This window comes from Gracilinanus agilis, chromosome 1 (genome assembly GCF_016433145.1).
Source record: "Gracilinanus agilis isolate LMUSP501 chromosome 1, AgileGrace, whole genome shotgun sequence".
NCBI lineage: Eukaryota > Metazoa > Chordata > Mammalia > Didelphimorphia > Didelphidae > Gracilinanus > Gracilinanus agilis.
The window spans coordinates 108,499,557-108,571,645 of NC_058130.1; positions in this window are offsets into that span (position 1 = coordinate 108,499,557).

The following is a 72,089-nucleotide window of genomic DNA, read 5'->3' on the forward strand; positions in this document are numbered from 1 at the left end:
TAAGACATAGAAAACATGAGATGTAAAATAGATAACTTTGACTACATCAAATTAAGAAGTTTCTGGAAAACAAAAACATTGCATCAAATTGAAAAGACAAGAAACAAACAGGGAAAAAAATTTTATAGCAATTCTCTCTGCCAAAAACTTCATTTTTCAAATATATATACACATATATAATTGAGACAAATTTATTAGAATACAAAGCATTTCCCTTGTGACAATTTGTCAAAATATATAAACAGACAATTCTCTGATGAAGAAATTAAAACTATATTTAGTTGTATGAAAAAATGCTCCAAATCACTACTTATTAGGGAAATGCAAACGAAAACAACTCAGATGTATCACTTCACAACCATTGGACTGGCTACCAATGCAAAAAATAAAAATGATAAATGTTGGAAGGATGTGGAAAAATAAGGACATGACTGATACTACCATTCTGGGCAACAATCACCATTCTAGACAACAGTCTGGAATCATGCTTTAAGGACTATCAAACTGTGCATACCCTTTGATCCAGTAATACAACTACTATCTGTATCCCAAAGAGATTAAAGATAGTGGGAAAGAACCTATCTGTTCAGAAATATTTGTAGCTGTTCTTTTTGTGGTGGCAAAGAACTGAAAATTGAAACTGAAGGAATGGTCAGCATTTGGAGAATGGCTGAATAAGCTGTGGTATATACTTATAATAGAATCCTATTTTGCCATAAAAAGTTATAAACAAAATAGTCACAAAAAAACTGGAAAGATATACAAAGTGATGCAGAGTGAAGTGAACAGAACCAGGAGAACATTTTACACAGTAGTAATGATAATGTATGATGGTTAACTGTGACTGGCTCAACTATTATCAGCAAGGGAAGGATGCAGGACAACTCCAAGATATTCATGACAAAAAAAGAATATCTACCACCAATTGAAGGAACAGATAGAGTCCAAAGGCAAATCGAAAAATATTCTTTATTTTTTTTCTTCCATGAACTTTACTCTAGTGTAAGCAAGATGTATCTTCTTTCACAACATGATCAATGTAGAAATATGTATCATATGATAATATATATACATACATATACAAAATATATCATTTTACCTGCCTTTTGGGGGGAGGGAACAGTAGTGGGAGGGAGAAAGAGAGAACATGGATTGCAAAATATTGGAAAATGAATATTAAAAATTATATTGTCATGTAATAGGGAAAATTTTATTATAATAAAAATAAATAAGAGACATTTAGAAGGGGAAAATAATGCCTAGTAAAAAGCTTCTCTTCCTCCCTCTATACCCCCATGCTTGTCAGAGCAATAAAGTTATCCAAGGAAGTGAAGAGCTTATACAGAAAATGGGATTTGAGAATGGGCTTTTCAGAAGACAGGAGCACTTGTGACTGCCTCAGGGTGTTAATAAACTCTTTAAAATGGTGATCTTCTCTTGTTTGTAGATATGCATCAGCCACAAGATTGACTTAAGATAAACCTGAAGGAGTAATTGGTATTTTCTCCCAAATTGTCCACAAATGTTGTTATTCCATAAAAAGGACAGATTTGGGTTGGTTTGGGTTATTTCCTTGATCAAAATACATAGCAAAGGATTAGATCTAGTCTTTCTCTTCAGGTGGGATGGAATATCTTCTTAATCAGTGAGGACTAAGGTACAGACTGAACTTTGTTTTCCTTTGGGTTTGTTCAAATTGTTTTTCAGCTGTCTTTTAAGCTTTCACAGGGACCTAAGGATCCTCCAAATATGTGGCTAGAGCCAAAAGGACTTTAACTTGCAAAGGCTATACAAATTGTTTCTGAGCATTTGCCATGGTTGAGCGAGCACAGATTTTTAGAAATTATCACAAAGATGGGTAGAAGAGGCAGATAGAGGGAAATATTCTTTATTATTTATTTTGCATTCCCTGTGTGGCATAGTAGATAAAGTACTGGCGTTTGGAGTCAGAAAGACCTGGGTTCAAACCCTGACTCAGAAAATTATTTCTGGTATGAATATGAGCAAACTTCACCTTCTCATTAAAAATTGAATATAAAAATAATATCTACCTCCAGGAGTATTGTGAGACTTATTTGAGATATTTACTTATGTGTTTTAAAGCCTTATTGTATAATATAAATATTAGCTATCATTTTTCTTGCTTATTCTTTAGATTGATTTATCTAGATCTGAAAGAGAGAAATTGAGGTCTCCCATTAACATAGTTTTACTGTCTGTTTCCTCTTAAAATTCATTTGATTTCTCCTTTAGAAATTTAGAGGCTATAGCATTTGGTAAATGTATGTTTAGTATTGATATTTCTTCATTGGTTATAGTGCCTTTTACCAAGATATAATTTCCTTCCTCACCTCTTTTAATCAGATCTATTTTTGCATTAGCTTTGTCTGAGATCATGATTTCTATTTCTGCTTTTTTTTTTACTTCAGATAATGCACAATAAATTCTGCCCCAGCCCCTTACCTTTACTCTGTGTGTGTCACCTGGCCTCAGATGTGTTACTTATAAACAACATTTAGTAGGATTCTTGTTTTTAATTCACTCTGTTATCAGTTTCCATTTTATGGGTGAGTTCATCTCACATTCACAATTATGATTATCAAGTGTGCATTCTCCCATATTATTTTTTCCATTTTGATCCTTCTCTTTTTCCTTTCACTCTGCCCCTCCTTACCATTGTTTTGCTTCTTATATCCCCCCCATTTCCCTCTTCCTCCTATTACCCTGCATATGTCCTTGTCTTATTCTCCTCCTATTTCTCTATAGGCTAAGATAAAATTCTATATCTGAGAGAGAATGGTTGCTATTCCCTCTCTGAGTCAGGTAAAATGAGAATAAGGTTTAAACATTGCCCATCACCACCCTCATCCTCTCCTCCACTGTAATAGTTTTTCATGCTTCTTTAGGTGAGATAATTTACCCCATAATTTCCTTTCCCCTTTCTCTCAGTGCAACTTTCTTTTTCACAACCTTGATATTTTTGCATATCATGTTATCCTAATCAGCTTACTTCCACACCCTGTCTGTGTATACTCCTTCTAACTGCTGCTCTACTTTTGATAAAAAAATTTTAACAATTACAAATATCCTCTTTCCATGTAGGGATACATACAATTCATCCTTAATGAGTCCCTTAAATTTTCTCTTTCTTCTTTACCTTTATTAAAGGCTTCTCTAGGGTTTTGTGTTTGGACATCAAATTTTCTGTTTAGTTCTGGTCTTTGTTTTATCAGGAATACTTGGAAATCTTTTTTTTCATTCAACAATCATTTTCCCCTTGAAAGAATATACTCAGTTTTGATGGATAGGTTATTCTGGGTTGTAAATCTAGATCGTTCACCTTCTGGAATAGCATATTCCATGCCTTCAAATTCTTTAATGTGGAAGATGCTAAGTCCTATGTAATCCTAACTTTAGTCCCATGGTATTTGAATCATTTCTTTCTGGTTGTTTGCAGTATTTTCCCCTTGGTATGGGGGGGGCTCTTGAATTTAGCTATAATCTTCTTGAGAGTTGTCATTTGGGGATTTCTTTCTGGAGGTGATTGTATATTCTTTCACTTTCTACTTTACTCTGTTGTTCAAGATTATCAGGGGTTTTCTTTGATAATTTTTTGTATTATGACATTCAGGATTTTTTTAAATCAAGATTGTCTGGAAGTCCTCTATTTCATTAAATGTATCTTTCTTCCCTTGTAGTGTTATGCTTAATTTTGCCAAGTAGCTGATTCATGGTTTTAGCCCAAGATGCTTTGCCTTTTGAAAATAATATTATACATATTTCAGTCCTTTAATGTAGAAATTGTTAAGTCCTGTATAATCTTCACTGTGACTCCATGATATTTGACTTGTTTTGGGTTTTTTTCAGGGAACTTGTAGTATTTTCTCCTTGGCCTGAGAGTTCTAGAATTGAATTATAATATACCTGGGATTATTAAATTTGGCATATCTTTTAGCTGGTGATTGGTGTATTCTTTCAATTTTTATTTTCCCATCTCATATGAGAGCATCAAGGCAATTCTCCAAGACATTTTTTTTGTAATATGATGTCTAGAATTTTTTTTATCATGGCTTTCAGTCTGATGATTGTTAGGTCATCTCAACTCAATTAATTTTCCATGTCAATTGTTTTTCCAGTGAAAACTTCAGATTCTTTCTAATTTTTTCATTCTTCTGAATTTGTTTTATTGATCTAATTGACATGTAATTAGTTTCAATTTGTCCAATTTGCTTTATTTTTTCCTGCTGTCTTATGAAGTCATTAACCTCCATTTGGCAATTCTGATTATTTGGAAACCATTTTCTTCTTCAAACTTATTTATACATCCTTTTTTAGAAAGTTATTTTTCTGTTTGAAGTTTTGTATTTATTTTTTTAGGAATCTGTTTTCATAAGCAAGTTTTTGTTCTAATAACTAAAGTTATTGACTTTTATTTCATTTCCTAATTTTTCTTCTAAATCTCTTATCATTTGGTTTTTTATCTTTTTTTTTTGGAGCCTTTCTAGGAGTTTGGGCCTGACATCCTTTCACATTTGATTTTGAGGAGTTGCACACATTTCTGTTTTGGCATTGCTAACATCCTTTTCTGAACTTACATTTTAGTCTTCTCTTTTGCTGAATTAATTTTCCAGGATCAGGTCTTTTCTTTTTCTTTTATCTTTTTCAAAAAGTAACATTTCTAATTAGGCAATGGTTTGAAAGCACAGATTGAACATTATAAAATCAGTGCTACCATAACTAGTGATTATATTATCACTTATATAGTCAATTTTATTTTTAATATATCTGTACTTGCTAATTCCAACTCTATTCTCCAGGAAATATCCATGATCTATAAGTATGAAGATTCTGAATTATCTATAAGTCTTTAACCTCTTTTCATTTCTTAAACCTGAGTCATAGTGCCCAGTGCATTTTTTCACAAATCTTCCCATCTCCTCATCTGTACTTTGAAATCATTCAGTTTCAAAGTATTTGTTGATTTGTCTTGATGGATTTTGTACAGATGGGATATCTTTATCTCTTCATTTTTGATAGATATTAGTGATTAATTTGGGATAATGACATGACATGGTTGAACATACTTCTTACCCTAAGTTGTACACAGAAAATCTATCTCTCAACCTGGAGAATCAAGTTCTTTTTGTATTCAGGTGCTATCAAAGCCTCACCAACCATTCCTCTATAATAACAGTAGCTAGCATTTATAGATCCCTTTAAGATTCGCAAAGTGGGGTGCATGGGATGTTCAGAGCAGACTAACACCTCTGGTATGAGGGCTTACCAACCTCTTTTCTGGGTTGCTCATCCACAGTTGGTGGCCTTCTCTCAAATGACTCTCACCAGAGGCTCTAAGAAGTTATAGAAAGTACATATAGCAAGTATCCCCTAAGAAAAATCTTCATGGTAGAGGGGCTAAACTAGGTTAAAGTAAACAACCAGCTTCAACAGTATTGGTGAGTTAGGTGTGTGTCTACTCTAAGTATTTGAAGACTTCTCCTGGAAAATGGTCATATGATGATAATTTGTTCTAATGGCCATGCAAGCAGCTGAGGCAGATGCTATGGAGCACTTAAAGTTTGGTCAGACATCAAAAAATCTAAGGTCATCCACTGTATCTTTACTTTTGTCCTGCCACTGAACTTTGATGAGACTCAAAAAAAAAAAAGAAAAGAAAAGAAAAAGAAAAAGGCAATGAGGCTGATGAATTTGCATAATTCTGCCTCACTTAAATACAATTCATGCCCAAGTAAAGACATCACCCTGGTTATATTATTTGTCCTTTTCAAAAATGAACCCTGGAAAAGTCATGGAATTTCTCTGAGTTTAGTTTAACTCAGGCCTCGAATGAAGATAATAACTATACTAGCTTCCTTACAGATTACCTGTAAGGAAAGCACTGTGTTAATATTAAAATGCCATAAACATGTTAGTTCTTATTCAAGGATTCACTCAATAAGCATTTATTAAATGCCAACTTTGGATTAGCATTGGCCCAGGTATTAGAGATGCTACCCATTACAAAGAGGGGCTCAATTTAAGATATAGAATAAGACACAAGCATAATTGATAGATAGATAGATAGATAGATAGATAGATAGATAGATAGATAGATGTATATATAATACTTTGTGCCACTCTGCTTTGTTTATATCCAACTCATACCCAAGTCAAGACCTCACTATGCTTATGTCATTTGTCTTCTTCAAAAACAGAACTTGGTAAAGTCATGGAATTTTTCTTAATTAAATTGTGCGTGTGTGTGTGTGTGTGTTTAATACGAGAAATTTGTTTTTCTTTTCTTTTTTCCAATGAGGTTGGATTAGGAGAAAGAGTAAATAGATTTAATTTACAGATGTGGAATATTGCATGCACTTTCAGAAATGGTCTGTATCATTATTCTTGCTTATTTTCCTTTGTTGCAAGAGATCTATCACGAAGTAAATATAATGTCTAAATGTTTATCATATAAAAAAGTATCAGTAAAACTTTGTTTTAAAGGAAACGGGAAAGGACCTAGTAGTAAGACATTGATTATTATTTTTTTAAAAAGAGGCTAATTGTATTTGCAATATGCTAGAGAAAACTGGAGATATATCTTTGTGAGATGGGCCACTTCTTCATCAGAGGCATAATTAAAGGAGAGAATGGGATAATGTCAAAGTATTATGATATGTAGCAAAGGGAAGGAGAGGAAGCTCATAGAAAATGGTCTCTCTTCTCAATAAAGTTTGAGTAAGTTCAGGATCTCAGCTGGGATGGTGTAGAGGTGAAGACATAGTGCTGGAAGGTTGAAGAGAAAAGAGTCGTTAGGGTGATCAGATTCTGATGAACCTATAATTGATTACTAAAGTAAAATTAGAAAAGCTTTTATCAAAGTTTTGAAAAATAAACTACCAGGATCTCCATTATTGATGATGATAGAGTTTTAATTAATGTGCATTGGTTTTAGTATATCATTAATTTGGGCCAGTATAGTAAGCGAGTGTCCAATAGCCTAAGGGAAAAGCTTTGGTACAAATTGAAAACAAATAAATTTGTATATTGTGTTCTATGTCTGAGAAGTCAGTCTCTCATTTCCAAAGTCATTCATCAAATATAGTCTGAGGATTTAAAATGTTTTGCACTGTCATTTACTATCCAGAAGAATATGACCCTCAAAGAGAATGGAATCTCTTCAATTCACTGATTTAGATAGTCTATTTCTGACTCTGACAGATACCAGCCTCTCCTTTTACTCCATATTCTTCTTATAGTCCATTCTTATTCCATTGGTCTCCTCTTGCAGGTTGCCACTGTTTGTCATAATAGATTGGGTCTCTCAATCTTATCCTGCCAACAGATCCCTGCAACAGGAGAGGATGCTTTACCTCATCATAGCAAATATTTGAGACATTTTAGTCTTGTTCAGAGACCACATATTACCCAGTATTTCTACCAAATATCAGCCAGGAATACAGCTTCAAGAAAACAGCAGGTGATAGTCTCTTTCTCTTCACTTTGGTCCAATTTGAAAAATAGTACACAAGTCTGGGTGCTATATTTTAGGAAATCCATCGACAAATTAGGGAGCATCTCAAGGCAAATTGTCAGAATGAAGAAGATCTTTGAGATCATGTAATATGCGGTTCAATTGAAAGCCTCCACCTTCATCAGGCCCTCATTGGCTCTCAACTAGACTCCTGCCATAGCTTCTGAATTAGTTTCTCTACCACAAGTCTCTAGTCTCCCATCCATCTTCCACATAGCCGTCGGACTGATTTTCCTAAAGCCAGGTCTGATCATGTGAGTTTCTAACTCAATAAACTCTATTTGCTCCCTATTACCTCATTGGTCAAATACAAAAGCCACTATATGGCATTTAAAGCCCTTCACAATTTGACCCAAAATTACTCTTTCCTAAACACATTATAACATCACTCTCCTTCACACACTCTATGCTTCAGCCATTTGGGCTTTCTTTTGCTTTTCCTACTGTCTTCCAAACCTAGAATACACTCCTTCCTTCCTTCTGCTGCTTAGAATTCCTAGTTTCCTTCAAAGTGTAAACACCAGCCTCATCAGGGGGCCTTTCCTGATATACCTACCAATGCCTTTTCCAAAATTAAAATAATATTCCAAAAATTAAAAAAAAATATCTTTTACTTTTTGCTCTTATTTGGATATACTTATTTATTCGTGTGTTGGCTACTCTGATCAAATGTAATCTCCTTGAAGACAGGGGCTGTTTCTTTCTCAGTATGTTTGCACCTACTAATGTACCTAGCACGAATTGAGGAACAAAGGAAAATTAGTTTGAAGAGGATATTTAGAAAAGACAGGAAAACTGTCTTTAAGTACATGAAAGACTGTCATAAGAAAGAAGAATTTGACTTGTTCTAATTGCCCCAAGAGGGCACAAATAGGAGCAATGGATGGAAGTCGGTAAGAGGCCAATTTAGATGTGAATTAAGGAGATGCTTCCTAATAATTAGAGCTTCCCAGAAGAGGAATGGAGGCTACATTAAGATCCAGCTGGTTCCTACTCAGTGGAGGTCTTCAGGCACATGTTGGGGGACCACTTCTTGGGTATGCCATTGAGGCTTTTTAAAGTAGAAGTTGGATTTCTTAGACTATGAAGGTTCTTCCAGTTCTGAAATTCTATAATTCTGTGATTTTTTTCCTCTGCCTTAATAAAGCAGTAACTATGTAAGTAAAATATAATCTTTTTTAGATTAGACATCACAAAACACACCAAACTCAAGAATACAGGCAGGACCAGGAATATGGGAACAAGGAAAGGGGATGGGAATGGGGGTGTGGGAAATGAGTGTTTGTTTTTCTAATTTTAATTTCCAGTTCATGATAAAATATTCTATTTGAGATGCTCTGTGTATGTATACGTAAGCACATAAAAACAGTTATTCATGGTATGCATATGTATATATGGATATATATGGATATATGTGTATAAACATGTATGTATATATGTATATGTGTGTATGAATGGATTTATGTGTTCATATACTTCAATTCTGTGCGGGATATAAATACAGCATGTTTTCTGAAGAGATGAGATTCATGGTTGGAAAAAACTATTGCCCCAAAGGTTAAAAGGAATAGGTTTAGAGTTATTGCCCACTGGTAGTCACATTTTTAGCCCAAGAGCAATAGTTTTCCCTATTAAGGGTGGGCTCTAGTCTCTAATTCATCATTCTCCTTTATAAAGGCTCCTTTCCCTAAATGCACTGTGGCACTGGGCACTATATCTGACAGTCACTCACTTTTTTCAAGTGAGTGACTCGATAATTTCTCCATTCCAAGCCTCAGCTCCAGTCAATATAAATGAGAAAAGGCTTTAAAAAGAAAAAGAGGAATTATTGCTGTCTTCTGTTCCCCAGTCATAGCCCTGCATCCACCTTCAGTCAAGTAATAAATAAAACTGCCACTGCCCCAACCTTACCTGAAGCTTGCCAGTAGAAATAACACTCAGCATTTATAAGGTGCTTAGTCTCTTTAAAGCAGTTTATGATCATAAATTAGTTAATATGCTCAACTTCCCTGCAAGGTTGTTTAACACACCTTGGTTTCTAGGTGAGAAGGGGGTGGCATGGATCAAAGTGAACTGGCTCAGGCTTCTCTCCCAGTGGGCAGGGGGATTTGGGGGCAGCAAAGGAAAACATCTGGAGCAGATGGCAGAGGCGATGGTACACCTTACTCAGCCAAGGAGGTGTCTTCTCTTGCCCTTTGCCATTGTCTTTTGCAAACTGGGAAGGTTCTTCTTGATTCACAGCTGTTCCAGGGTTCTCAGGTGCCTGCTTTGATCCATCAGCAAGTGGATTAAAAGCAGTAACCTCTCTGCCTAGAGGAAGCCTTGACTTGAGATATGGAGACCTTTGTAACCTTAAGGCTGCATTTGCTGTACAAAAGGTGATGCCACTATAAGGATGTTCAGAATTCAGTCTCAGTCCCTTAGCTTTGTTACCGGTTTGGAGTGTCTGGGCAAATGCAAAGCTTCCGTTTAATTCTGTGTGATCACAGAAATATCTGGGTGCCAAGAATTTTAGAAATAGCATCTATTTGTCATTTCATGGTAACATTCACTGACTCACTTACTCATTCATTCATTCATTCATTCAATCATTCATTCATTCAACAAGTACTTACCAACCACCATATACAAAGTCCTACATTGGGTCCAAGGAATACAAAATCAAAACAACTCCATGCTTTCAAAGAATTTGCTGGGGAATTAGTGTTGAATCAGATAAATAAATACATTATAATCTAAGGAAAGAGAGTACAAACAAATACAGGGATCAGCAAAGGCTCACTTCAAGAAGTGACCCAATTTATATTTTCCTCAATTTATGTCTAGTATTTTTGTTTAATTAGGATTTGGGGGGGGGTTCCTTCCTCTTTTAAGACAATACTTTGTACATATGAATATTTTTGCTTAATTAATTTAATCTATTTTAAATCCATCCTATTCCCACAGAATCTCTTCCCATAATTTTCAATACTCCTCCCCTCTTGCTTAGTTTCATTTAATTTATTGATTCCTTCTTATTTCTTTATTTTTAAATTATCTAATTCATCGACTTTCTACTTCCGTACTTTTACTTTTTTTACAGTTAAGAGATTAATTTAAAATCCCTATTCCTTTCCTACCCTACAATTTCTTTTATTTGTGAGTTTATTGTTTGCTTGCCATTATCTTTTTTATAAAATTGATTTCTTTACCACATTATCTTCGTTAATTCTTTTATCACTTTCAAACTTTATTCTTTGGTTCATGGTCTTTATACTTATTTTTTCTTCTTTAGTTTCTTTGTGAATCCTCAAAGGATTAAATCTTCTAAAATACCAAGTTTGAGTTCATTCTTTTAAACAATTTCTGTTCTTGCCTTGTAGAAGAATTCTTTTATCCCTTTTTGTTTTGCTGTATAAATATTAATTCATTAGCATGGTAATAAGAAAAACATTGCCCCATTGCAGAAATATCTCTGTGTCCCAAAATATGCATTTTACTTCTACTCTTTGCCTTACCCAATATCATTTTCTTCCTTTTTTGTTATGCTATCTGCTCTATGGGGACATGCCACCTTTCCTGATACCAGTTCTCCCAAGCTTCTCTGATTTCCCTTTTCCTGAGGGAGAACATTCTCTATAGAGGTACAAATAGTATGGAAGAAAGTTATCTCCCTGTGCATTAAGTCTCTATGTTGCAAGGTCTCCATCCTTTACTGAAATATCTATCTCTGCCCACTATTGAAAGTTTTTTCATTGGTATTCATCACCTCCCCTTCCCATGCCCTCTTTGTGTGGCATAGAATATCCTATTTTTCTTATTCATTCCAGTTTCTCTTGGTGCCATCTACTATTCCCCCTGCCTCTTTTTTCCCCCGTATCATCTTAGATCATTTAGTACTCCAGAAAGTTTTTTCATTGTGGCCTCTTCCTCCAGTTGAGTTCTCCTTTTCTTCCACTTACTTCAATGTCTCCCTTTGCCACTTTACTCATTCTCTAATGGACCCTCTTTTTGTTGAGACACTATAGGAATTTTCCTTTCACTGTTTATCATAGTCTTTATTAGAGTATATTACATATTCCTTTCTACCTTCCATCTCCATCTCTCTTTTTATGAACCATCTAATTTGGGAATTTATTTCCACATAATTCAAACATTAACTTTTAAGAAGATTGGGAGGCTTTTTCCCCAAAGGTATTTCATATCTACTCCTCTAAATTATACTCTCAATATTCTAATATCTCTCTCGAACTGTTTTAGAACATCCTGCTACATGTCCCTCCTGTTCTTTTAGGAATCTCCAGGATTCTGTAGTTCATCAAATATTTGTTCAAATTCTCTTATCTTGCAATATTTATTTAGTTTGAGTTTTTTTAATTCTCCTCCATCATCACTTCATATTTAAGTTCCATTTTCCTCTTTATCCCTTTGTGTACTTTTAGAAATAAATCTCTTATGGGTCCCTTTGTTGTTCTTTTTAAAAACTTTTCTCATTCTAATTTTTTTGATAACCTCTATAGATGAGGTAATTAATTTTGTTATTTTGGCTTTCCTTCGAAGTTATATTCATTTACTTTTTTTTTATTTCTGTTGTTTTTTGTGTTAATGAAACAAGTAATTTGTTTGCATCTCTTTTTTGTAAGATGCTGCTCTAATTAAACATTCATCTTTTTTCATTTATAATTAAGTTTAGGTTTGCAGTGTATGTCACTTTGGGTTGTATCATGAGCTGCTTAGCTTTGTGAAATACATTATTCCATTTCCTTCTCTGGTTTTTGGTGGGAACAAAGTAGTCTTGTGTTGCTTGAATTTCCTTCTCTTATAAGATATTTGAAAAATTTTCTCAGGGTTTCTGGCAGGATTCATTTTGTTGTTGGAATGATTATGTTTAAGTCCTATTTACTTCAATATTTGAAACTTAGGTTTTTTTATTTCTTCTCTTAGAGGAAATGTGTAGATTCTTTCAATTTGTACTTACTTTGTATATTCAGAAGTTCTGGTGTTACAAGATCATTGCCTTTCTGTGTCTGTTTTTTTTTTTTGATAGGCCTATGATCTTTAAGTTCCCTCCAAGCATGATCTCTTTGAGATCAATACATTCTGCTTTAATAGAGATCATGGATTTTTTATTGTTGTTCATTTTTCTTCTCTTTTTCCTCAATGTCCTCAATTTAATATACTTATTGTTTACTCTTCTACTCCCTTGGAGATATTAGATATGATAGATTCGAGTTGTTCTATCCTGCTAATGATGTCTGTGGTGAACATTCTGCTCTTTGTTTTCACCTAAATTCTACTCTCAATGTTCTGATTTGCCCCTTAAACCATTTTGTACCATCTTTTTGTCTTGGGAATCCACAGGATTCTGTATTTCATTGGTGATCATTTCAATTTTCTTTGTATTTTTTATTTAAAATTTTTATTATAATTTATTTATAATTATTTAGTTTTTGCATTCTTTTAGTTGTCTTGTTATTCATCTTTTCTTCTAATTTTAGCATCTTTCCTTTAGATTAATCCTAAGTGGATCCCAGAATACAAAGCTGTAGGTCACTTTGTACCTCTTGCCAGAGGTAAGGTAAAGGTGCTTAGTGAGCATTTTAGGAATTCAACTATTAATTCAAAAGCTGTTGCCTTATCAAGATTCTTGGCTTATTACACTGTGGAAATAACTGTAATTGCACCACTTCTAGGGCATACTTTATCTTTGTGGGGGAGTTTTGAGGATTAATAGGAACTAAAGAAAATAGTCTGGTCCTCCATTTTGTTCCCAAAGTCTATTTCTATATTCCTCAACCACTTCTATGATGCCGTTTTAGTAATAATCATTACTGAAATTATGGGCAAATGTTCCTGGCTAAAAAGCTCAGAAATAAGACTGATCTAGTGCTCTGTCTCCCAAAGGAAATGAATAAAACTACATGGAGTTTTAGTAAAGTGAAGTACTGTGAGTTTATTAAATCAATGTGTGGCTAGCAGAGCTACATGAAAGATATCTTGCTTTAAGAGTTGGTCAAAACCAAATATAAAATACATGTTTTTATGAGCAAGTTAGCTCTTCCCATTTGTCCTAACAAAGGCTTTTAACTCTGAATGTTTTCTGAAGTCCTTGGAAGTCTTCTATCTCCCATCTCTATTCCATGATACTGGTTTTCCAGCCTTTACTTCTGACTGTAAAATAAGGCTCCCATTCTTTTGTCCCTGGGATCTGACTGGTGAGAGTTCACCTTACCTTTCCTGGTCTCAAGCTCTCATTCCACTTCCTGACCATCTCCATGCCATCATATGAACACCTCACCTTCTCCTTCCTTACCCTATTCAACACCATTCACAACCTCTTCACTTTGTGGGCTCTGAGAATAAGTACCAAATCAGCACCATTACTCCAGGAAAGGAAATGTCAATTAATTGCCCTATGCCTCCAATTACCAATTCCTCATACTTCCCTATCCAAATCACTCTTCCTTGTCAAATATTCCTCTTTATACAGTAGCTTCTCTAAATAGAATGTAAGATCCTCAAAGGTAGGAATTGTCTTGCTTACTGTATTTCTATTCCCATCATTTAGTACAATGCTTGAAACATAGTAAGGACTTAATAATTTTTCTTCATTCAGGATATGGAATATTTCATAAGCTCTTGAAAATTGTTGTTTAAGAGTCAAAATATCTATGGTGTACATGGCAATTTCTGTTCCCACTGACCATGTAATTTATGCCTTCTAGGATTTTCTCTTATCATGCCTAAAGAAATAGTACCTTCAAGACCCTGAATATATTTCCATTGTTCTGGTTCTACTATCCAATTCATCATTCATTTCATCTCTTTTTGCCTGGGGCTATTGTAATAACCTCTTAGCTATTCTTCCAAGTTCCAGTATAATCCCTTTCCCATTTATTCTTCACACAGTGCTCTATGAATGATCTTCTTAATGTGCAACTCTGATCTTTTCCTGTCTCTCCTCAAAAAACTTTATTGGCTACTACCTGTTTGTCAAGTAAAGCATAGATTCTTTATCCTGGCATTCAAGATTATCCATAATCTGGTTCCAACTTGTCTTTATGACCTTATCTCATATTATTCACTCTGTAATTTAAAGCAGAAAAGGGCCTTTATATATAATCTATTCCAATTTCTTCATTTTATAAATGAGAAATATTCAGAGACACAAGTATTAAGTGGCAGATGGGGGATTTGAATCCAGGTCCTCTGACTTCAAAGTCAACATTTATTCTTCTGACTACATCAAGCTCCCCTTCCTGTTCTATTTGGTTTATCCAAAATCCTATAATCAGTCTATTATTCTTCTTTTCTTGCATTCGTGCCTTTGCTTACATTATTCCCTTTATCTGCAACAACTTCTCCTAAACTGTATTTCTTTCTAATAAAATAAAGTTCTTTCTTCAGGTTTTAACATAAATCTTACCTCCTCCACAAAGCCATCCCTGTCACTAGAACTCAGGTGAAAAATCACAAGTATTCAACATAGCACCTTCCCCTCAGGAGACACTTAATACATTTTTTGGCATTAATGACTATATGCAGAAATATTTGGGTATCTGGTCCCTTGCTCATTTGCTAAATCCATTTGTTATTTCTTGGCTTACTGTTTGAAGGAAGCTCTGCTACTGTTGATATAGTATGTATAGATGAACAGGGAGCAGAGAAAGACTCTTTTTTTTAACTGGAGCCAACAAGAGAGAAAAGATAGATATTTAACACATTGTTTAGATAACTGTTTTTTTTTATTTTTAACAAACACACCCCAGGCATATAAAATGAACTTTGCAACAAAAGTTTCCTCACACTTGATTAGAATAGGAGCAGGCTAGTTCCAACTCTATACAAGCAATTTTTGACAACTTTACATTGGCCTAGCTTAGGGGATTTCATGTCCCAACTAGACTGGTATGTCATGATTACATCCTATTCATGTTTTGCATTCCCAGGAAACCTACACACACACACACACACACACACACACACACACACACACACACACACACACACAATGTTTCTCTATGCCTGAAGTGGATGGCCAGTGATCAGCAAATATAAAATATGAAAAGTCAAAACTTGATTTGAATTCTGAAGTAGATTTTTTCATGTTAGTTCTCAGTCTGGTTTATATGTCTCCTACAGATGGATCAGCTTCAAACAATCATCAGTGGCTACCACAAATGCCTTTCCCACTTTTCTCAATGAAGTTCCTTTCTCAGATCGATCGATTTTCTGTTGTATTTATTCCGTGTTAAGCAATATACAGTATTCCAATCTTATTCAAATAAAAGAAAGTATCAGTTAGACATGTATAAAATATGAGATTTGACTATTATCTGCAATCTACGGATAATACATATAACACAAACTTTGCCATACTGTTAGGACTTTGAATGGAAAATTTTCCATCATAGTTAAATCAGGTCCAGTGAGTCTAGATTCCCAAATAGTATACAACAGTCTGAAAGTGGATGCAGCTCCACTATCAGAGAGAAGAATATAAACAACATGATGGTGGGGAAAGCCCTGGATTTACAGTTAGGGACATGAATTCAAATCTTAGTTCTACTTATATATACACACGTACACTATAAAGTATGTGTATATATAGATATGTATATGTATTTTTTTAAGCAGGAACATTTGTTTATTGATCATGTTGCCACTGACAGCTGGTTACATCAAAAGGTCTTATGTAGGACATAGGATGGAGTTGGGAGAGCCTGTTTCCATCCTAGAAATATCTTCTTTGAGACTGCGATGAACCACCATCTACCCAACATGACCTTGAGAATCCATGTTTTCCAGATGGCCTCTAGGTCACTGGGAAGCCTGGGAAGACTTTGGTGGACTTCTCCAAGGAGGTTAAGAAAATCTTTGGCATGGCAGCATTCACATACAAATATATGTGTGTATATATGTGTGTGTGTGTGTGTGTGTGTGTGTGTGTGTGTATATATATATATATATATATATGCATACCTATACACAAAGTTATATGAGAGGGAAAGACATAATAATAATTGTGGTAATCAGGAAAAGACTCTTGAAGAAAATACCACCTGAATCTCAGTTCTTCTTTATGACCTTATGCAAATCACTTCACCTTAGTGAGCCTTGGTTTTATATTTAAAATGGAAATAATATTCATACAAACTGTCTATTATTATAATGAGGAAAGGACTTTCTAAACTTTAAAATATCATGTAAATATGAATCATTTTTATTGCTATCATGACCATGCTATCATCAACAATATTATTAATATTATTATTATTAATTTCTCTTTCCATTTCATATATATCTTTTCACTATTAAACCTATGATCATTCTACCTATGTGACCATTCTAGATTGGAGTCTTAAGAGAAGCAATTGATTTTATTTCTAAATGTAATGACCTGAACTATGTCTGGTTCTCTCCTTTCTCTCACTTGGAGCCCTTCTGATAAGTCTTACAGCAACAGAAAAAGGCGACTGAGGACTAAAATGAAATTAAGGTCTCTAGCTCATTCAAGAAAATCACATCTCAGTCTCCTAATAGAGCTTCATCTGGAATTGTAAATATCTTGTTAGCTAAAATTCATAATGTGGGGTACATCCTTCCAGGAGAGCCATAGGCCAGATGGAAGAGAGGCAGTAGATAAATCAGCATCTCTTTTGCAATACATCAACATGGCACCATCAGAGGCTCCCATATTCCAAGTGAAAACTCTCACCAGCTGCCCAACATAACTGGGATCATCTCCAGAATGGGACCACGGCATGCCCCTAAAGGATCCCCTTTGAATCCACTCTCCCATGCACCCAGAGCCTGTCTCTGAAGAAGGCTAGGACACTGACTTGTGTCCAAAGTTCAGTCTCCTTATAGGCAGAGGAATTTGGCAGTGATGTTATTAGAGATTCCCATGTAGATTTGTCAGTATTAATGTCATGGAGCAAACACTAGCAGGCTGGAACATGATACTGATTGTGGGCACTCTCTGGATGGTGCATTTGCCAAGCCCCCTCAAAGTCACACTGGCAGCTCCTAAAAGCTGCAATCCAGTTCTGTGAACACAATGCTGAACTAGGGGAATATTAACCCACGTCTTCTGTTTGTGCCAAACCCCAGAACGGTCCAGGAAATCCTGGTTCAAAACACAAGCAAATAGCACTTCCAGTGGAAAGGATAGGGAACCACTGAAATCATCCTCTCTTGATACAAGACAGAGTAGGTCTGGTGACGTTCAGGACCTATATAGAGCATTTTCAGGCCACGTTGAGAAAGAGGAACCACACTGAATGTTGGCACGTGATGTCAGGGGCAAGATCATTTATTGTTCTCATCCAGTGTTTACGGTTCAGGGACCCAGTGGAGCTATCCAAATGAGCAATTAGGAAATTCCACAATAGCCTTTACTATTGGGTAGATTTGTTGTTCTTGTGATTTTTTTTTTCAAGAAGGTAGACCGGCAGAGTAAGTGATAGAAGCTAGTACTACCCCTCTCCTCTACTATAAAAACTGTCGTGGACTAATTTGGGGTAATCCCATGGCCTTCAAGGAGATAACTAAGATTGACTTAAGGCTTAATTTTCCTACTTGCATTCTGTGCAATCTACTAGAGGGCTCCATGTCTCAATTTCCTCAGCAACAAGTTGGGAATAATACTCAGTTCCCTGACAAAGAAATTAAGAGAAATAAGACTGGTAAACAGAAAAAACTTTGGGATTGATGTAATCAGGAGTATACAGGAGTCACCTCAATGGAGCTTGGAAGAACCAATTGTACAATTTTTGGCATGACCATTTACATCTCAGAAATTAATAAATACTACAGATCAGAGCTTGATCTATTGTTTATTTGTTTGAGTTTTTTACTTTCTAGACTGAAGAAATTAAGAAAATGTTAATCTTATAGATTAATTTTTAAAGTGTCACAAATCCCCCTTTTTTTGGAAATAGTCAGTAATAAAACATAACAGTATTTACCCCTGGTAAAGTTCAACTTCATAATATAGTGTTTCTGTACCAAATGGTCACATCCACTGAGCTAGTTAACACTGACTAGCTTTTCTGGTTTCTTATCACCTTTCTTCTCTGCAGATTGTGTTCCATCAAAGTTATTTCCTTTTGTCTCTTGCTTTGGTCACACGAAAGACAAAAATAATAACATTTCATTGATAGATCACTTTCACATTTGGAAAATGGATTATATATATCACCTCATTTATTCTTTACAACAGCTATGGAGGCTAGGTGACATTTATTATCCCCATTTTAAATGAAGAAATTAAGTGTAAGAAAAGTTATTCACCCAAGGTAACATAGCTAGAAATAAGTTTAGGCAGAAATTTGAACTTAAGTTCACAACACTATCACTCTACCTCAAGATGAAACAATGATAAAACCTTTTGTGCATACTTGTCTATGTATGTATTTGTGGTTTGTTTACATATTGCATCCAATATATCCAAAATATTTGGAATATATGTGTATATAGATGTATAGATATAGATATGGAATAAATGAATAGAAAGGGAGGAATTTCACAAGATATTATAGGCCTTAGGAATTATTCCTGGTAGCACTTTGAAACTCTGAAAAATCCATCATCTCATTGTTGTGGGCACATGCTTTTTTAACACAGATATCCCACACGTCTTGTTTCATTGAAGAGTATGCAATAATAGAAAGAAGAGAGAACTGAGTCAGGTAATCCATGAACTCAAATTTTGGATCTTAGAAAGAGGAAGGCAATAAACATTTATATAGTGCCTACTATGTCAGAACTGTGCTAAATGATTTACAGATATCTCATTTGAGATTCTTCTTAGCTATATTACTCTTAACACTTCATCTCTGAGACTTTTTCCTCTTCCGTAAAATGGAAATAATAATATTCATACTTTTTATCTTAAAGGGCTTTATGTAAATGTCAAAGTAAATTAGAGACATAGGGACTATTATTACTCTCATTCTATGTAATTTATATCTCTTGTTTCCCATAAACCCTCTAGAAAACAACTACTGGCAAAGCATGTTCCCTCAGTATCTAGATCTTTGATATCTCAGGGGCATCAGTGTCCTCATTGCATCACTCAGGCTGCCCACATATTGCTTGCCATACCAGCTACATAACAAGTCTTCCACCTTTTCCTAGAATTCATCTCCTCAGTGTAATCTTTTACATAACTTCTTTCACACTAATCTTTAATGACAACATGCTCCAGCCTGCTTATGCCCATTATGAGTTTAGCCATTAGCTTTTAGGTTGTTTGAAATATTACTGGTGGTAGAACTAGGAATTGGGATTTTCTTGGTTCTTTCTTTCTCTTCTGAGAAGCCAAATAGAAATAAGCCCATCCAAGGCATACCATGGATTTTTATTACCATGCCAGAGATTTCCACATTGGCAAACTCCATATTCGGTCCTCCAATTGCTTCAGGCACCATCATCTTGGAGTTTTTCTGTGTAGAGAGTAAAGTACCTATAAGTGAATTACCTGGGATGAATCAAACAATTGTTAAATATTTTAAATTCTACTTATTTTTTATCTTGACTTTGGGAAATGAGCCTAAGCATGGACAACACATATTAAAGTTTCTTCATTCTTGAAATTTACTTGGCTTTTAAGACACCAGTTTTCACAGAGTTGCTTCATCTATCACATCTATGCAGAGTGGAGGAAGAAGAATGTCCCCCAGACAAGAAACCTTAATACCTGGATCTCATATCTGTTGAATTTTGAATGGAGCTCTATGAAGGAGATACTGCCATCTCATCACAAGTCCATGTACTTCAATATAATTATTAATAATCCTTTATATTTATATGGCTGTATGAAGTCTCTTTTTCCTCACAATAACCCTGGGAGGTAGAAAAGATAACTTTTATCCCATTTTGATTGATAGAGAAACTGAAACCCACAGTGCTGAAGTAATTCACCCAAGGTCACCCAGCTAGTAAGTGGCAGAGTTTGGAGTAGAATCCAAGCTTTCTATGTCCAATATTTTTCTCTACTGTAGCAGTGATTCAGTTATTTTTTGTTTGCTTTTTTATATCTTTGCTTATTGGTTTATTCATTTATCCAATTTTTATTTATTGAATAATTTTTAGAATATAGATATAGAGCTTTTTTTCTTGTTAACAAAAAGTAAGCAATTGTCAAGATCTAGAACCCAGGAAATTCTATCCCTCTCTTCATTGTTCCATTCTGGTTAGCTTCTTTTCTAATCCCCTTCAGGAAAATTCTCTGCTCATGATCCTGGTGAGAAGTAATCACCAATAATCAGAAGCCACCAATTCTCACACACATAGGCATGGATGAAGATGACATGAAAGAGTGAGTATCCCTGAGAGCCACTTGGGATAAACAAAACGAGGGCCTCCCAAGCTAGAAGGAATGGCAAGGGACCTAAGGTTAGAAAGTCATGGGGATGATAAGCTAATATAAAGAGGAGCCAGTAGTAGTCCTAATCATTATTAAACTTGTCCTCTAGCTCTTTACATTTACTTTATGTTGTATTACTGTGGTTTGCTTTTTATTATAAATTTTTATAAATCACCCTCACTCCATTAGACGTCTTTTGTAAGAAAGAAAAACAACGGAGTAAGATTAATAATAAAAAGACCTCACCTAACATACATTCAACATTCTAAATCTGTGGCACCCTTCACAACCTCTCTATTTTTTGCAGATAATGGAAATCTATTTTCTCTTGTTCACAAACTCATTATAAGAATTTTTTTTACAAATTTCTCATAATAAATATGCATAGTCAAGCAAAACAAATTCTCTCAATAACTACACAAAAATATCTGTCTCATTCTGCACCCTAAATCCAGTGGTTAAAATGTTTTTATCAGTTCTCTAGAATCATGAATGGTCATTATATTGATCAAAATTCTTACACTTTCAAAATCTCTGTCTCCTTCCCTCTGCTCTACTCTCCTCTCCTCTCTCCTCTATTTCTGACCCCTGACCCTGTTTAAGGAAAGAAACAGACTCTTTACTTACTCTTCCAAATGTCTCTGTTTTTAGTTAGCAAAAAAGCATTGCTTAGCTCTTCCATTCTTTTCAAGTGATGGCAGGTCAGTCCTACTGGGCATACATAGAACAGGTAGTTATGGCTAATCTATTGCCATCCTCCTTTCAGGAATACCTATCGGGGCAGTCTGAAAAGTAGAATGTGTGATAGGAACTATTATGTAGTAAGCCTGGAAACAAAGTACACGGGAGATAGATTTAAAGGACTTTGAATTCCAAACAGAAGAGTTTGTATTTTCCTCCTTAGAGGCAATTAGGACCCAGACCTTCTTGAACAGGGAAACAAAAGAGTCAAATGTTAACTTTAGGAAGACTTCTTTGGCCATTTTGTGGAAAGTGGAGAATGGGGAATCAAGAGACAAGATTCAGAAAACCCAATTAGAAGGACATTGTAATAGTCCAAGCTTATGAATCCATTGATAAATTCAAAGTGGTTTGCAACCCAAAGACACACTGCAATCAGCAATTCAATTTGTTATAATGGAGTCTAGTTGAATCTCCCTTTGAAACAGAACATTATTACAAAACACATGCATATACACACACACAGAGAGAAATTTATCTAAAAATCTGTTCTACTGCAAACAACATTATGACCACACCTCCTATGTCCTGCTTGGACACGAGACATGGGATCTGGATTCAAATCCTAGATCTCCCACTAACTGGCTGTGTCCCTTTGACCAATGACCTCTTTTTTCTGAGCCTCAGTTCCCTCTTCCTTAATAGGAGAAGTTTGGACTGGATGACCTGTAACTACGGTTCTTTCCTGAACGAACATTCCACGATTCTAATAAATTTGGCCCTTCACCTGTAATTTTAAAATGACAATGCCCCTCGGAGTTTTAAAAGTCAATATAAAGCCCATCTAGGAAACCATTTTCGAGACAAGGATGTGCCCAAAAGGATATTACTTTAGCTGCAAGTCATGCTGAAAAGATCAATAGCTCTGAATAGTGGAGAGAGAACTCCTCTTCTAGTCTTCTCCCATTGATTCCACTTGTCATTATGTAGACAAGCTTTCAAGGACGCCCCTTTTCCACCCCTGTTCCTGGTAACGTCACATTCCTCTAGCAGTGGCATGTTGGGAAAGTGCACTGTTTTATTTTTTTTTTCAGTGATGGGCCCACCCTGGGATGGTTGGCTGGTTCATGGAATTACTGGGTGATTAAATTCCTTTCCTGCGGGCAGGGGGTGGGACGTCGGGGCAGAGCACTGGCCTTTGTGTGAGGCTGGGGAACAGACCGAGGCAGGGAATGTGTTCCTCCCATTCAAAAAGGGAGGGAAAAAAAAAAAAAAAGAAAAGAAAACAGGCTCAGACCCAGAGCTCTCAAGAAATGGTTGACTGAGTATGCCTGTGGCCTCAGGGAGAGAGAACAGATAATATGTTGTCCTAAGATAGGAAGTTGATGACAAAGGGGAACAGCAGGAAGGTGTTCATCTCATCATGACTGAGACCTTTGTGGAGCATTCACAGGGGCACATCCTAAGGGAGAGGAAAACAGGCCAAACCTGTTTCCTGAGATGGGAGTAGAGGGAGGAAAGGAGGGAAGCAGAAGATGCAGCCATCCCTAGTCCTCTCCTAGAAGACAAAGGACAGGGACGTGGCCAGGGGCCAGGGAAAGGGAGGTTGTTCCACAGTGCCATCCACCAACCAACAAAAGGGAATGATCTTTCATACTCACATATCTTCTTATCATCTGCTCAAAATAAAAAAAAAAGGAGAAATTCTCTCCTCCCTAATGGGTCAAGTTAAAACTCCCTCCAGTCTCACAGAGAATTTCATCATACACTTCTTTAAAGCACTTTCATTTAATATTGTTTATTCTATTTATTATCTATGTTTTATCATCCTATTAGTCTGAAATCTCCACCAAGGCAAGGACTATGTCCTCTGTGTTATGTCACATAAGACTTAATGCAGGCTCTGTACATACTAGGCATTTAATAGATGTTAAATTGTTGAAGGAATGCAAAGCCAGGAAGAGTTATAATAGACACCGTGCACATAACAGAAGCCATTGTCATCACTCAACATTATTGTGCCCATATATGTGGCAATATCAGTCAGGGTATAGCATATATTTCTCTGGACCTTTAGGGATTATCTTTCCTTTCACTAATCTTAACATATTCCTCAGTCTCTTCTACCACAAAGTCCAAAATACAGCCTAGATAGATAAAGACTAGACTGTAATAAAGTCAGATGGATTAATAGCCTAAGTAATTGTTAATGGTGTGATATCAAATTAATTGATCAATTACCTGTTGATTGTTTAATTTGGTGACAAAATCAGGACTATAACTCAGGTCTCAAGACTCCTAGTTCAATCAGTACCAATTCAGAATTGTTTCTGCTATTCTTACCTTTGAAGTAGAAATAAAGATGTGGACTCAAAAAGACTAGATTAGTAACTTGAGTTTACTAAAGGAATAAATAACAAGGCCAATACTCATCTATGAGTAGTATCTCCTTGACAGATAAGAAATGCTTTATTGTTGTTAGGCCAACCCATTCTTCCTGGGTATATTTCTTAGATCAAAAAAGAAAATATCTATGAGTCAATCCTACTACCCAAATTTACTCAATTCTGCTCTTCCAGGGGAAGAAATCAAGTCCATTTTTAAGAGCGTGGGGTTGTATTTTTCCTCTCAGGGAATATGCAGTAGAAAACAAAGGTTTTTGGGGCCACCAAAGTCTTCTCACCTGTAGACAGATTTCCATCTGATCAAACGAAATGTATTCCCAGAACATGAAAAAACTCAGAAAGGTTCACTTCCCCATTACCACAATGAAACGTGGTTCTTTCCCTCCTAGTTGTGAAGGGGGAGACTCCCATGTAAGAGAAGATCAAGTCAATGAATTCCTTGACAAAAAAATAAACACAATTATTTAGAAGTGCCACATTCTCAATGTCATTTCCAATATGAAGTAGAACAAAAAATTCCTTTACCTGGGCCTTGATCTCTTTTAGTATAGTTCAATTTAACTCCTGACAATCAAGGAGAGATGCTGCAAACTCATCATATCCTGTGTTGCTGGCTTGGAGGGACTCCAACTCCTTCCACTTTATGCTGAAAGCATCTAATTTTCATTAGGTTAGAACAGAGCCCCAGAATGTGCTGCTAAACAGTGACAATGCAGCCTCTATCACTAGGAGCAATGGTGGCCAAAAATACCAGGCTGCTGCCACCATTGTTTTTTAATTAGATCAGTTGGTTTTTCCTCTTAATGTGCCTATATATGTTAATATCTCATAAACCATTGATAAATTGTGATTTTTTTGTGGTAGAACAAGCTAGCTGAGTCAGAATTATAATTATGGAAAGATAAAGAAACTCAGCATAACTGGACCCATTTAATGGCCATTGTAGACATTTAAGTTGGCCTAAAGTGACAATATTTAAGGAATAGGAAGAATGATGACTCCTGCTGGTAGTTTATAGGTGACTACTATAGCATAGTCTTTTGGGCAGATCTGACTCTTGAAGAATGATTCAAAGGTGCTTAATCTTCTAGGCATCAGAAAGTGTTTAGCTGCATTTTTTGGAATTCCTGGGAAACTTCCCTCTCATGGGAATGTTTCTCTGTGACTCTTCTAGTATCCCTTACTGTGGCAATGAGATTATAGCAGTGATTCCCAAACTTTTTTGGCCTACCACCCCCTTTCCAGAAAAAAATATTACTTAGCCCCCTGGAAATTAATTTTTTTTAATTTTAATAGCAATTAATAGGAAAGATAAATGCGCCTGTGGCCATCACCATCCCCCTGGATTGCTGTAGCACCCACCAGGGGTTGGTAGTACCCACTTTGGGAATCACTGGATTATAGCCTCAGTTTCCCTCATATGAACACCACTGTAGAGTTCAGGGATACAGAAAAATCTGTGATGACATTTCTAAGATAGTCTATCATATTTTTAAGGAAGCAATTATCAGAGACTCAGTCCCAAGAATATGAGGGCCTGTTTGAGAGCTCTAGGTGTAACACCATCACACTCCTGGGAAAACTATTTTCTATTTCCTTAGTTCTTTAATCTCAGAAGAAGGAGTGATGTTCTGCAAAGAGTACTGAATATAGAACTGGAGAGATTTCCTGGAGTGATTCTGGAACCTTCAGATAGAAGAATCAAGGCACAAATTGCAATAGCTTTTAACACATTGTATAACCTAGAAAGCATACAGCATTAACAATAATTTTTTTATTAAAAATTAATTTTTTTGTCTTGAGGTCATTGAAATGGCTGCACAATTTTTCCATTGTTTGTTTTTTACTCAGCCTATGATTTCATTGGCGTATTCATTGGAGCTTCCCAATATTCTTCTACCAGTATGGATCAATACTTTCTCTCCAACTTAAAGTCTTAGAGAATTGCAGGGAGTGCTAAGAGGTATCACAACTCATCAAAGGTATTGGAACATATATGTCAGAAAAAAGAATAGGAAACTAGGTCTTCTTGTCTCTAAGACCAGCTCTTTCTAACTATAACATCTAGGAAGCTCGTTATGTTAAACTCTTAAAAAATACTTTATTAATTCTAGAACATAGTTCAGAAATTTTCATATATACATATATAGTGTGTGTATATGTATGCAATCATTAAGACAATTTCTATATATAATTTATTGAGATATATAATATATAATTATATATGCCAATATACATATGTGCCTATATTTGTATCTATATGTACATTTATACATACATATTTACATGTGTGTGATTAAGCATATGTGCATTTGTGCATGCATATTTTGCCTTTGCTTATTTCTCTTTCTACTAGGAATAACCTTTCTCCTCTCTAAGTCTTTTCTTCTGTACGTGAGTGGCTCTAAGTCAGCTAAGAGAATAAGAAATCAAGTTGAATGACCAAAATAGAAATAAGGAAGATCCCACAAGAGGTGGAATATTAAAGTTGGGGTTGAAGATAGGTATGTCAAGAAATGGGAAGAGAGAAAGGGGGGCAAGTATTGCCATTCTCTTCTTTCCCCAAGGGTAATGCCTTATATATAACCCTTGTTTTGTGCTGGAGAGGTTGGTGGGCACATAAATAAGTAAAAGATTCCTGGGGGAATTTTGCATGAAGGAATTTATAACATTGATGCATAGACATTATGATATATATTTATTACTCTCTTTGACAAGGACCAGATCTTAATGGAGAATGTGATTGTTATTCATGATTTTCAAATGGTTAACTAGATCTGAAAGATTTGCATACAGCCAAATCATTCACCTTTCCATTGTATCCACAGCAATGATAGATGGAAATGCAGGCTTCCATGACATCTGAGCTCCCATTTTATATATCTGTGAATGGGGGATTGGTTTAATAGTTTCTGTTTTGTGTCTCCTTGCCCCAGATGGGGCTGGTGTCTCTGCTCATGGATCTGATCATCTGCCTGACTTGTTTCAAAGGGTATTTTCAGCCCCTGGGCCATTTTTTTTAAACAGGCAGCATATTGGTATGCAGAAAATAAAATAGGGATAATAGCAAATGAGTAACAATGGCTATGTCACCTTCAGGGTGCATGACAAACATATGACATTTTTTTGCCCAACTTATAGACTTTTAGAACTGAGTCAACTGAATAGTATTCTAAATGCTTAGCCTAACATTCAAGACCGCCATGATCATCTTCAACCCAACTTTTCAGTCTCATTTCTTATTATCCCTGACCAGGGATAGAGTTAGTAGATTGTTAATCTTGGAGTCAAAAAGACCTGGGTTTAAAATCTGACCCTGATACTTATTAGCTATGTGACTATGACCAAGTCACTTAGCCTCCATTAAGCTTTTATCTCTTCATATGGAAAATGGGGAGTAGCACTGATCCTCATAGGATTGTGGAATAAAATCACGAAGGAAGGAAGGAAGGAAGGAAGGAAGGAAGGAAGGAAGGAAGGAAGGAAGGAAAGAAGGAAGGAAGGAAGGAAAGAAGGAAGGAAGGAAGGAAGGAAGAAAGAACTTACTATGTAGTAGGCATTTGCAGTGAGGCAGGAAGCTCTGAGTGAACTTTCTCCTCCTCTCAACTTCATAAACTCCCTAGTTTTCTTTAAAAATCACCTCAACCTTCACTTCCATATGAGTCCTTTCTTGATACAACTTTCTCATACTCAGGTTATTAGTGCCTCTTCCCATTATATTTATTTTGTTACCATTTTATTTATATGTGACCATATTGTTTTCTCAAATAGAATATAAGTACCTCAAGGGCAGAGGCTTATTTTTGTCTTTGTAACCCAAGGACATGTAGTACCTGATAGATTGTAGACATTTAATTTTGCCAGTTGATTGATTTCAAAAATGGAATGTTCAACAAGTAGTTTTGTTCTCACGTTATCAATAATTAGATTGAAGCTATGAAAAGTTAATTGATTTGTCAATGGTAACAACTATTAAGTGTCAGAAATGAAATTTGAACCCATATTTTCCTGACTGGGAACCTAGTCCTCTGAAAGTATACTTGATTGACTTATACTGTGTCTTGAACCTAGTGATCCAGGTTAAAAGTTTGATTTGAATTGAATAGCTATATAAAAAAGGGAACCATTAATAATTAAACAAAAGGAGAAAGTATAATATTTTCCTAAATGAATGCAAAGAAGACATCAGGGTCTTCATTAAAAAAGAACATTGTAAATCAAGACTTCAGAAATAAATGAGGAGAAATGAAGAAGCTAACCTTCTCATAAAAATAAAGGAAATCCTGGAAAGAAAAACAGTAAATAACTAGGAAGGAATCATGGGTCCAACAAAGGAGATGCTAGTCTCTTTGTGTCTGGTTCTTTGCATATGGAATAATGGGTTATACTTTGGGTCCAATATTTTAAGAAGGATTGCTTGGTTGTTCTCCTTCATATTCAAATAGATCCAAAATAATGTCACTGGTGATATCTTTTGACTCATGCATAAAGTGGATTTAATTAAGTCAGAATTGCACAAAGTCATTATCCCCATTATTTCCCAGAATCATTGAAGTCCAATGACAGTATAAAAATCAAGAGAACCAGAGATGGTTCAGGATACAGTGAATGACATTTCTTTGATATCTGAAGAACCTGCTTCTACCACTTCCGAAACCATTGAAACAAATTGTTCTCATGTGTCCCTTCTCCTGAAGTAGAAAGCCTAAGATAGACAGCCTCCTAATTCACCAAGTTCTATTAGATACCTTCAATCAGCATTTTTAGTTTAGTCTTCCTACCAAGATGGTTTACTAAGGTGTGGCTATGGTGCATTTTATGTCTCCTTGGAGCCACATGTGAGAGCCTGGTGGAAGGTGGACATCAAAGAAGGAGAGTAGCCCTGAAAAGGGCTTGGCAAGCACTCACATCAGCAGTACTAGTCTTCCCTGAACACCCTGTATACCATTTTAAGAAGGATATATACAAGCTGGAGCAAATGCAGAGGAAGATGATCTCTAGAATAGTGAAGATCTTCATTATCAACTGGTATGAAGGTTAGTTGATAGAAACAGGCATATTTTGAAGAAATAAAGCCTCAAAGTGAAATATTATCATTGTTTTAAGATATCTGAAAGTTTACATGTTTCTTCTTAATTCCAATAAGTATAACAAAGACCAAGGGGAAATAGATTTCAGGATCAGTGTAATATAGAATATCCTTATAATGAAAGGGAAATATTTCATTGAGACTATTCAAGGACATTGATTATTAGAAAAAATTATTCACTCAATCCAAACAGAAATCTTTCAAAAATGACTCCAACACAATGAAAATATACTCCTTAATGATAATATTAAGGATATGAAACACATGATTATATCTGAAAAGATATGACAATGGGTTATATTTCCTGGAACCTAACTTGACTTGATGCCATATGGACTTCCTCATTCTAGCAGAGAGGGAGAAAGGAGAGACAGACAGACAGACAGACAGACAGACAGAGACAGAGACAGAGACAGAGATAGCAGAGACAGATAGACAGAGACAAAGACAGAGTCAGAGACAGAGATAGACAAACATAGATAGGCAGAGAGACAGAGGCAGAAACAGAAAATCAGAGATTTAGGGAAAGAAAGAGTATTAGCTAATGCTCTGCCCATTAGAAAAAAGAGGTAAGCCTTTACTTACCTCTGTTACACAAGCTCTTAATCTCTTTTACACTTTCTCTTAACTCTGTGGTCCTTCAGGAAGAAGCAATAAGAATAAGATAAAGCAAAAACTTCCCTCCTTTCCTGCCCACCAGAGAATTAAAGAGAGAAAGCAAAGAAACAAAAATCTTCTGCTCTTTCTTTCCCAGAAAGAGAGGGAAAAGTGGTGCATTCATTTCAGTAGTAAGGAGAAGGAGCATTAGAAGAAACTTCAGAAGACTTTGACATTGAAGACTCATCTGCTATTTCCATTCAATTCAATTTGTGGTGCTGCTTAATGACTAGCACTCTTTGAAGATTGAATATAAGCCTATACATTTTACCCTGAGTTCTGAGGGCCAATATTAGATATTAATGCTAATAACTTCACATCAACAAGGCTTTTAAATACTGTTGCTTGTTAGTTGTTTTTTCTAGCACCTGGAAAATACATGGTTTGTGCTGATCTATCCACATTGTCCTGTATAGTGTCCCCTGTGATAAAAACAAAACAAAACACCAAAGATGAGCTTGATTGAAGAGTGGGGAGTTAACTAGCCTTAGCTTAATTAATAGTGCACTCTGATGAGGTAACTAGATACAGAGAAATGCATTTTAACTAAAGCATAAAGAATTTGGAGGAAACCAAAAAAATAATTTCCTGAAGTTTCAAGTTGTGAAATATTGCCCTGCAATTAAAAGCTACCCTGTAGTGTCTTCTCAAGATTTTAAGAAAATGTTTGGGAAATGCTTATTTATACAATCCTTCCTAGGAACGAAGACAATAAGCCTCTGGTTTTTGTTTTCTCTCATAATCTCAGAGTAATTTTTCCTCCTGTAGTCCAATTCTCAATCTTTAGTCCAGTTCTAGAGACACTTACTAAACACCAAATGCACTTGATAAGTCATTGTGCTACAAAGATAAAAATGGAATCTCTCAAGGAGATTACATTCAACTGTCAGACAAGATGAGTGCAGGGAATGGAGACTGAACCAGTTTTGATGGAATTTATAATGCATTAAGGAAACTTAGATGAGACAAGTCTATAATGTTATCATTGATCTCTTAATGACAAAATTCAATGTTGGCTTTTCTCAATCCTCATTTTTTTTTACCTCCCTCCAACATGTGACTTTTTTTGTTGTTTATTTTTGTTTTAAGACTCAGTCTTATCTCATCCAGGCTGGTAGTACAGAAGACACTCACAGACTTGACCCTACTAAAAACTGGCATAAGAGGGTTGACCTATTTCTAACTGGGGTTTGTTGACGCTTCACTTAGGCAGCCATGTCATATTTTCTCTCAAAAACCGTTCCTTCTTCCCAATTTCTTGATTACTACTTATGCATCCTCTTGAAGGCTGGAACTATCCTTTGCTTCTCTTTGTACCTTGGCATTTAACAGTGACTTGCACATAGTAGGCACCTAATAAATGTTTACTGAATGACAAATTGTGGCTTCCAGATCATATAACTAACAAGATATTTTTCTCTCTCAGTTCTCCAACATGTTTGCAGAAAAGATGCTGAATTATAAACAAGTTGTCCATCTCCACAAGTAGAGAAGCTTCTTACCATAAAATTTCTCTACACTGTTGAAATATTACTGCTGCAGACCAAAAATAATAAAAATTTCCTAATAAGGCATAAGAACAAAAGCTAGACTCTTCACTGAAGATTTTTCTAATAATTATAATAATAATACATCACATTTACATAATAACTTAAAATATACAAACCAGCTATTACTTTTTTCTCCAGAGGAAAGCTGAGGGAAAAGACATGACTGAGTCCAAGGTACAAAACCAATATTTAGTGTACATGTGGAAGATGTACCTTTTAGAGAAAGTCAATACAAACCCAGACTCCATGAATTATTCTTTACCCTTCGGTCATTTGTTGAAAATTTATTAAAGATGAAGAGTAACTATCACTCAATTGGTATAGAGGTTCCTTATTTAACTATCACATCATGTCTTGAGCCTCACCTAATTTTTTTCTTTCATTCTGGCTTAGGGCAATGGTCATGGTCAGACAAGATGTATGTAACGGGTGAAATGATGACATATCCTTAGAGTCTAGCAAATTTCCCATTTTATGATTAAGTTAAAAAGTCACACCCAAGATGGTAGGACTAGATTACTGAATGAGTAGAGAATGAACATTGAAGCAGATTTTTTAAAGCCATACTTGAACTAGGCACGCACGGATGCATATCAGGCCTCATGAGATGTTTGCAAAACACAGATTTTTATCCATTCAAGTCAGTGTTGCATTTCAAAGGGAGCATATTACTATTGAGCTGGAAAAGGTCGGCTTCATCTCATCAGCCATGGAGCTGTGTGGGTAGGGAAATCTCCAATCTGGCCAACCATCCTGAAGGAGTGTGAATTCCCACCCTCACAGACAGAGCTATCTGCTAGATGTCTGCCAAAAAATGGATGATTCTCAACCAAATTATCTTACTGTCTGCCAAAATATCTTGTTATGGCAGGATTTTCCAGCAGGAAACATAACCTGAATTGGAAAACATGAATACAACTTGAAAACAAATAGCTTAAAATATCCCTCTCCTAAAATGAACTGTAGGGCTCTCTGCCTCCAGAACTTAAACCAATTAGCCAAGAGTGGCGGAGGAAAGAAGGAGCAACGGGAAGAAATGGTCATAATTCTGGAAAAGAGGAAAGTGAGGAGGCTGTCCAGGAAACTGCATAAAGGAGAATATCCCCAAGCTCTCCTAGACATTCTTTTCATTAAGAAATTTTCCTAGAAAAAAAATGCCATGCCATCTTTCTTCTTTTAATAATATTTATTTATGTGTTATACCCTGTTTTGATTGTAAATTCACTAAAATCAGGGATTATGTCTATTATTTTTATATCTTTGTGTTTAGGAAATATATGTGGGTATTGATTCAGTTGAATGGAATGGAATGGAGGAGAGTGGAATGGAAACAAAGATTATAATGTTCCAGGGCTACCAGACTCCTACAATAGGTGTGGAGGAAGCCACTTGGCAATTAGAATTATCTGTCCTAAATTTTTCTTTCCTAGCATGTCTCTCACTTCTCTACAGTTATCTAAATCTTAACTACCTACTTTTAAGACACAATTAGAATCCTATTTACTCCACAAAGCCTTCCTTCATAATGAATCTTACACCTATCTCTCCTAGTTTTCAAGTTTTTTTTTAATGATTACTCTTTATCACCCATTTGACATTAATCAATTGCTAGTTATCTTTTTGAGTAGATGTCTTGACTCAATTTTAAATTTGCAAGCTCCTTGAGGGCAAAGGTTATGTCTTAATTTTTTCTCCCTTATTGCTCAACACTAATCTTTATCCATAATGGCAAGACGAGGGAGGACATGACAAGGAAGGCACAAGGCAAAGCAAGGCATGGCAAAGAGACTTCGGAAATCATCTAATCCAGCACTATTTTTAACAAGATAAGAGGACTGAGATGTAAATGAGTGGTTTGCCCAAGAACAGATAGTTAATGCCAAATCCCAATCTAGAACCCCCAAACCATATCTCTGTTACTACAGCTACCATTTCTAGATAATAATAATCATCATGACTAGTATCTATATGATTGTTTAGGGCTTGAAAATAATTTTACAAGTGTTATAGCATTTGATATTTATATAACAATCCAAGGACATAGGTGCTATTCTTTCCATTTGGTAGAAAAGGAAACTGAGCCTGAGTAAGCGTAAGGGATTTATCTAAGATCATAGAGCAAGTTAGCATCTGCAGCAAAATCCAAACCCAGGTTTTCTTTATTATAAGTCCAGCACTAAAACCATTTAGACTTCTCACATGTTTGCCAAAGATCTAATTATTCATTAATTTTTTTTCCGAATACAGATTGGAAAACAATATTTAATCTAATTAAAAGTAATTGCAGTAGAAAATAATAATTAGCACATTAATTATTCTAGCTCTTACTAAGCATCTTATTAATTAAGACAATTTATAAGATCATTTAATTGATGGGATATATCAGTATTTTGACAATATTTTCTGAGCCTCAGTCAGTGGAATGAAATGTAATGGTATGAAATTTGAGGATATTTGCCCTTTTCATGGGATCCAAAGTTTGGAAAATAAGAGGTTGTTCTTGAGAATGATCAAACAAATCATGATATAGGAATATAAGGGAATATTATTGTGCTAGAACAAAGGATTAAATGAACTATTTCAGAGGGAAACGGGAAGCCCTTTATGACCTGATACAGAACTATGATGAGTTTTGGAACTCAGAGAAGCACAATGATAAACCATGAGTCCAAAATACTGAAGATACAATATGCCATTCACCTCCTGCCAAAGGAGTGATGAACTTAAAATTTGAAAAGATGCACATTTTCAGAAATGACTAATATGGACATTTTTTCTGAACTATGCAGCTAAGGATGGAGAACTTTATTTCAGGATTTTAAAAATTGGCATAATGGGGGGATGTAGGAGTGAGAAGAGTAAAAAACACTGTTACTCAAACAAATATAATAAATATACATAATAAATAGCTCTTAACATGCTCTCAGCATGCTTGAAATTCTCTGACAATTACTAAAAACTTTGATAGCCAAAAAAATGCTTAGACTTTAAAAGAAAGTGATAAATAGGATTTTAATTATTAAAATCGTTAATTATTCTTTAGTGTTATGAATATCTGTGTGACAGCACTGTCTTTCCCCTTGACCTGGACATCACAGGCAGAGGATAAATTTTGACTAATATCCATAAACAAGAATCATGCAACATACAAGAAAGAGCACTGGATTTGGAATTTGAGGACCTAGTAGAAAAGTAGCAACTCTATGCTTCTTATGATCTGCATGACATTTAGACTGTTAAAGACAGAACAAAAATGGTAAATAACAAGATTAAATCCAAGCTATCCAAGTAGAAAATATGACAGTACTAAGTAGCTTTTTAATTTTAATATATAAAATACATTTTGAAAAATGATAGATCAAATGATATAAACATTTTTCATGTAAAGCATTTTGTAAACCTAAATACTATATACGTGTTAGCTATTATGTTGATGATGATGGCAATGGGAAGCAGTAGATGCTCCCAGGAAATTCTCTGTAGGGTTTTGTTTCTTGTTATGGTGTGATTTGAAATACTTTCCCCACTTATGCACCAAATAGTATAGTCTCCAAATTTTTAAAGGAGAAAATAAATGAACTTCAGTAAGAAACAGACAATAAAACCATTCTAGTTGATGACTTCAACTTTCCCCTATCAGATCAAGATAAATTGAACTAAAAAATAAACAATAAATTAGTGATGAAAGTGAATTAAATTTAGATTTAATAGAACTCTGAAGAAACTTGAACAGAAATAAAAAAGAATATACCTGCAGTAGTACATGGCACCTACACAAAAACTGATCATGTATTAGGGCACAAAATAATTACAATCAAATGCAGAAAAACAAAAATAATAAATGCATCCTTTTCAGAGGATAATGCAATAAAATTATAATCGATAAATGTCCATGGAAAGATGAATAAAAGTTTATTTGAAACTTAATAATCTAAAAAAAGGTGTGTCAAAGAACAAACTAAAGAAATAATAATTTCATTAAAGAAAGTGATAATGAAGACATAACATCTCAAAATTCATGGGATACAGACAAACAGTTCTTAGGGGAAATTTTATATCTCCCAAGGCTTATATCAATAAAATAACAGAAAAAAGCAGATCAGTGAATTGGGGTTGCAACTAAAAGAACTAGGAAAAGAATATATTAAAATTTCTAATTAAAGACTAAACCAGAAATCCTAGAAATCAAAGAAGAAACTAATAAGATTGAAAGTAAAAGAATCACTGAATTAATAAATCAGACCAAGAGTTGGTTTTATTTAAAAAAAAAACACAAATAAAATAAATAGAGCACTGGTTAATTTGATTTTAAAAAGGAAAGAAGAAAATCAAGTTACCAGCATTAAAAATGAAAAGGTGGGGGGCAGCTGGGGAGCTCAGTGGAGTGAGAGTCAGGCCTAGAAACAGGAGGTCCTAGGTTCAAACCCGACCTCAGCCACTTCCCAGCTGTGTGACCCTGGGCAAGTCACTTGACCCCCATTGCCCACCCTTACCAATCTTCCACCTATGAGACAATACACTGAAGTACAAGGGTTTAAAAAAAATGAAAAGGTGAGTTCACCACCAATGAAGAGGAAATTAAAGAAATCAATAGGAGCTATTTTACCAATTACGTGCCAACTAATCTGACAATCTAAGCGAATTGGATGAATATTTACAAAAAATATAAATTGTCCAGATTAACAAAAAATAAAATAGACTCCTTAAATAATCCCTCTCACTAAAGAAATTGAACAAGCCATCAAAGAAATCCCCAAGAAAAAATCACCAGGGCCAAAAGTAATCACAAGTGAATTCTATGAACATTTAAAGAAAAATTAAGCCCAATACTATATAAACTATTTGGCAAAATAAGCAAAGGAGCCTACTTTTATGACACAAATTCTTTTTTATGACACAAATATGGTGCCCAAAGCTGGGAGAGCAAAAACAGGAAAAAAATTAAGGGCCTGTTTCATTAATGAATTCAAAAAATTTTAAATAAAAGACAAGCAAGGAGACTACAGCAGTTCTTTATGACCAGGTGGGATTTATACCAGGCCTGCAGGATTGTTTTAATATTAGGAAAACAGTCAACATAATTGACCACATTAATAGCAAATAACAAAAAATCACAATTTTCTCAATAGATGCAAAAAATATTCTACAAAATACAACACCCATTCCTGCTAAAAATACTAGAAAGCATAGAAAGAAGTGGGCCATTCCTTAAGATGAGAAGTAGTATCATTTGCAAAGGGAATGAGTTAGAAACCTTCCCAAAAAGATCAGAGGTGAAACAAGGATGCCAATTATCACCATTATTATTTTATATTGTACTAGAAATGTTAACTTTAGCAAAAAGAGAAGAAAAAGAAATTGAATGAATTAAAGTAGATAATGAGGAAGCTAAAAGTCTTGGCAGATGATATAATTGTATACTTATAGAATCCAAGAGAATGAACTATAAAACCTGGTTGAAATAATTAATAACTTTAGCAAAGTGGCAGGATAAAAAATAAATCCACCCAAGTTATCAGCATTTCTATGTATTATCAACAAAGTCCAGCAGCAAGAAATGGAAAGAGAAATTCCTTTAAAAATAATTCTAGACAATATAAAATGCCTGGGAATATACTTGTCAAGACAAACACAGGAATTGTGTGAACATAAATACAAAACACTTTTCACACAAATAAAGTCAGATCTAAACATGTGGGAAAATATTCATTGTTCATGGATAGGCTTAGCTGATATAAAAAATGACAATTCTACCTAAATTAATTAATTTACTTATTCAGTTCCATACCAATCAAACTACCAAAAATTATTTTATAAGACTAGAAACAATAATAACAAAATTCATCTGGAAGAAAAAAAGTTCAAGAATATCAAGGAAATAATAAAAAAATGTGAATGGAGGTGACCTATCAGTACCAGACCTCAAACTGTACTATAAAGCAGTAGTCATTAAAGCAATCTGGTACTGGCTAAAAAAATTTAGATCTAAGGAATAAATCGTATATGTAATATACAGGAGTAAATAACTTTAGCAACCTAGTGCTTGGTAAACCCAAAGATCCCAGATTTGGGGATCCCTCTATTTGACAAAAACTGCTTGGAAAACTGGAAAACAGTATGGCAGAAGCTAGATATGGACCAATAGCTCACACCCTATGCCAGTGGGTGATGTGTGAAATGTCCTCAGGAACCTGTGGAGATGAGGAGGGGAATAGTCCAGCCCCAAATCCCTCTGGCTTTCTAGTAAGGAACTCTATTGAACCCTGTGCTGGGGCGATGGTTATGTGTGCCCAGAGAGCTCTGATAGCTTTCTGGCACACATGCCATATGTTTGCCCCTATAGCCCTATATCAAGATAAAGTCAAAATGGGTATATGATCTACATATAAAGTGGGATATTCAGTAAAGTAGGGGAATGTAGTATAGTTTATTTAGCAGATCTATGGAGAAAGGAATAATTTATGACCAAATAAGAGATCAAAAGCATTACAATATATTAAATGAATAATCTCGATTATGTTGAATTTAAACATTTTTGTACAAACACAACCAATGTAACCAAGATTAGAAGAGAAACAATGTATTGGGAAACATTTGTATAGTAAATTTCTCTGATAAAGGTCTAATTTGTCAAATTTATAGATAACTAAGTCAAATTTATAAAAATTCAATTTATTCTTCCATTGACAAATGGTCAAAGGATATGAATAAGCAGTTGAAGATGAAGAAGATGAAGAAATCAAAGCCATCAATAATCATATAAAAATGTTTTGAAGCACTCTTGATTAGAAAAATGCATATTAAAACAACTGTGAGGTTCTCCCTCACACATACCTGATTGTCCAGTACAACAGTAAAAGAAAGTGAGAGGTGTTTGGGGAGATGTGGCAAAACTGGGACAAATACATTTTTGGTGGAATTGTGAACTGATCCAACCATTCTAGAGGGCAATTTAGAACTATATCCAAAGAGCTATAAAACTATGCCACTACTAAATCTATACCCCAAAGAGATCATTAAAAGGGGGAAATGATGTACTTATTCAAAAATATTTATAGCAGCTTTTTGTGGTGGCAAAGAATTAGAAACTGAGGGGACATCCATCAGTTTGGGATGGATGAACAAATTGTGGTATATGATGTTGATGGAACAATATTATACTGTAAGAAACAAAGAGCTGGATGATTTCAGAAAAAAGCTGGCAAGACCTACATGAACTGGTGCAAAGCAAAATAAGAAATGAAATAAAAGAAATTAGAAAAACACTGTGTACAATAACAGCAATATTGTATAATGATCAACTATGAAAGACAGCTTACTCTCAGCAATACAATGATCCATGACAAAACTGAAGGACTTATGACAAAGAATGCTATCTACCTCCAAAGAAAGAACTGTTGGAGTCATAATGCAGATAAAAGTATACTATTTTCACATTAGTTTATTTGTGTTTTTATTGGGCGGTTTTGGTTTTATAAAAGTATTCTCTCACAACGACTGATATAGAAATGTGTATTTGATGATAATACATTTATAACCCAGATCTAATTGCTTACCATTTCTAGGAGAGGGAAAGGAAATGAAAAAGGGAAACAATTTGGTTCTTATAATTTCATAAAACATGTTGAAAATTATTAAATGTATTTAGGAAAATAAAATATCTTTTATAATAATAATAATAATTTCCTCCTCTTTAGACTCTTACAAAGATTGAACTTCCTCAGAATTTTCATTGAAATCAGGCAATCATAAGGAAAGGTGAAAAGTGCTGGGCATGCAGTAAGTACTTAATCAATGATTCATTAGATTGATTTGTTTGCTGGTGCCCAGCAAAATATCTGCCCAATTCTTTGAAACCTGGCTCTACATGTCCAAAGGAGGAAGTCAACATATGCATTAGTCACAGTTTTTCATTTTATCCTTTGGAAGGGACCTCAAAGGACATCTAGTTCAGTAAGAATTTCCATTATAGCATAGCTACAAAGTAGACAGCCAATCACTGATTGAGAACACCCAGAAATATCGCGTTCCACTTTCAGATAGCTCTATTTGATGGGAAACAGTTTATTATTTTTTTACACAGAATGCAATTTTCTTTTGTTATACCTTCCACCTATTGATCCTAGTTCTGCCTATCAGGACCAGGAAGATCAAACTTGAAGAAAGTCATAAAGTGTGGGACATAAGTGAAACAATTGAACAATATACTCCTTCCTGGCCTCCACTTTCCTTTTTCTCAATCACTTCTTAGCCTCTTACAGTTTGACTTCCAACCTCAACACAATAAAAAGCATTGTCTTAGAGGGCACTAAAAATCTTAGAATTGCTAGATCTGATGACCTGTTTTCAGTTTTCATCCTTCTTGAATTTCCTGTAGGACTTTTGATCACCCTTTGCTTTAATTACTCCTCTTTGTTTTTTGTGACATTGCCTTTCCTGGGGAAGCTACCATGGCATAATGGAAAAGACATTAAATTTGAAGTCAGAAAACCTGGATTCAGACTTTGGCTCTGCTTCTTCATATTGCTATGATCCTGAGCAAGTTATACTCGCTCTTTAAGATTCCATAATTATAAAGCAAACTGATTAAATTCAGTGAATTCTAAAGTCCCTTTCAACTCTAAATCTATGATCTTCTGAAATTAGATTCCTCTGATTCTCATCTTGCCTCTTCCTTATTTTTTAATCCTTATTGATAATTTTTCCCATATGCATGAAGGTACCCAAATCTATATTGGGTCCCTTTCTCTTTCTACATCATCTTGGTTAACTTTTTCATTAATTCCTAGGATTAAATAATCATCTCTATACAAATGATTACAAGATCAATATAGTCGATCATCATCTATATTACTCAAGTTCTGTATTGCCAACTGACCACTTAAAATATCAGATGGATCTCTTAAAGGCATTTCAAACTTAACTTACCTAAAATTTTTTTTCCAAAAAAACTTTCTTCTCTTCCTAACTTCCCTCTTCCTGCTGAGGGCACCACTATTTTTCCAATCACTCTGTTTTCTAACTATGGTGTCATCCTCAACTCTTCACTTTCTCTCTCAGACCTTAATTGACAATTAATTAAATCCAGTCAATTATACTTTTGCAACATCTTAGTGTATGTCTTCTCTCCCCTCTCACAAATACTACCCTATTTCTGACACTTATCACTTCTCAAAGGATTACTGCAATAACTTCCTTATGGATATGCATGCCCCTAGTTTTGACCCTAAAGTGATACCTCTGAAACCATTATGACCATCACTTCCCTCTTATGGAGCTCCCCGTATTCTCTAGGATAAAATAAAAACTCCATTTGTTGTTTAAAAACATTCATGATTGTTCTCCTGACTACTTTTCTAGGCTGATTATAACTCTTCTTCATAATATCTGCATTACAGCTAATCTGATCCATTTGCTGGTCGTCATACATGATATTCATCTCCCATTTCCATGCCTTAATGTAAGCTATACTCCATTCTGGGATGCATTTTTTCTCCATCTCTGCAACCCCCAAATTTCATAGAATCCCTAAATGTCTTCAACCTCAGTTCCTTAGAGTTTAACTCTGCCATCTCCTACATTAGGCTTATATTAATCTCCCTAGCTACTTTTTCTTTTGGAAATTATTTTTAAATTATTTTGTATATATCTTATATTTACTTATTTGCATTGCATATCTCTAATAAAATGTAGACTCCTTGAGGGCAATGATTGAATTGTTTTTGCCCTTATATCCTCATCAACTAGCATAATAATTTACTGTGCATGGTAATTGCTCAATAAATGTTCATTAAATGAATTCATTAATTAATTAATATGAACCTAATACAGTATTTCAGGTATGGTTTAATGAGAGCAGAGTATAGTAGTACCATTGACTCCCTAATTCTGGACACTATGACTAGCAGTGAAACTGATAATTTTATTAGTTTTTATTGGCTGCCCACATTTAGCTTGTATCCCACTAAAACCTCTGACCTGCTGACTAGACACATCTTCCGCAAATGTAAAATGTTACATTTATCCCTGCTCAATTTCATCGCGAAGGATGTGCCAGGACAATGTTCCAGGCTATAAAGATCTTTTGGATTTTAACTCTGTCTGTCATCTAGCACAGAAGTGGCAAAGCCAGTCCACTCTAACCAAATTAAAATACAATTGGGAAATAATTAGAAAAATAAATAAAAATGCAATAGAATGTAAAACGTTAATATGTGGTTTTGAAAGACAATATGTGGTCTGCAGAGATCTCTATGTATGGTTTATTAAATTCTGGTTCTTTTTGAATTTGACATCATTGGTCTAGCAAATTAACTATCTGTCTTAGCTTTGTGTTACCTGCAAATCTTACAGCGAGGCTTTGTCTCTATTCAAATTATTGAGAAAATATTAAATAACACACAGCAAGTACAAATTCCCTTACAACCTTCTAATTTGACATGGAAGCATTCATGGTCATTTTTGGATGCAGATACTCAACAGTTTAGAGTCACTAAACAGAATGCTATTGAATGACCCTCGTCTCTTTATTTCAGCCACAAAAAATAACTTGAGGAACTTTATCAAATACCTTCCTAAAATCTAGGTCAAATATATCTAGAGCAGTCCCCTGATTTACCTGATTTAGTAATCCTATTTTTAATAGAAATAAAGTTAGTCAGGCTTGAAATACTCTTGGTGAAGGTAGAATAGCTTTTTTACATTTTTTTCTTTTCTAGATGTTCATTGACCATTGATTTAATAATACATTAAAGAATTATAAGAAGAACCAAAGTCGACCTCGCTGAGCCTCACGTATTAAGACCATCCTTTTCACTAAAAAACAATTGGGATGACAATTGCCATAACCAATCCATCCAGGTGGTGCACTGAATAGAGCACTGAGCCTGGAATCAGAAAGACCTGAGTTCAAATCCAGACATAGACATTTACTAGCTCTGTGACCTAGGCAAGTCACTTAATCTCTCTCTGTCTCAGTTTCTACCTGTTTAAAATGGAGAAATAACAGCATCTACCATGCCATGCTGTTGTGAGGAACAAATGAGATTGTAATTATGAAGCATTGAAAATTCTTGGCACATAGTGCTCTATAAATGTTAAATATTGTCCATTCTCTACAATCTTTCAAAGATCACTTACCAGTGGCTCCACAATCATAACTTTCAATTCCTTAAGTATCCTATGTGTGTCTTGAACTCAACAGGGACAGCTGAGCATTATCTTGTAATCTCCTTACCTAGCTTGGGTATCAAATCTTCATTAGCCATGTCTCCTCTTTCTCAACATCTTTACTCTTATTATTAGGATGACAAATAGCTTCCACATTACTCCTCAACTTGGAGTCACTAACCACCATTCCTGTTTTTGATGGATGACATCTCATGTGATAACACCAATGAATCCTTATCATTTTTCATGGATGGAAAAGCACCAGCATCGGCATCTCCTTCCCTTATCTCCAGGAGGAAACTCAGATTGCTCTGTTCCAAGTGGTAAGTGGTTCTCTATACCTTTCTCCCATGTGCCACATTCTCATATCTTCCAATCTAGTGACACAACTGTAAATTTCCTGCTGCTTCTTGAGATCCTTTTGTTATTCATTATTTTGGCATGTAAGCCATTATTCTTTTTTTTTTTTTAATGGAAGACTTCATTCTTCCACCTTAACCTCCCACTTAAAGGAGAGAAAGGCAGAGCCTGAAGCTTCTCTACTAGATGGAAAACCATTGTGTACTACTATATAGTCACTTGGTTATGGCAAAAATGCAAATGTCATACACTGAAAGTCAGGTACACCATATTTGCTGGAATATAAGAAGCTTCATTTTCTCAAAAGTAACTTCATGCAAATTGTGTGTGTGTGTGTGTGTGTGTGTGCGTGTGTGTGTGCACACATGCAGGTGACCTTTAAGAGAAAATCAGAGAGTGAAGAGAGACACAGATGCAAGTAGGAAGAGAAAAATAGAAGGGAAGAAAGAGGCATAAAGAAAAGAGAGCAAAACAAACACAGAAAGAGGCAGAGAATCAAGCAGGATAGAGAAACAGAGAAAAGAGACATAGGAGAGAAAGAAAGAGAAAAAGAAAGATGGAGAGAAGAGGAAAATACAGGAAGCTAAGGGAGAGAAGGACACAGACGGACAGAGTTCATCTTTGGACATTTGCAGACTTACAGTAGTATGTAGGCAGTTGCTCCTGCTGAACTAAAGATCACAGTGTGTATAATGGTATGTCTACTTTGGGGGATGACGGGGATGGGGAGCAATCGGTTGACTGCTGTGTGTACCAATTTCAAATTGCTAGCTACACCCTTAGATAACACCAGTGTTTCATGTTGCAAATCCGATGTTACCATATAAAATAGTTGGCAAGCACACCTCCTGACGGAGATGAAGTAATTTGTTATCTGCTGGAGTGAGAGCCTGACACAGTTTGCTTTCAGATGTTTTTATTTAGATTTATAGTGTCCCCAAGATTAACCATGACTGTTCCAGCTGTCCCTGGAGGTATCCTAATAGATCAACATGCTCAATGCCCGCTTCCTCCCCAGAGCAAGACAAGCAAAAAAAACTGGATATTCCAAACTGTTTATTTCCTGAAGCAGGCGCTGTGGAGTGCTTAGAGCTTGGTCAGGCATCACAGAAACCAAGGCCATCTACTGCATCCTGGATGGTCTTTACCATACATCTTGACTTTTGTCTTGCCACTGGACTTTGATGACCCCAGAAGAGAGGGAGGCTAATAACTTGGTGCAATTCTGCCTCACTTAAATCCAATTCACAGACAAGTCATCATCCCATGAGGCCACTGATCGGAAAGTGAAGGATGAGCAACAACAACAATTTTTGGAATTGGTAGGACCTTTAAGAGATCATGCTATGAAATTCCTTCGTTTTACAAGTGAGGAAGCTGAGGGTAACAGAGGTAAAGCGACTTATTCAAAGTCACAGAACTAGTAAGCGACTGAGCTAAGATGTGAATTCAGGTCTTCTAACAAGTGCAGTACTGTTTCATTGTAATCTTTTGCCAGTCAAGTTCAAAGCAGTGAAATGTGGGGGAAAGAGAAGGAGGAAGAATTCAAATAAAAATTCTAAGGAATGTGAAATACCATTGTGCTTTTTTTCTTCCCCACATTATGTTGAACTAACATCTGGCTCCACTTAATATTGTTTCTCCACACTTCTGCCACTTATCTATCTATTTTTCCCAGGGTAAGTACACAGGGGTCAGCAGGAGGAATTCAGACAACATTTAGTTACCAATGCCTGGCACACAATAGGCAAATGGCAAGGCACAGTGTGGCATACTATATTACATATAGAAAATATAAAGATATGTTTAGCAGAAGTGGTTGAAGATCATCTTTCCCTATGTCTTTCCCCTCCTAAATATTTTTTCCTTCTCAATGGAGCTGTCACCCCCTAAAATCCTCAGGATTTTTTCATATAATTATCCTTGCACTGGTTTTACTTTCTTCCCTATTAAATCAAGTCCACAATTAGCCAATTCAATTCTACATTATTTTGTATTCTCTAATCCCTTATTTTCTTATTCTATTGTTCATCCATTGTCAGAACCCCAACCTTGAATTGGTTCCATAATCTGCTTCCTCCTATTGAGCTGGAAGAAGTTCTAAAGTCCTGTTAATTATATCCACTACAAATGTACATTATTGAATCTCAAATAGGTCCTCATTGCAGTGAGGCAGTCCTTGACCCCTCCTTTATTGATTCATTATGCATAGAGGCTATTCCAGTTCTTCTCTTCTTCCTTTAAACACCCCAATAACTCATTTCCCTTTTTACGGAGGACCTTGCCTCATTCCTTATTGAAAAAATTGAAGGCATTTGCCAAGAGGTTCTTCTTTGTCTCTTCTCTGCAACTCAAAACCTTATAGTACATAAATAGATGGCAGAGAGATGATAGATGACTATTCAGTATTTAATGAAGATTAGTCATTGTATTAATTTCTGGGGATAAATGCAAGATAATGACACATCTCCTGCTCTCAAAGAACTTACACATCAATGGGGACAATAACACAAAAGGAATTCCAGAAATTGGGGCTAAGAGGGAAAAGGAGAAGAGAATACTCCTTTTGGGGAATGTGAAAGTTGTGTGGAGGCTCAGTTCACAGCAAAAATAAACAAAACACTCACCTATCAAAGCCAGGGAAAGTCTAGGATGGACATCATGTCACTTTCTCTATTTCTTTGGCCTTAGAATTGATAAAAAAAAAAGTCGTCCCTTCTCCTGGAAAAAACTACCCTAAGCATATGTCCCTGATCTCACCCCATGAGATCTTCTCTAGTAGATTGCCCTAAAAATTATCATCACTTTCAGTCCCTCAATATGTCTTTCCTTACTTTCTATGAATATAGCCAAGTCTTCACAATCCTTAAAATCCATCACTAGAATCAATAGCAAGACATGATCTTGTATCTCTTCTCTTCATAATCTTTGAAAAAGTTATTTATATTTGATATCTCACTTTCCTTTCTTCTCCTTTATTTCTCAATTCAATGCAATTTAACATCCAACCTTATCACTCAGCTGAAACTGCTCTTTCCCAAATACCTAAATGATCTATTTTAAAAGTTTATTATTTTTATTCACCTATACCTACCATTACCTTTAACCCTTACTCCAGTAATTGAGAAAACAGGGAAGAAAAAGAAGGAAGGAAAGGAGAAAGGAAGGAAAAAAGGAATAAAGGAAAGAAGGAACAAAGGAAGAAGGAGAGGGCAAAGAGGGAGGGAGAAGGAAGAAAAGAGGGAAAATTTCTCAATCCATAGGTATATATAGTCCAGCAAAACAAATTCCTATATTATCCATGTCTGGAAATATATGTCTCAGTATTTTAAGTTCATCACCTCTCTGTCAGGAATTGAGTGGTATATTTCATCTCTATTTATTTCATTATTGATATTTGTGATTTATCATTGTGTTTATCAGAGTTCTAAAAACTTTCAAACTTATTTTTCTCAATAATATTGCTAAATAGTATAAATTTTTCTGTTAGTACTGCTCATTTTGCTCACAATGAAGTTCATAAAGATCTTTTTAGAATTCTCTATGTATATTTGAATCTTCCTTATACAATAAAATAGGACATTGTTATATTCCATTACATTTGTAAATTGTGTTTTGTTTAACCATTTCCCAATTAGACAACCCCTTAGTTTCCAATTTTTTTCCTGCCATGAAAAGAATTGTTATATATATATATATATATATATATATATATATATATATATATATGTAGATTCTTCTGTTTCTTTTATTTCATTTGTGTATAGGTCTAGATCAATATGTGTTTATAACTAGATAAAGTAATATAGCTAGGTAGTTCAGAAAATTTGGAAGCATAATACCAAATTGCTTTCCAGAATAACTAGGCCAGGTTACAGCTCTACCTCATACTTATCAAATTGGCTAACATGACAGAAAAGGAAAATAGCAAATGCTGGAGGGGATATGGGAAAATTGATACATTAATGCACTGTTGGTGGAGTTATGAACTGATTCAAATATTCTGGAAAAAAATTGAAACTATGTCCATAAAGGTTATAAAACTGTGCATACCCTTTGATCCAGCAGTAAGACCACTATGTCTGTATCCCAAAGAGATCAAAGAAAAGTGGAAAGGACTTATATTTACAAAATTTGTTATAGCAACTATTTGTGGTGGCAAAAAAAAAATAGAAATTGATGGGGAAGCCCATTTGGGAAATGGCTAAAAAAGTTATGGTACATGATTTTGAGAGAATACTACTGTATTATAAGAAATATTCTGAGGGGGAAATGGTTTCAGAAAAACCTGAGAAGACCTATATAAACTTTTACAGAAGTGAGCAGAACCAGCTACATAGTAACAACAATAATGCAATAATGATCAATTGTGAAAGGCTTAGCTACTCTGATCAATACCATGATCCAGTACAATGTGAAGGATATATGGTAAAATACTGTCTGCTTTTAGAGAAAGAACTGATGAATTCTTTTTTTTAATTTTTTAGAAAAAAATTTTACATGGTTACGTGATTTATGTTCTTGCTCTCTCTCCAGAGAGCACCCATCCTTTCAACCCCCAGTAGCTGACACGCATTTCCACTGGTTTTAGCATGTGTCATCAATCAAGACCTATTTCTATATTATTTATAATTGTTCTAGAGTGGTCATTAAAAGTCTACATCCTAAATCGTGTCAATATCAACCCATGTGTTCAAGCAGTTGGGTTTTTTTTTCTGTGTTTCTACTCCTATAGTTCTTTCTTAGCGTTCTTTTCTATAAATCCCTCAGAATTGTCCTGGGTCATTGCATTGCTGCTAGTACAGAAGTCCATTACATTCTATTTTACCACAGTGTGTTGGTCTCTGTGTACAATGTTCTCCTGATTCTGCTCCTTTCACTCTGCATCAATTTCTGGAGGTCTTTCCAGTTCACATGGAATTCCTCCAGTTTATTATTCCTTTGAGCACAGTAGTATTCTATCACCAGCATATACCGCAATTTGTTCAGCCATTCCCCAATTGACGGGCATATCCTTGTTTTCCAGTTTTTTTTGCCACCACGAAGAGTGCAGCTATAAATATTTTTGTGCATGTCTTTTTCCCTATGATCTTTTTGGGGTACAAACCCAGCAATGGTAAGGCTAGATCAAAGGGCAGGCATTCTTTTATAGCCCTTTGAGCATAGTTCCAAATTGCCAGCCAGAATGGTTGGATCGGTTCACAACTCCACCAGCAATGCATTAATGTCCTAATTTTGCCACATCCCCTCCAACATTCATTACTCTCCCCTACTGTCATTTTAGCCAATCTGCTGGGTGTGAGGTGATACCTCAGAGTTGTTTTGATTTGCATTTCTCTAATTATTAGAAATTTAGAACATTTTCTCATGGGCTTATTGATATTTTTGATTTCTTTATCTGAAAATTGCCTATTCATGTCCCTTGCCCATTTATCAATTGGGGAATGTCTTGATTTTTTGTACAATTGATTTAGCTCCTTGTATATTTGAGTAATTAGACCTTTGTCAGAGTTTTTTGTCATAAAGATTTTTTTCTCCAGTTTGTTGTTTCCCTTCTGATTTTGGTTGCATTGTTTTTGTTTGTACAAAACCTTTTTAATTTAATGTAATCAAAATTATTTATTTTACATTTTGTAATTTTTTCTAACTCTTGCTTGGTTTTGAATGTTTCCTTTCCCAGAGATCTGACAAGTATACTATTCTATGTTCACCTAATTTTCTTATGGTTTCCTTCTTTATATGCATGTCATTCACCCACTCTGAATTTATCTTGGTGTATGAGATGTTGATCTAAACCTGGTCTCTCCCCATACTGTTTTCCAGTTTTCCCAGCAGTTTTTGTCAACTACAAAATGCTTTCCAACCAATTAAAACTAAATCTAAACAATTAGAAAAACATTGATTGCTCATAGATAGGATGAACTAACAAAAAAATGACCATTCTACCCAAATTAATTTACTTATTTAGTGCCATACCTATCAAACTACCAAAAAAAATTTTTACTGAATTAGAAAAAACTATAACAAAGTTCATTTGGAAGAACAAAAGATCAAGAATATCAAGGGAAATAATGAAAAAAATGTGAAGGAAGGTGACCTAGCAGTATATTAATATTAATATTAAACTATACTATAAAGCAGTGGTCATCAAAACAATATGGTACTGGCTAAGAGACAGAGGGAGGATCAGTGGAATAGACTTGGGGTAAGTGACGTCAGCAAGACAGTGTATGATAAACCCAAAGAGCCTAACTTTTGGGACAAAGAACTGATAAATTCTGAATGTAAATTCAAGTATATCTTATTCACCTTGTCTCTTCCCCTATCCATAGATGTGAAAGGTTATTTCTTCCTTGCTCTTCTAATTGTTTATGCTATGATCTTTTCTATCTAGACCATAGATATATTTGGCTCTTATCTTGGTGTTTTGTGAGGTGTTGGTCTAAAATTAATTTCTGCCAAACTATTGTTGAGTTTTCCTATTTTCTGTCCAGTAGTGAATTCTTTCTCCAGTGATTTATGTTTGAGTACATCAAACCATATATTACTGTTTTAACTAGTAACAAATTATTATTTTTTTCTTTTTAAGTTTTTTTTTTATTTCTTGGTACATTCTCTAGGATTAACCCTTCTTACAGACATTTGCTATATAATGAGAATATTTAATATTGAGATAATACTTTAAGTTTTATTAAGTATATCCATCACCTTTAACCATCTTTGATGTTCATGACAACCCACAGAATTGTCTTGTCTCTGCAGAAGTTCAGAGGGCTAACAAGAGTTTAGACTTGGGCCTATATATTCTTCCCACGGGTTCAATGTTCTTTTAAAAAATTATTTATTCATTTGTTAAATTATATTTTATTTTTCTCAAATTACATGTAAAAATAGTTTCCAACATTTTCAAAGAATATTAAGTATCAAATTCTCTCCCTCCATGCCTCAGTGAGAGGTAAGCAAGCTCATATAGATTTTACATATATAATCATGTAAAACATTTTTCCATATTAATCCTTTTGGGAAAGAAAACAAATAAAGCAATTAATATATAAAATGAAAAAGTTTTCTTTGGTCTGGATTCGGACTCTATCAGTTCTTTTTCTCTGGAAGCAAATAGCATTTTTTGTCATGAGTCCTTTGGTATAATTTTGGATCATTGTAGTATTGAGAATAACTACATTATTCAGTTTATTGTACAATATTCCTGTCACTATGTACAATGTGCTCCTGGTTCTGCTTATTTTGCTCTGCTTCAGTTCATATAAAACTTTCCAGGTTTTTCTGAACTCTGAACTAACTGTCATTTCTTATAGCATAATAGTATTCCATTGCAATCATATAACTTACTTAGTCATTCCCTAATTGATAGGTATCCACTCATTTCCTAATTCTTTGTACCCACAAAAAGAGCTACTTTAAATATTTTTGTACATATAGGACTTTATCCTTTTTATTTTTTATGTTTCTAGGATAAAAACTTAGTAATACTATTGCTCAGTCAAAGGGTATATACTGTTAGCACCATTTTGATTACTGTGTATTACTCTCCAATCTATTCCCCCTTATTTCTCTTCTTCTGACCACTACCTCCCACAATTTACTCTCTTTTCCATCAGTTCCGTACATCATTCTCTAACTCCCTCCCCTCCTACTATCCCTATTGAGAGAAATTTTTATACCCATTTGATCCTATATGTTCTTCCCTCATTGCCAATTCCAATGAGAGTAAGGTTCTGTGAGAATTTTTTCATACAGTACATTAATTTCTATATATTAGGGAGAATTGCTGTATTACTCTGTCAAGGGTCTGGGTCAGAGATATTAGCTAGTCTGCTACTATTACCATTTTCTTTTTCCTTGAGAATCTCAAGGAAATGTTTTCTTGAGACTCTCAAGGAAATGTTTCCTTTTTAACAGAATTTTTTAATTATTGAAAAGAAAAGGGTAATTTTTCTATGTACATGTGTCCCATGATATATGGATGGAGAGGGGTGTGTATATTGATGAACTTACTCATTATTAGTTATCACAAATTAAAGATTTCTTGGGATGATCATAGGAGGGGTTCAATAATTAGGTCCTAAAATTTTATTTATTAGACCAGTGATGGGCAAACTACAGTCTGCGGACCAGATGCAACCCACTGAAGTCTTCTATCTGGCTGCATGACATTATTCCTAATCTGACAAATATATTGAGTAGGATACAATACAATGAAACTTCAAAAGAATTGCCTTAGAAACAGACTGACAGATGAGCATTTCCTTTCCTTTAACCCCCTCTTTAAAAGTTTGCCCGTCACTATCAGACTGTCTAAGGCAGTTCATCAGGTTGTCTGTAGTGTTTGAGGCAATTATGGAGACCTATATCAATTTACCAGTTATGATGTTGGTATAACCAATAAACCTTATATATCAATAAACTAATATTCTTACCCCAAAATCAGTCTCAAGATGATTTTAATTGTAACAGTTCACATACACCCCTTACCTACTTCCCCATCTTCCTCTACACTGTAAAAGCTCTTTCATGCTTCTTTTATGTGAAATAATTTACCCCACTCTATTTTCCCCTCTCCCTCCTCCCAACACATTCCTGTTTATCATGTCTTAATTTTATTTTTTTTATGTGATCCCATCATATTCAACTCACAACTTTGCCTTCTGTCTATATATACTCCTTCTAACTGCCCTAATACTGATAATGGTTTTTGGAATTACAAGAATCATCTCCCTTTGTAGGGATGTAAACAGTTTAATATTATTGAATATGTTTGGATTTCTCTTTCCTGTTTACCTTTTTATGTTTCTCTTAAGCCTTGTGTTTGAAAGTCAAATTTTCCATTCCACTCTGGTCTTTTCATCAGGAATGTTTGAAAGCCCTCTATTCCATTGAATAACCATTTTTAACACTGAAGAATTATGCTCAGATTTGCAGGGCAATTCTTGGTTGAAGTCCTAGCTCCTTTACCCTATGGAATATCATATTCCAGGGTCTCAGATCCTTTAATGTTGATTCTGCTAAATCTTGTGTTAACTTCTTTGTGGCTCCAGAATATTTGGATTGCTTCTTTTTGGCTACTTGCAATTTTTTCTCCTTAACCTAAGAGTTCTGAAATTTGACTGTAATATTTCTGGGAGCTATCCTTTTGACATCTCTTTTAGGAGGTGATCAGTGGAGTCTTTCAATTTCTATTTTGCCCTCTACTGCTAGAATATAAGGGGAACTTTTCCTTGATAATTTCTTGAAAGATACTGTCTAAACTCTTTTTGGGATCATTGTTTTCAGGTAATCCAATAATTCTTAGATCATCTCTTCTGGATTATTTTCCAGGTCAATTATTTTTCACATGAGATATTTAACTTTTTTTCTATTTTTTCATTCTTTTGACTTCATTTGATTGTTTCTTGATATCTCATGGTATCTTCAGCTTCCACTTGCCCAATTCTAGTTTTTAAGCCATGATGTTTTTTCTTTTTTTTTAAATTTAGAATATTTTTCATGGTTACATGATTCATGATCCCCATCTTCCTTCCCTCCTCCCAGAGCTGACAAGCATTTCCACTGGGATTTATGGATATAAAGATATAATTTTTTCAAAGCCTATTTGCATGTTATTCATTATTTATATTTGCAGTAGTGATCTTTTAATATAAAAACCCATAATCCATATTGAGCCACATGATTGATCATATGTTTTTCTTCTGTGTTAATGTTCCCACAGTTCTTTCTCTGGATGTGGATAGTGTTCTTTCCCATAAGTTCCTCTGAATTGTCCTGGGTCATTGCATTGTTGCTAGTAGAGAAGTCCATTACATTCAATTGTGTCATAATGTATCAGTCTCTGTGTACAATGTTCTCCTGGTTCTGTTCCTTTTGATCTGCATCAGGTCTTTCCAGTTCACATGGAATTCTTCCAGTTCATTATTCCTTTCAGCACAATAATATTCCATCACCATCAGATACCACAATTTTTTCAGCCATTCCACAATAGATGGTCAACCCTTCATTTTCTATATTTTGCCATCATAAGAGCATTGCTATAAATATTTTTGTACAAGTCTTTTTCCTTATTATCTCTTTCGGGTACAAACTCAACAGTGGTATGTCTGGGTCAAAGGGTAGGCATTCTTTAGCCTTTTGGACATAATTCCAAATTGCCCTCCAGAGTGGTTGGACCAATTCGCAACTCCACCAGCAATGTATTAGTGTCTCAATTTTGCCACATCCCCTCCAATATTTATCACTTTCCTTTGCTGCCATATGGACCAATCTGCTAGGTGTAAGGTGGTATCTCAGAGTTGTTTTAATTTGCATTTCTCTAATCAGGAGGTATTTGGAACACTTTTTCATGTGCTTATTGATAGTTTTGATTTCATCCTGTGAAAACTGTAAGACATGCTTTTCGTAGTGATCTTTTTTACCCCTTTTTCCATTTGATCAATTTTACTTTGTAAAGAGTTCTGTTCCTTTGTGAATGTGTGTATCTCATTTTTCACATAGCCAATTCTGCCTTTTAAGAAGTTCTCTTTGATGCATTTTTGTGTATCTTTTTTCCATTTCACCAATTCTACTTTTTAAAAAGTTCTCTTCATTAGATTTTCATGCCTCATTTACCAAATGGCCTATTCCATTTTGTAAGGTTTATATTTCTTTAATATTTTTTAATCTGTTGACATTTTTTCGTGATTTCCTCATGTCACTCTCATTTCTTTTCACAATTTTTCTTCTACATTTTATTTGATTTTTTAAAATCCTTTTTGAGTTCCTCCATTAATTTTTTTTGGATTTGAGAGCAATTTATATATTGCTTGGAGGGTTTGGTTCCAGCAGTATTGACATTGTCTTCTGAGTTTGTTTCAATCTTCCCTGTCACCAGAATAATTTCCTATGTTCGGTTACTTCTTTTGTTGTTGTTTATTCATTTTCCAGGTTTTTTTCCTTTTCTTTCAGTTAAAAAAAACTGTTAAAATTGGGCTTTGTAATTTAAGTGAGGAAAACACTGTTCCAAGTTTCAGGTTCTTTGTCTAACTGCTTTAAAATGTGGCTCTGGGATGTGGCTATCTGCTTAAGCCTTAAGATGTGGCTATCTGCTTCCTCCAAGGTAGTATAATGTAAGGAGATGTGTTTGTAATACTCTCTATGCCTGTGCTTTAGTCTGGGGGTAGCCATAAGCATCTTTTTCCCACTGAACTATGGCTAGGGTTCCCTGGTACCCTGTGGCCCCAAGTGCTGGAGTGTGCTACTGTTCCTTCTCCCCATGAAAGCAAGCCCAGGACTATTTCCTGGATCTGCATAAAGGCAGTGCCATAAGTGTTGTACCCAGAACCAGAAAAGAGATCCCTGTGATATCTCTGAGCAGATATCCAGTCCTCATTACCATCTGTGGTTGAGAGCTCTGGAAGTCTTGGCCACTACTTTAGATACACACTAATACTGCCATGGAGCCAGTCCTCACCTATTACTTTGTGCTCCACCTCCACCAAGGTATACTAGATCCCTTGTGCTGGCCTCCCAAGTTGTTTTGACTGAAAAATTACTTCGTCCCATCTTTTTGTGGGTTATGCTGCCCCAGAATTCATTCTGAGGAGTTATATCATAATTTTTGGAGGGTAATTTGGTAAAGATCAAATGGATCTGTGTACCTTCCCTAACATCTTGGTTCCATCCTATCAATAAATTATTTTAATGAGTTCTACTTTCTTGTGTAGTTTAAGAGCTGGTGTAGATATACCCTTTTCATTCCTACTCTTTTTATTATTGTCGAGTATTTTTACCTTTAATTATTTCATTATTATTTTCTTTAGCTCTATAAAACACTTTTTAGGAAGTTACAGCATTGAAAATAAATAAGTAAAAAAAAAGGACTTGTGTAGATATATCATATATTGCAAATTTGTTATTTCAAGTAATTTTATTTGATTCTCTAGAGTTTTCTAAGTTTGCTATCAGACCACATTCAAAATGCAATAATATTAGATTTTTTTTAACCCTTGCTTCTTTACTCAATTCTTTTCATTATAGACTGTATTTTTAGCACTATATTAAGTAGTAGTGCTGATCATGAGGATGCTTGCTTTATCCATGAACATATTGGAAAGGACTCTTAATTTCTCTCTATTATCTATAATGTCTGCTCTTGCAATTAAATAAATAGTATTTACTAAATTCGGAAATGCACAATTAATCCTACGATTTTATACTTTTTTATAATTTGCCTTATGTTGGCCCAACTCAGCATTCTTGGTATAAACAGAACCTGACAATGGTGTATAATGTTTTACATCTGTTACAAAAGCTTATTTGTTAATGTTTTATTTTAAAATTTTAAAGCAATGTTCCTCAAGGATATTGGTATGCAGTTTTTTTCCTTTGCTTTTTCTCACCCTGGTCTAGGTGTCAAGACAATATTTGAACTATAGACATTAAAGGAATGGCATTTTTCTTGTTATTGCAAAATGCTTATGTAGTACAGTAATTAATTTTTCTTTGAATATTTATAGAAATAATTTATAAATTGATGTGGTCCTGGAGGCATTTCATACTGCTTAGGAATTTACTTGTGGATTGATCCTTTTTTTCTGATATTAATTTAAACAGTCTTTTTCTCTTTTGCTAATGTAGGTATTTATATTTTTGTAAGTATTCTTTTCTAGCTTTTAATTTATCTGTTTTATTAGCATGTTATTTGGCAAAATATTTCCCAGTAATATTCATTAATTTCCTCTTTTATTATGATAAATTCTCTTTTTAAATTTTTTAAGAATAATTTGGTTTTCCTCTTTGTTTTTCTTAATCAAATTAGATAAATGTATATCTATTAGATTAGTTTTTTTAAAAAACTAATTTCATTCATCTACTTTTTACTTTCAATCATATTAAATTCTTCTATATTTTTAATAGCTCGTACTTTGTCATTTAGTTGGAGATTTTTGATATGCTACAACAATTCTTTTTTTAAATGAATAACTAATTCATTGGTTATTTTCCTCTTTTTGTGAAAGGCATTTAAAGGTAAAAATTTGCCCCTCAGAACTGCTTTAGTTGCATCTCATGAATTTTGGTATATTATCTCTTTATCAACACTAATGAAATATTTTCTTCTTTCTATATTGCTCTTTCACCAACCAGGTTTTTTTTAGAATTATTAGTCCCCAATATTTTTTTAAATTATTCCCTTAAGAACCTTTCTTAATTATGTCTATTGCAAATATTTCTGCTTTTCTACATTTTCAGTGAAGTCTTTATGAACCAATATAAGATCAGTTGTTTTTTAAGTGTCATTGACCTCTATTTAAGAAAAATATGAAAATTCCTTGCTTTTCCATTTAGTAATTACCTATCATCTCTAGTTCCTCTAAAGTTCTGTTCAGATCCTTAACTGATATTTTTGCTTATCTTTTGGTTATGCTCGTAGAGGTCATAAAGGGACATATTAAGATTTTTATTATAGTTTTAAAGTTTCTTCCTTCAATTTGATTAAACTTTCCTTTAAGCATTTAAATGGTTTTGCTATTATATTTTAATTTATATTAAGTATTTTTAATATTTTTCTAGATTACATGTCAATACAATTGTTAATAATCACTTTCTGATGTTTTACCATTTATGTTCTCTCCCTCCCTCTCACCCCTTTCTCTTCCCCAAGAAGTCAGGTAATATGATGTGATACATATATAATGTACATTTATTATCATATGTATGCATCTCTATATATTTGTTATCATACAATACATCTTTTCATATTCATCATATTGTGAAACAAGATACATATTGCTTACCCTAGAGAAAAATTCATGGAGGAAATATACTGAAGAATGATATTTTTAATCTGCATTTGGATTCTGTCAGTTTTTTCAGTCCAGCATCATATCCAAAGGTTCTTTTAGTGCCCTGTGGTAATGTAATTTATGTAGGCTTGATGACTTGAACTCATTGAGGATGGCTTTGTTCTTATCATCTATCTCCTCCCTTATCTTTTGGTTTCAAGTTTCTGATAAGCATTTTTGCTCTATTCTTTCCCATCTAAAGATCATTCTCATTGGTGGAGTAAATAGAAATAAAATAGGACTTTTTAATCTCAGTTGCATGCAAGAGGAAGATCAAGCAAGAGATTAGACTTCCTGCTTAGAGTAGATATGATATGATATCTGATAAATAAATAATAGATATGATAAATGACAAAGAAGATAGAACTATTCAACTCCCTCTTTTTTTTAATCCTATAATATTTATCATAAGCCTGAGTTCTTAGTCAGTTTTAGTCTTCCTAAAACTTAGAGGATTATGACACTTTTTTTATTCATCTTCAATTTCCTGCCCTTGCTTCCATCTCTCTTAATGCCCTTTATAATCTAAGCTTATTAATGAGTTCTCTATGAAATCTTACTACTCTTTTTTAGACATTTCCTTATTTTCTTTTTCATTGGAATCATTTGTGATTGCATCTTCAGAATTTTGATATTAAGAACCTTTCCTTTCTCCCCAGTTCAAATTTGCTTTCATTGTCCCAGATGAGGAAGCAGCCAGGCATAATGGAAAGAGAATTGGTTCTGTAATCAGAGGGCTTTGGTTTGAATCTAGGTTCTCATACTTATTATCTTTGTGACACTGAGCAAAAGTAATTCACTTTTCCAAGTGCCAATTTCTTCATATGTATTTTGAGCAATCCAAAAAATCTCTAGGGTTCCTTCTGATTTTAAATACTATGATCCATGAGAGCTATTTGTCCCATCACTTAATTTCGAGATAGGGAAGTGCATAGACAACCAATGCACAAAGCATAAATCGCCTATATAATCATTCACCTTCTGCTCAAATATTTCAGTAATAGGAAGTTCAATCATAAGCTTTTCCATCTTCAAAAGTGGCTCAAATTATTAGAAAGTTCTTCCTAAACTGAATGGAATTAAAACTCCCTTTAAATTCCACCCAAAAGTCTTAATTCTGGATTTTGGAAGAATTCAGAACAAGAATCCTCTTCAGTTTGAAGATATCTTTTATATGCCTCCTGTCCTCCCAAGTAATCTTTTCTCTGGATTTTACATTTTCATTGTCTTCAATTATTTCACTTAAAGATTTCTAGACCACTCACCATCCTGGCAGTTTTCTTCTAACTATATTCAAGTAAGTCAAGAGTCCTCCTGAAAAGTGACACATGGAACTAACATATATCTTATTCTTACTTTTAAAATGAGGAACGTGAATTTCAAAAACCTTCAATTATAGATTAAAAAGTTCAAATCAAGTGGGCCATCACTTCTCTGTGTCGGTATTCTCCTATTTATGCAGACTAATATTGCATCATTATATTTCTTTTACCAATTATATCACTTCTGGCTCATTATGACCAACTGAAACCCCCAGGTCTTTTTTTACCAGAGCTTCCATCAAGTAAGATATCCCCAATTCTATATGTAGACAGTCTTAAAAGAAGAATGATATAATTTTTTTTTACTTTTGGATCTCAGCTCTGTCATTTGATATTTTAGTTATCCCTTCCAGCTTTCTGTCAAGTTAAAATCTGATAAGCATACATTGAAATGTGATTGATATGAGTGGAAGAAATTCTGGGATGTTTCCAAGGGAGATATTCTCTTTGGGGAAAAATAATGATAATGATGATGATGATAATAATGATAATAGCTTACATTTGTAGAATAGTATATGGTTCACAAAGCTGCATACACACAGCCAAAATCTGCATCCCTAAACCTTCAAGCCAGTGATCCTATTTCTCCTTTCTGGAGCAACACAGAACAAGCCAACTCCCTCTTTTCCCTCTTCCAGATGAAGAACTATAAATGATAAAAGGGAGGGAAAAGAATAATTAATAGCATGATTTTTTCAAAACAATTTTTATATTTCTTTTCCTCATTAAAGAATGAACAAATGAAACATTTAGTAAGTGCCTATTATGTGTAAAATACTGTGCTAAAAACTGTAGATACAAATAGACTTGTGAAACAGTCCCAGCTCTCAAAGACCTCACATTCTATTAGGAAAGACAGCACAAAAAGGTTTCAACTGAAAGTCAAATGGAAAGGTAATATCTATAGAGTGCAGTGGCAAAGTATATTTTGCTTCTTCTTTTTGCTTTTTTTTTGAAATCACTTCAATTTCTGGTATTGAACCATTTTATAGTGCCAAGGAATTTGGTAACAAGGACATTATTTTCTGGGTATTCAATAGCAATGACTATGATATTGGTAGGAGCACTTGCCAAGCCACATATCCATAAGCACTGCTTCCCAAGATGATGGCTAAAGGAACTAGGCTATAATCATTGCCATTCACAAAGCTCTTGAATTCAGGGTCTGTGGGGAGATGGAGATTCAATTGGTGATAGTGGCTTGAATTTCCTGGTACCTTTTGCTTCTTATCTCTCCCCCAGGATACCCTTCTTCTTCAGAGAGATTGACTTGCCTGCTCTATGAGCAGCAGTTGGTTGGCATTTGGTGGGAATGACTGGCCCATTTTTCACAGAGTTATTTCCCCAAGTTATGGCTGTGCAGGCTAGGCTAGAAGCAGGATTGGTGGTCTGGAGTATGCCAGCACTCCCAGGATACCTATAATCATCTGACTCTTGGTGGCAGTTTAGGAGTGAGGAAGCTGGGCCCTCTCTCTGTATTGATTTCTGCCTTCAAAGACTGTATGAAATTATTCTGGCATCAGAATGACTGTGCAGGTAAATAGCCAACTGAGCCTAAATACAACTCAAGATACATATGGATTGGTTGACAGTCCATTGCCACTGATAGACCTTTATTCTATGTAGTCAAATTGACCCAGCTCCAGATCTGCCATGAATTCTTCCTGTTTTCTAGCTTAATCCTCATCCATACGAGCATCATCCATGAGCTACCATGCCCTTTGAAAAGAAATGCAATTTGGAATTATATTCATTGTTATAAAAATAGGTGTACCTTTTGACTCAACAATAATACTGTCAAGTCTATTTTCCAAGATAATCAGGGTAAAAAGGGAAAGAAGGCATGTGTTCCAAAATATTTATAGTACCTATATTTGTGCTGGCAAAGCTTTGGAAATTAAAGAAATGGCCATCATTTGGGGAATTGTTGAATAAATTGTGAAGTGATAAAAACTGTTTGGTTTGAAATGATCTCTGGTTAAAAGTATAGGAGATAGGGAAATGAAAGTGAAAGGACCTGAGGTTATACAGGGACTTTCCATTGTTATTGAAAAAGTAGAAAATCTGTAATTATTTGGTCCAGAAGTGTGGTCTTGGGTTTTCTCTCAAGCTTATCCCTCCTACAATACAGAGGTAAAGGCCTTTGCCTGACACTGAAAAATCCCTTCTTGTCTGATTCAGACTTCTCAATCTTCTAGAATTCACACACACACACACACACACACACACACACACACACACACACACACAAATACTTTGATTCAAATTAAGAACCTTCATACCCAAACAAATAAAAATAAATAAACCTAACAATTGGGAGAATGTAAATGTCTCAATTTCAGCTTGCAAAAACTAGTGAACATGAAAAAAAAAAAAAAAAAAAGGAAAGCATTCAGAAGAGGCAGAAACTGCTGATGTTGACAGCTGAGAAAATGGTCCTGATTTGATTATATTTCATGTGATGTAATATCTGTTTGGTGAAAATGGGATTGTTTGTTGGCTTTCAGCCTTCACTGAAATTAATCTTTTCCATATCTATTTCACACAATGGGGTACTCTAAGTTTAGAAAACATTGCAACTTTTTTGCTTAACTGTAAAGTCGATATTTTCTTCTTAAATTTTTTTAATTGAAAGCTCATAAATGAGAAAAAAGTGAAGGTTGACTTTTTAAACAAATACTATAAAAATTATAAAAAACAAAATTATATAATATAGATAAAAATATTTCAAAGCATATTTAATTATCTTTATTTGAAGAACTTTTATTTCTCAATTCAATGTGCAAAATACTTACTATACACTGCTAGTAAAAAAGTATTAATACTACTACCATGAGTAAAAGCAGATAGTAAATTAGGTGAACTGTCCTCTACAGAGATTATGCAGGATAAAATGTAATTAGTTTTTTAAATTATTTAAATAAATGAATCAGTAGAAAATTTATAGTCCTTTTAATGATTTCAGATTGCTCTCCAATATAAAAAAAACCCACCTTCATCACCAGTATTATATCAGTGATGCTATACTGCCATGAATCATAGAACACTATAATTTCCAAAGAAATAAAAATATGGAGGAACCAAAGGGAAATGCACAGTAGGGCATAAGTAGACTACTATGTATCATGCAAAACTGCATAAAAATATTCAGGAAATGAAGACTTTGGTACTCTCATATATCAATAGGTTTGTGATCTTATTGATATGGTTATTACCTCCAAGGATACACATTATAATCCATTCATACCTGTCTATTATGAGCAACATTATCCCTCGTCTGCTGATAAGTTTACTATAGTGGGCCCACGTGATGTGTTTGGGCATTCATCAAATTCTTTTGACATGATGAAGATACAATGGAACATGCTGGCTGTCCAGCAGTTTATGCTTTATTCTTACCATGTGACCATATTACATCTTTTTATGCATAAAATCCCTAATGAGCTACAACATGCTTATGGCCCCAGGGAGCCTCTCCATCACCCTCTGGTGGGTAAGTCTCAAATGCAGTTCTTCAAAGATTGTAGCATTCTCTGACTTGAAGCATAACAAGAGTTCTGATATTTAAAAGAGGAAATTTTCTTTCAGCAGAAATCTGGGGTCAGTGGCAAAAAATTGGAAAGTGAGGGGATGCCCTTTGATTGGGGAATTGCTGAACAAATTGTGGTATCTGTTGGTGATGGAATATTATTGTGCTGAAAGGAATAATGACCTGGAGGGACTCCATGTGACCTCCAGGATGACCTCCAGGAATTGATGCAGAGTGAAAGGAGCAGAACCAGGAGAATATTGTACACAGAGACTGATACACTGTGGTAAAATAGAATGTAATGGACTTCTGTACTAGCAGCAATGCAATGACACAGGACAATTCTGAGGGACTTATGAGAAAGAACACTATCCACATTCAGAGGAAGAACTACTGGAGTGGAAACACAGAAGAAAAAAAACTGCTTGATCATATGGGTTGATGGGGATATGATTGGGGATGTAGGCTCTAAATGAACACTCTAATGTAAATATTAATAATATGGAAATAGGTCTTGGTCAATCACACATGTAAAACCCAGTGGAACTGCACATTGGCTAAAGGAGTGGGGTGGGAGGAAGAGAGGGAAAGAAAATGATTCATGTAACCTTGGAAAAACATTCTAAATTAAGTAAATAAATAAACTTTATAAAAAAAAATCTGGGATCACTAAATATATTTTGTAGTTCCCCCCCCCAAAAAAAGTTCTCATTCTCTTTATCTTTTTCAATTATGGGCCTAAGTCGTTTTTTATTAGCAGTCTATCACTTCCCCAACACATACAAACACACACACACACATAATGATAGAAACTATGACTTATCTGTCCGAATGCATATCATCACTTAGTAGGCAGTCTTCATCCACTTAGTTTAATGTGTATGGATAGTTTAGGCCAAAAACTATAGAATGATGATGAGTCTGCTTTACGAGATTCTACAGCATTCTGGAGCACAATGTAATTAGTATATTGTCACCTACAACCGGGGGCATCTAACAGATGTTCCATTTTTACTCAGAATTTATGCCATATCTTCTTTATAAGAGTACCAAACCTCTCCTGCAAGCACATATCCATGCTTTATTCCTTGCTTGATAATAATGACAATAAGACAAGATTATCTCTGTTTTTATACTTTTAAAATAAATTTGTATAATTTTAATATTTGTAGAAGTGAATAGCATGAAGGTAAGATTTTATCCTGCCAAATGAGATACTTTTAACCGTTTAAAAAACAGATAAAGCATTATCTTGTATTCTCTAAGTCTTTCAGTCGATTGTTTGATGGTAAATATGTGGCTTACTATGGAATATTACTTGCAAAAGGTTGCCTGTTCCCTTCTCTCAGTGATCTCATCAGCTCCCATGGGTTCAATTATCATCTCTATACATATGATTCCTCAATCTGCATATCTAGCCCTCATCTCTCTCCTGAGCTCCATCCTACATCTCAAACTGCCTGCTGGACATGTCCCATGAGATGTCGCAGAGACATCTCAAACTTGACATGTCCAAAACAGAACTCATTATCTTTTCCTCTAAACCTCCCCCTCTTCTCAATTTCCCTATTTCCGTTGAAGGCACCTCCGTCCTCCTAACTCAGTTTTTAAACCTCGAAGCTTTTAAATCTCCAACTATTCCCTCTCTCTAACTGCCCAGTACTCTGGATCTAATCAGTTGCTAAATTTTGTCAATTGTATCTCTGCAGTATTCTCATCTCCATCTCCTTTCGCATTACTCACACAACCAACACCCCAGTTCAGACCATCATCACCTTTCCCCCAGATTATTGTACTAACCCTAATTGGTCTCCAGTCCCTCCTCTCTCCAGTCCATTCATCACTCAGCTGCCAAAATAATCTTCATGAAAATGCAACTCTGATTATATTATTCTGCTTCTCAAAAAGTTGCTGTGGTTGTCTATTCATTGACTTAAAGTAAAGATTAAATAAAAACCCTCAATTTGGCATTTAAAGTATTTTCCAATCTTTATTCCTTTTCTAGTATATTTTATAAATAATAGAAATTAAAATTTGTAATTAAAATTCTAAATTAAATATAGGATATATTGTAAGTAATATAACTCCTGGACCCTACATTCTCATCACACTGTCCTTCATGGGTCTCCCCATTCACAACATCCCATCACCCTTTGCCTTTGTTCAAGCAATATCCCAAGTCTAGAATATTTTTCTTCCTTATTACCTTTGGGAAGCCATACTTTCCTTCAAGGTTCAGATCAGATACAAACTCCTACAAGAGATTGTCCTTGAGCTTTCCAATTGTTAGCACCTCACTCCAAAATTTTATTTCACTTTTGTGACATCTTTCAAATAAGCACCCTTCTCTTCTCTGACTGCCAATATTCTTGTTCAGGCCCTCAGTACGTGGCTATTGCACTAACCTGCCAGTGGCTCTGCCTGCCTCAAGTCTCTTCCTACTTTAAGGCATCCTTCAGTCAGTGATTAAAGTGATTTTCCTGAAATGCAAATCCAATTATCTCACCCTACTGGACAATAAACTCCAGAGACCTTCTATTGCCACCTGGAAAAAATTACAGAATGCTCTGTTTGGCATTCAAAGCCCTTCATAACCTTCATAATAGACATTTTACACCTTATTCCCTGACACATAATCTTTGACCCAATTACACTGGACTCCTGGCTATTCCATGAACAAAACACTCAGCTCTGGACATTTTCTCTGGTGGGTCCCCATACTAAACGGTTCTCTTTCCTCTGCTCTGACCCCTGACCTTCCTAGCTTCCTTTAAGTCCTCATTAAAATTCCAATTTCTACAGGAAGCCTTCTCCAGCCCCTTTTAATTTTAGGGTCTTTTCTCTGTTATTTTTTCCTATTGATCCTATGTATTTTTATATATTTGTTTTATATATTTGTTTTTATATATTTGTTTTTTATACATTTGTTTTTATATATTTGTTTACATGTTGTCTCTTGCATTAGATTGTAAGTTCCTTGAAAGCAGGCATTGTCTTTTGACTCTTTGTATCCCTAGCCCTTGGCACAACGCCGAGCACAGAGAGGGCATCTAATAAATGTAGATTGTCTGAAAATTAGTTGGTATTACCAATTTGTAACAACATATAACCACTGCTAGGCTCAGGGTGGCTAGATCACTCCTTGTGTTTATCCTTGCTAAACAGCCTTTCTATGTTTTTGAAACATTCTTTTGGACCAGGTATAGTCCTGAGGGAGTCTGCTATCTAAAGAGAGATGTCAGGCTCTTTCTCAAATTTCCTGGGTCATGATATTCCTACCCTAGACCCCCTAGAGCTCTAGAGGAGATTATTTAAAGTTCATGTTTAACTAAGTTCTAGGAGTTCACAAAAAAGCTAAAGTAGGGAAAAAAATCTGCCACAATATAGATCAGGTATAGAACACCTATTTCTTTCCTCCAGGAGAAAGAGAAAAGGAAAAAGATTTATTAAGCACCTCTTGTGTGCCCAGTACTGTGCTAAATATTTTACAAATATTATCTCATTTGATCCTTAAACCAACCCTGTGAGGTAGATGCTATTAATATCCACATTTTACAATTGAGGAAATTGAGGTAGGCAGAGGTTAAGTGACTTAATTAAGGTTGCACAACTAGTACAAGTCTCAAGCTCCAGGCTCAGTTTTCTATCTCCCAGTGCCACTTTCGCTGCCTCTGCCTCTCATCCACATACAAAAAAATTTGCCAAAACCACAAAAAACTCACAAGCCTGCACTGACCTAAAACAAAAACAGAAACAAACAAGCAGCAATATCTTCTAATTCATGTTATATACTCTCCCAGGAGGTTAATACTTAAAAACATCAAAACATAAAATATTTTGTGAGACTGCTGAATCAGTATTTCACCTTCACCTTATCTCTTCACTGTGTAAACAATTCCTTCCAGGTTCCTGTCCTCTGACAAGCCAGGGATTCCTCCTAAAGTGAATCTAGCATTGACTAAGGACCCAAGAGTCCCCAACCTCTTGAACTCACAAGATTGCCTCCATGGCTGAAAAAGTTTATTTCAGGATCACTGTTCTGTCACCTGTACTCAGAGAAGAAAAACAAAGCGTTAGAGACAGCTGGGACTTTGAAATCTAATTTAAAACTCACCTATGCTTGCACATGCTCTGGCCCCCAGGTACAAACAGGACACCATCACTGCCAAGGAAGGAATGGACACCAGCCACTCCCTTTCATCTCCATGGAGACTTACCTGCTATAAGTTCTGAAGTGAAGGAGAGAGAAAGAGAGGGGGGAAAAACTATCTCTCCTTTGTTACTGTTTTATTTTTTACTATGAATTCAAGAAACATCAATAAACATGAATATTTCAATATTTTTATTTCAATATTAATTCAATTAAGTAAAGATAGAAAAGAGTATAGTGAATGAAAATGTAACAAAACTTCCCTGCATGTCTGTGTCTCATGCTCAATTTCCTTCTGTTCTCCTAATTGGTAATCTTTTCTTTCATTAATTTTTTTAACCATCACTACAAAACTACATTACAATCATGCCTCCTTCTGAAGTTCTCTCTTTTACTTTTTTGTTTTATTAATCTGTACCTTCCACTATTTCTCCCTCACTTTTTATAAAAGCTCTCAACACATACATGTGTGATCTGGCCAGTTTCCACTTTGACTAGGTCTAAAAATGTCTCCGCATTTTAAGTCCATTACCTCTCTATAAAGAAATTAATAGTATACTTTACATTTATTCTTTTGTCTTTGCATTGATCAGAGTTCTAAAAGAAGTAGTTCAAAATTATTTTTCTCCTACAATATTGTTATCATTGTTTAAACCATTCTCCTTGTTCAGCTCACTTTACTCTGCATTTGTCCATAAAGGTCTTCTTAGTTTCTTCTGAAACTATCCATTTTGTTATTTTTATGATATAATAATATTCTATTTTTACATCCTATACCATAATTTTAACTGTTCTCCAATAAGATACCTCCTTATTTTCAAAATGTCCTTAGCTATTACAAAAAGTTACTATAAATATTGGGGGGTGGGGGTTGTACACATTGTTCTTTTTCCTCTTTCTTTGATTTCATTAGACATAGTAACGATATAGTTGGGTAAAAGGACGAATGGAAGGAATAAGCATTTATTAAGGTTCTAGTATATTTCAGGCACTCTACTAAGTGCCTTTTAAATATTATCCCATTTGACCCTCACACCATCATTGTAAAGTATTAATATTTCCATTTTACATTTGAGGGAACAGACAGACAGCAGTTAAATGATTTGCCCAAGATCACAAAACTAGTCATTATTAGACATTATATTTGAACTTGGGTCTTTCTGACTCCAGGCCCAGGACTCCTTCTACTATGCCAACTTAATGCCTCTAAAGTATATATACAATGAGGACCTTTAAGGAAACCACTAGAACACCTCTTTTTCCATAGCCCTTCAAACAACCGTCCTCTTTTGTCATTTTTGCCAGTCTGATAGGTATGAACTAGAATTTCACAGGTGTTTTTTTTTCCTTTTTAATTGATTATAAATCTCCCTTACCTGCCACTACCATGGAGTATGGGTAGAAGTCAGTTGTTTATTAATACATAAACATTATTGATTGCCTATTATTTTCAAATGCTGTACTAAGTGGTGGGATATAAATGTGAAAAAGAGAGTCCCTTACCTCAAGGAGCTTAAAATGAATGGAAAGGGAACCAATGCAGGGTTTACTGTGTCATCCAAAAGTTATCACTCCCTTTAGTTGAGTTACATTTGTCCTTGGAAGATTCTTATGGGCCTCTTTATTTATGTTCTAAAGGGGATGGCCTTGACAGGCCCATTCCAACCCATTAGGTCCATGGTGGCAAAGCTATGGTACATGTGCCAGAGGGGCCCTCTCTGTGGGCACACACACACCATTGCTCCAGCGCAGAGTTTGCCAGACTTCCAGAGGGATGCGGAGCCAGGCTGCTCCTCTCCTCCTTTCCACACATGCCTGAGGACATTTCTCACATCACCCACCCCTTTAAAAAGGTTTGCCATCACTGCATTAAGTAGATGCCAATCCTATCCTTATTTGTAGTATCCTACCAGAACATAAATTCCTTAAAGCCACTGACTATTCTGTCTTTGTATTCAACATGTTTAGCAAAGTGCTTTCCACAATAAATGTTTGTTCAATTAAATTGTCTCTATTAAAGCATGGAGGTGTTATCTTCTCTGATGGAGAGGGTATCCACACCCATAAAATCCAAGAGGCTTGATTTATTGAAAAATAATGAATCACAGAGATAAAGCAGATTGTAAACATACCCTAAACATAACTGGGTTTTATGCTTCTTCCTCATTTTCTATTATGGACGTACTCCAGAACTAGACATTCCTTTATGTGGTGGCAAGAATCAAAGAAACCTTTCATCTCTTCCACCAGAGGACTTCTCATGGAGAATACTTCTCATGTGCTCTAGTTTCATGCAACCTTTTGGGACGACACAATAATTACCAATTCATCCCTAAGGAAATGAGTTAGCATTGAAAATCACTGTCCCCCAAAAATCATGAAGAGGAACGTCTATTGAGTCAGAAAGACAGACTTTAGTTGAACTAACTTATAGCTCATTTGGGAGCCCCTCTCATAGGACTCTTTTGCAGTGCATACAACCTCCCCACCTTAGACTTCAAGTAATAAGGAAAGGGAGAGTGTCTCTATCTTCCTTCCTCTATCCTCCATTTCCAGGGGGGCAGTGACTGCAAGAAGAGGGACATGTTCTTGCCCAACCGATCCTGAGCTCCAACGGCGTGCTTCTTCTACCGTGATGTTTTCTTTCCTAAGCACAGATGAATGACCAGCAATGCTAAGAAAATGATCCATTAACAGCTTTGGCTGCTACTTGAGAAATTCAAGAACTCCTGAGGTCCTAAATGAGCTGAACGATCAGAAAACGGTTCTTTCCTCAGAAGCACGTACCAGACCATCCAGTAGCCAAAGAGCCATATCCTGTCCGTCCAGGCAATCTGAACATGATGAGTTACTTGGCAGGTTTACCAAAGTGAATGCTAAATACCAATTCAGCATTCTCACAAATAGTCCTTTAACTCTCAGCATGAATATAATGAGTAAAATGCACTATTTAGAATGTTTTATCTTTTCTCATTTGTGGAGTGCATCTCTCAATCTTTTTCATCTCATGGATTTTTTTTTTTTGCGTGGGTGATGTAGGAAATAAACAATTGCCCTCTGCCCAATTCCCACATCACACGGTGAATTCTGTTTCTATAATTGACCTACCTGTGTTGTCAAAATTTCAGAGAGGCCCAAGACGTGAGCCATACCTAAGCTTTGTTTTAAAGATTTCCCTGGAGCTCTTCTAAGTGGGGGCAGCAGGCATGGTTTGAGAGGAACTTGATCCTCGTCTTTGAGGTCATGGCGAGCCTCAGGATGAACAGTGATCTGTGTGCAGAGAGGGAGCTCTTTGGAGTTGGGGTGAGGGGATGAAACAACAGCTGTAGTGGCTTTTTCTAGCAGTGTATGCTGAATTCTGACCCCATACCCCTTGCCTCCCTGACAAAAGGAATTAAGAATGTTCCATTAGTCATTTTCTGGGAAAAAAGATCATCTCTCACAATTACGATTTGTTCATCTCATTTACATTATCATCATCATTATCTACATTATTCTTCTGTATCTCCACACTTGCACTACATTAGGTTCATATCCATTTCCACATATATAACATACAAGATAAATTCATCTAGATATATTTGTATTTTTATATATGCACCCATATTTATAATGACTAGCATTATAATTCATGCTTTTTTCCCACATTCAACATTTAATCATAATTATTTTTTAAATCCTTAGAATTGATACTAGGTATTAGTACCAAGGCAGAAGAGTAGGAAGGACTAGACAATTGAGGTTACAGTGACTTGCCCAAGGTCACACATTTAGGAAGTGTCAGAGGTCAGAATTGAACCCAGGACCTCCCTTCTCTAAGCCTGATTCTCTATCCATTGTGCCACCTAGCTGCCCTGTCTTATCATAATTGTTACAGTTATCTGCTTTGGGTTTTACATCCTCTCCCAGAATAAGATCTCCATGAAAGCAGGAATCAGCATTATCATTTGTATTCATTTAAGTCCTTGAATATAATAAAGGCCCTCTATCTTTGCATAATATTGAAGAGAACTGGAATAACAAAACCAGTCAATAAAAATGAGTTTTAACGTCGAGACCTGTAATTTGTTTCCTATGTACCTAGCATATTGCCTTGCACATAGTAGGCTTTCAATAAATGTATTTTCAATTTTTATTAAGGTTTTTTCATGTAACTTTACAGAAATAGTCAGATATCAAGATGCCTAGGAACATAACTTTAACTAGGTCAGTGAGACCAGGATTGCCTCAGGGTGCCAGATTTAAAGGGTGCCTAATTTAGAGAATGCTGATTGCACTAGCAGTTCCTTAGGGGGCCCTAGGATGAGCTGCTCCTTTAAACCCCTCATTCTTTCCCCAAGCAGCAGCCATGATGTCCCATGGCTTCCATCTTCTTACTATAGGGAAATGACCCACACTTCTCTGGAAAGAAAATATTTGGCTTATGTGATAATAATTTGCTAATAAAGTAATAATAATTTGAAGCACTTTACTGTCTCGATAACTTCCTTCTTAACAATTTCTTCAGAAGCAATGCTTCCTCCAGTTGCAAAAATCACTAGTTTGGGTTCTGATTCTGACTGAAATCCTTATGCTAATCCCTGCTTTCTCTGATTCATTTACTCATTCATGCAATCATTTATTCATACAACAAACATTTACTGAGTTCTCTTATGCTAGGTCCTGGGATAAAAAAGATGAATAAGAGGTAGTAATGTGCAGAGAGATCTTAATTTCTAGAAAGGGAAGTAAAGAAAGAAAAAACTAATTACTGTGTTCATAAATGAGTTCAATAACCATTTATCAAACAACTAATATGTGCCAGGTAAAAAGGTTTCAGTAGAAATAAATCATCCATCCTCAAGTAGATTGGATTCTATGAGGAGAAACAACATAAACACAATAGGAATAAATAGGAAACACATGCAAAGTAATTTGTAGTGCACACTAGCAACAGGTTTGGGGAGGGGTCAAGAAAGGCTTCGTTAAAGAGGCAGAATATGAGTTAAGCACTGAAGGAAGTGAAGGTTTCTAAGAATCAGCAGTGACAAGGATTCCAGATCTCGGAGATGGGTTCCAAGTCCGAGAGAAGGATTCCAGGTCCGAGAGGTGACTGCTTTGCCCAAAGGTATAAAAAGGGGAGATGGAAGGTCATGTGTGAAAAATAACAAGTTGGCTGGGTTGGTTGGAATGTTGGCTATGAAGCCGAGTAATATCTAATAAGCCTAGAGAGGGATACTGGAGCCAGATTATGAATACTTTTAAATGCCAAACAGAAAAGTTTTGATTTTTATCCTAGAAGCAATAAGAAGTCATCAGAGAGTTGGGCAAAGAAACATGGTCATACCTCAGTTTCAGGACTATCATTTTGGACAGTATGTAGAAGAAAAATTGGAGACGAGATAGACTCAAGGAAGAGAGACGAAGCAAGGGACTTTTACAATAATCCAGGCAAGAGATGATAGGGGGCCTGAGCTAGGGTGGTAACGATATGAGTGGAAAGAATCAGCCAATCAACAAACATTTTTTAAGGACTTACTATGTATGGTGCAATGAAGAAAGTGGCAGACCTGAGTTCAAATCCAGTATCAGACACTTAATAGCTGTGTGATCCTGGGCAAGTCACTTAAGCCTGTTTGCCTCAGTTCCTCATTTATAAAGTGAGCTGGAGAAGGAAACACCAAAACACTCAGTACCTTTGCCAAGAAAATCTCAAATGGGTCATGAAGAGTCAAACACAACTGAACCAACCTAATAGCAACAATAAAGAAAGAGTAAAAACATTTCCTGTCCTCAAGGAAGTGATTATAATGAGAGAGACATGTTTATATACATATATATATATTGTGTGTATATATACATATATATGTGTGTGTTTATATACATATATAGCTATATAAATTAGTACATACAAGACAAATATAGCAAATAGAAGGTAGTAAGAGTGGGAGGCACTAGAGGTTAGTGAACAGAACACATATCAGATGTGTCTTGATTAATTGTCAAGAACTGGAAACTAATTGCTCATTGAAGTGAAGGAGAATAAAGAGTCAAAGATGATTCTAAGGTCATGAATATGAATTAATAGAAGCATAGTGTGCTTTCAACAGAAATAGGGAAGTTAAGAATAAGAGTAAATGGTAAATATGTGATGTGTGCTCTAGTCTAGACATCTTTTAGAGTCTATATGTTCAAAGTGTTAAAGGAATTTAGATGAGGGAAAGATGACCCAGAGAAACCTCTCACATCCAATTCCTCTCCAGAGATTTGCTTTCTACAGATAAGCCCTGGTCCCCCCCCCCCATCCTCAAAGAATCCTCGCTTGATCTGTCTATCCACAAGAGCTATTTTCTCAAATTTCTCTGTTTTGTGGCTAAACTCCTTGAGGTCATCTATAATCAATGGCTTCACTTATTTTCCTCTCACTCTCTTTTCAACTTTCTGTAGTCTGGTTTCCAACCCCATCATTCAACTGAAATATCTC